Source organism: Carettochelys insculpta, chromosome 23, assembly GCF_033958435.1.
Source record: "Carettochelys insculpta isolate YL-2023 chromosome 23, ASM3395843v1, whole genome shotgun sequence".
Taxonomy (NCBI): Eukaryota; Metazoa; Chordata; order Testudines; family Carettochelyidae; genus Carettochelys; species Carettochelys insculpta.
The window spans coordinates 7,056,970-7,117,054 of NC_134159.1; the positions used below are offsets into that span (position 1 = coordinate 7,056,970).

General features: G+C 42.0%; 3 protein-coding genes across 4 annotated transcripts; 2 read left to right on the forward strand and 1 right to left on the reverse strand.

Moving 5' to 3' along the window:
* Positions 1 to 1,733: 1,733 nt before the first annotated feature.
* LZIC (leucine zipper and CTNNBIP1 domain containing) lies at positions 1,734 to 15,404 on the reverse strand. Of its 2 annotated transcripts, none has more exons than XM_075018182.1 (7): positions 15,301 to 15,404; positions 13,469 to 13,597; positions 10,447 to 10,582; positions 8,676 to 8,774; positions 7,597 to 7,692; positions 3,193 to 3,274; positions 1,734 to 2,150 (listed from the first exon to the last, which is right to left on the reverse strand). In XM_075018182.1, the coding sequence occupies exons 2-7, from the start codon at positions 13,567 to 13,569 to the stop codon at positions 2,092 to 2,094; spliced, it is 573 nt and encodes a 190-aa protein (XP_074874283.1). In that variant the 5' UTR covers positions 13,570 to 13,597; positions 15,301 to 15,404; the 3' UTR covers positions 1,734 to 2,091. The 2 variants fall into 2 exon arrangements, with proteins under 2 accessions (XP_074874283.1, XP_074874284.1); XM_075018183.1 differs by having other exon boundaries at positions 15,271 to 15,334.
* Positions 15,405 to 15,500: 96 nt separating this feature from the next.
* On the forward strand, positions 15,501 to 39,839 carry NMNAT1 (nicotinamide nucleotide adenylyltransferase 1). The gene is made up of 5 exons (XM_074975629.1): positions 15,501 to 15,547; positions 33,732 to 33,905; positions 35,413 to 35,596; positions 36,962 to 37,107; positions 38,929 to 39,839. The coding sequence occupies exons 2-5, from the start codon at positions 33,788 to 33,790 to the stop codon at positions 39,321 to 39,323; spliced, it is 843 nt and encodes a 280-aa protein (XP_074831730.1). The 5' UTR covers positions 15,501 to 15,547; positions 33,732 to 33,787; the 3' UTR covers positions 39,324 to 39,839.
* A 9,896-nt stretch (positions 39,840 to 49,735) lies between these two features.
* Positions 49,736 to 56,288, forward strand: RBP7 (retinol binding protein 7). The gene is made up of 4 exons (XM_074975656.1): positions 49,736 to 49,902; positions 53,327 to 53,505; positions 53,885 to 53,986; positions 56,211 to 56,288. Exons 1-4 carry the CDS (start codon positions 49,830 to 49,832, stop codon positions 56,259 to 56,261), a joined length of 405 nt encoding a protein of 134 aa, XP_074831757.1. The 5' UTR covers positions 49,736 to 49,829; the 3' UTR covers positions 56,262 to 56,288.
* The last annotated feature ends 3,797 nt before the right edge of the window (positions 56,289 to 60,085 follow it).

Consider the following 60,085-nt stretch of genomic DNA (forward strand, 5'->3'; position numbering starts at 1 on the left):
TGAATCTAAATTGTGCAGAAGTAAAATTAATTCTCTACGGCTGGGTCTACACTTGCCCCCAGCTCCGAAGGGGACATGTTCATCAGGGCGATGGGCGATTACTAATTAAGTGCTGCAGTGAATATGCAGAACTTCATTAGGCTAATTCTCCTCTGCTGCAACTTCGAAGTGTCAAACTTTTGAGGAGTAAAGGCACTTCGAAGTAGCGTGGGAACTTCAAAGTGCCTGTGGCTACACGCAAGCTGGCACTTAGAAGTTGCTGCGACGGGGGGTTAGCCTAATGAAGTGCTGCACATTCACTGCAGCACTTAATTAGTAATCTCCCATTGCCCTGATTACCATGTCCCCTTCGAAGTTGGGGGCAAGTGTAGACAAGTCCTATATGAGCTAGAGGTAGTAAAATCTATCATCCCATCCAGATGCACTGTGATAAGAAACCTTTAGATTCTGTTATCCAGTGCAGGACTGACTGACTGAACCTAATAAGGTGTTGGACAAGTTTATTTTCTTCTGTAGAAGTGAAAAGAAATCCCAGCTTATATAGGAGTTGTAAAATGTGCATCTGAGTAATGTTCTTATGGCTGAAGAAAAGGTTCAGATATAAGCCAAGCTAAAAGGAGATGGCAAATAGCATGAAGGGCTGTTAGAGAAATATCTACAGCTCCTAGTATCATTAGGATAACCTGAAAGGAAGGTAAACTGAAAGGAAGACCGGCACATATGTCTGCAATAAATAGTCAAGCAAAACTCACCCATGAAAAAAGCCTTCTTGCTCAAATTGGCATGAAGTATTTGCAGATATTATACTGAGCTAGAAAGTAATACCGCTTGTACTGTAAATGTCTATGTATAGAACAAGTGCACACAGATACAAGCACAGCTTTTCCATTTGGACAGAGAAGCAACCACTACTCCTCTACAAAAGCAAACACTGTAAGCCCTATTTATTATTATCCCAACAGAGCAAAGGGGCCTGATTGCCACACAGTAAAAAGTTGTAGTACACACAGGAGCAAATTATTTTCCAGAACCAAGCTAAAACCCTACACAGTATGAGATTTTGGCTCCACCTGAACTCTTAATTTGTTCAGAGTTTTAACCTAATGCTGACCACACAGGCATCATTTGAACTACAGCTTTTAACGATGCTGTGAGCAGGTCACAAAACAGCAGCATTGCAGCTGAGGCCTCTGATTCAGTCATAGCATAGAGCAGGCTTATGATCGGGTACTGTTTGTTTCTATTTACAACCTACTTCATGCTTTCCCAGTAATCTAGGGAAATAATGGCAACTTGTGGTCGATACGTCCTGTGCAACAGCAAGAGGTCAGAGAGTGGGCCTCTCACTGCCATTTCCTAGAGCTTTCCTATCTTTTCAATACATGAGGTTAAATTACTCCAGAAGACTCCCAACAGGGCTTCCATTGTTTGTCAATCAACATTCAGAGGTACAATGACATTCATTCATATCCAGAGCAAATATGCAGGCAGCGACTGTTGATATGTGTAGTCTCATTTTGGATTTTTTGGGGAACAGTTTGTCTGAAATCCATCTTTTTACAAGTCTTTTTTTTTTTAAGTTACAATGTGTTTTTATATTTAAGCCGGGCAATAGGGACAAACTCCAGACTAGACTGAAATTTGCAGGCAAGCCAATAAAGAGTCCTGAGAATTGACTCATTTGCTGGGACTTTGAATGTGTTTCTGAAAAGATCTACTCACAGCCATCACACTGAAAAATATGACATTTTAATAGTTAGAGAAATAAACATTCAGAAAAGTGGAAAATAGTTGAGTCCTTTCAAAAAAGACAATCATAGTCAGACTGATTTTCTGTTTTTGAAGTACCACTTAGTGTTTATCCTCACAGCATACATTGCTGTGGGGTAGAGACGCTGAGGTCTCAAAGTGCACTTTAAAACTGTTCACTTCATGTTGTCTTGTGACTAAGATTGAATTCTCCCTTACCCTCACCCCAACAATAGTTTACAAAAAAAAATTCTCATGAGCAAAATACCCAGTTACAATGTACAATGACAGAAGTCCAATGTTGCTGGCCACTGGAGAGACTCTAGCCCCACACACACATCTTCATTGCTTTGATTTTTCTACTTCAAAACTGGCCAGAGCAAAAACTTTGTCTCCAGATCCTACAGAAGGGGAAAAAAAATTGTCTTTCCCATCATCACCATCTCAGTTTAGAGAAATAGTAAATTATTAACAGATACTATTTTGGAGTGGGTCTTCTTTGATACATTAAATCAGTCAGAACATCACAAACATACTTTTGGGGCAAAAAAACACTTCAGGTATAACTTTTTAAAACCAGGGCCATGTTCTGGCTCCAGCTATATTATATGCATGCCTGAAAAGCTTTGCCCTTGAAAGGAGCTGCAAGGCTGATGGCATCCACCCAATTCTAATTCCCTTCTAAACCTAATGAGAACCAACCTTCCAGGGACCTTTAAGCTAGTGCCACAGGAAGATGCATTCCAGGGTAAGGTCTCAGGTTTAACAAGTGGACATGCTGGCCTGGCCCTTCACATGCCTATCTTCCAACAATTATTCTTGCTTCACTGGAAGCATACATGGGCACAGGAGTAGTCAGAATAGAGGCTCACAGTCAGCACAGTTTTTCCTGCAGTTTGAAAAGCAACTGGACAAAATCTCACCCAGCAGACTCTACATTTAACACTGGCATACATCAGTGTGTATAATTAGTTGCATAATGAATGCATTTTGTCACTCTGGTAGGAGAAGGGGCATTTCACCCCTGCAGCACTTGTTACAGCAAGCAACTGCTGAGCTCTCATGGGCAAGAAGGGAAAAGAACTTCCAGAACAACTCAGGAGTTCTGGAAAAGAACAAAAACCCTCTTTTTTGAGCAAAAATAATTTTTAACCCTAAAAATGTTGGCCCTATTTACTAGCCGTAGTTCTCACGGCCTCCCCATTATGTAGGGGACTTAATGGTTTAGTCTACATTAGGTTCCTTCTACAGTGTGCTTTTTTCCCCCCAAGCAGCAGAATATGTAAATTTTACCAACACTATACTAAGACATATTTCAAGTCACATGGATTTTCTTTTCCTTCCAGATTTTCCCTTTTAAACCTGGAGTCATGTAGCTATTTCTTCCCACTAAGGCTCAGGGAGGCTAAGAAAGTTTGATGTTAAAAATATGAAGAAACTTACCAAGGTCATTAGAAACTCTCTCAAACTGACTGAGAGCTGCACCTGCATGCGCTGACAAGAATGTCTCATCATCTGGAGTCAGCTAAACAAAACAAAACAAAAGCAAAACAAATATATATATAGCAATGAACTGAACACTTTAATTGCATGATTTTTTTCCCAGTTTTTAAGACTATATATGTGTACATATAAAATATTCCAGCCTGTAGGGCCTGTGCATCTGACATCCTTTTAAAGTGATGGTATTATCTAACTAGTGTGAATGCAAATTAAGTACTAGTGAAAGGTGTCGGAAGGAATTTGACTCTAAAGCTGCCAATCAACAGACAATGGCCAATACAAGCTTCAGCAAATTGTATCAATGAACCTCAATGTCAAATGGCAGAGACCACCATTAGGAGAGTAGGTCATCCTTCACCTTTGTGCCAAAGCTGTGAACAGGGATGTCAGCCACAATGGTGGTTTTGTGATTTGGACACTTAGCTTTGAGGAAATGAACACCAATCTAAAAGCTTGTTTCACACAGGCCAATGAACAGAATAACAGCTGTCAGTTGCTACCTGCCTTGGTCATATTAAAGCCAATGACGTAGGATTGTAACAAAGCAAACTATCATCTCTATGAAGTATCTGATCACGTGCACATGTATTTTGGATTATTGTATGGCATGCCAATGCTTTTTGACAAGTGCCATTTAAGTATATGCAATAATAAACTGGTATCACAAGTTCCAAAAGCCAGGAAATTCAGAGGTAAGATCAACATACTACTTAGCAACCCATCAAGATTGGATTCTGATTTTTTAAGCAAGACAAACTGATTTGTCTCGTACAAGCCTTCCAAGCTGTTGGTGTCAGCAACATGACAAGTTCCTGTGGGTAAAGCCTGTTGTATTTCTTTATATTCCTGAATATCCTTCCTGTGTTGTCATCTTACAACCACCATCTTCAATGACTCAGCTCTCCTGGAATAGGAGAGCTGTATAGGATTCCTTTCCCAAAGGTTGGTGCCCTATCTTTGAAGCACTCCCAGGTCCTGGCAGCTTATGGAGTAGAAGGTTGCACCTAGAAAAATAAGACTATGATTATGCTAGACTGGGGAAAAAAGTTTCCAAAAGATAAAAACTTGTGTCACTTTCACATACTGATAAGGCTAGCTTACTATACTGTGCCAAAGGCAAAAATGAACATGGGTGAAAATTGTTTAGGAGAAGGAAAGAAATTAATTCATACTGAAATGATGGGTTCCCTTTAAACGTCACCAACTCCTTTCCAGAGTCAAAAGGTAAGATATACTACAGCCATCAAGTAAAAGAGGTTGACGTTGTAAAATAACTGAAAAAATGGAGAAGATTATAAATATTTACATAACCTAGCTCCGCTGCAAAATCACACATTTAGCAACCTGTTCAATGCAAATGCTTTAAAGGACTGTTTCATTCAAATAGATCTGCATGATCTTTATCCCTTACACAGCACTTTATCACTTCAAAGTATTGTGTATACATCAAATTAATTCTCACAACTCTGTAAAGCAGGTTAATCTTAATTTTAAAAATAAGAAACAGGTGAAATGCCATGTTCAAATATCATGTTCCTGGTCCTTATCTTCCTGTCTAATATACTATGCCACATAACTTTTCATGGAAAGTGCTGTACCCTTAACAATTAATGAACATCCCACATTAACCGATAGGATGGATACACTTACATTACAAATAAGTGACTTTTAACCTAAGTATTTGAAAATCATATCCTTCATTCTCTCAACTATCCAAATTCCAGTTCAAATTTGTGTGTTTCTTCTTCGAGACCTGATAAAATTCTAGAGGTCTTATCTACACCATAATTTAAAATCAGTGTTTTAACCAATTACCCTCTTAGAGACAACTCATGCTTTGGGCCACACAAACATGCTTCTGAAATAGAGGGCTAGCACCTATGAAAATTACCCATATGTTCGGCACACTTTATGCAGTATACACAGAGACCCTCCCTTCGTGTATTCAGTAAGCAACAGGTTCATCTTTCCAAGTTTCTGTACTTGGAACAATGTTTTACTGCCCATGTATATTAGGAAAGTTTAAAATAGTAAATGGCAATTGATTAGGGTCTCTTAGAATATAGGCGTATAAACACGGGTAGCAGTATCGGAGCTATATACACAAAAAGAATTAATAAATCGTGCAGTTTCTCTCACAACTTTGTGGACACAATTGCCTCACTGGTTCAAATTAATGTCTCGGACCTGTATTTACAGTATAGCTGGGACCTAATAAATGTAAGACTGCGGCAGCTTTCAAAAGTCGTCAATTTAAACTACAATTAACTTAGTTTATACATGTAGTCTGTTAATGATTTAAGATCTTAAGTGACTTTACGCAATTATTTCTTGCGGGGGGGGAAGGCACTGATTAAAATAAATACTGCAACTAGTATACGAGTGCCCAAAATACTAGTCATGTCTTTCACATGAAATATCCAAACCCCAGGCACAATCAAAAGAAAACAATTAATAGAATTTTATTCAAGTAACTCAGCAGCAAAACTCATACCAAGCCATTGGAAAGCTAATACAGGAATTAATAAGTCATTGGAAAGCTCACATCACAAGATCAGGCATCTTCCTCAATGGTAACTGCTACCTTTTTAAAGCTTTCATAAATGGGGACCATTTTTTTCCACAGATTGGCAATAGGAAAAATGTAACTGGTTCTCTCATCCCTCTAGTGGCTAGAGAGAGGAAATAAGAATCAAGATGCCTAGGTTCTATTCCCGCTCTTTCCATGCATACAGCGTATCACTTAATGTCTGTAATTCAGCTTACTCACCAGCATAGCAGGGACAATAGCCTACCTTTCCAGGTTAAGATAAGATATTGTATTGTAAACCTTTGATATTTTCTTTCCACGGCTGTGTGGTTAATTAGGGAGGGAACAATACTGCTGCTTGGTTTAAGCAGGCACAAACTGATGTCAAGCTGCACGCCATGAATCCAGATGACAATCAGTGAGCTCACTTCAAATTAAGGTACTGATGAACCATCCATGAAAGGGTTTATACAAATGCTCAATACTCTCCACAGCATACTCTTCAGAGAAGCTGGTTGGCCCTGGGAGGAGTCTGATTGCCCTACACTCATCACAAGTATAAACAACAGCGTAGCCTACCATGGGCAGTGGAGACATGGCTGGGTTTCAGGAGGGTTTGTATTTGGCACAGCTCACTGTGTTTCCACTGCTACTGCCTGTGCTACCACAGCTACACTGCTATTTATGCTCTTGATAGTTCAGCGAGAGCTATTGCAAGCATGTATACACAAGTAAGGGATACACATTCTCTAGCTTGTAGTGCAGATACAGCCAGAAGTATAGCAACTGTAAACAGCTAGGTATGTTTTAATAGCACTTTGTATTACTATGTATCTTGGTATCACCCTGTATCTTTTTTAATAGGCCACAGACTTTTGTATTACTCTTCAGATTTGTTATTTTGTACTACTTTGTACCTTTGTAGTACTCTTTATATTGGTTATTTTATATTCATAAGACACTTTGTACTGGATTCCACATCGTACCTAAAACTGCATTTTACTCCTGTGTTAGCCTGTAAACATTGTGCTGTCCATGAGAATGGGAGTGCATTGAGAGCCACCTGGAAGTGTGAAAGTGGATGCTTAACCCTAACCCTCTGAAACCAGCCTGTCTGGACAACACAGACTCGGTGGCTGAAGAACAATAAGAACTGGACTCTACATCAGTGACCCACTTAGAAAGGAAGATTAAGTCCCATCTGTAGGTGACAAGTCACACACAAACCTGGGGCCGTGGGAGACGATCAAACCCATCTGCCATTGACCGGTGACTCATCATGCCTGGAGCAGTGGGACAGAACCAGAACTATGGACTAAAAGCTATCAAAGATGTGTGCACCACTACAGAGCTGGGTTTCTCTTCTCCTCTTATCAACATCGGAGCATTGATCAGGATCAACAGAACCTGACTCCACACTCACCTCTAATCCACCTGGCCAATGGAGTAGAGTGAGCAACCTTTGGTAACTATAAGCAACCACAAGACTGTGTGTGCACATGTGTATGTCTCTGAGTAAACTATGTATATTATATGCATATAATATAATGTTATTGCATTCTCAATAAACACGGTGTTCTTGCCTTGTCCCGCTAAAAAGATCTCGTGTGTTTCCTATAAGCATAAGATAGGGATGCTTCTGCCTGGAAGCTCGATTTGTTTATTACGTTGCTGCATTCTTTATATATATTTCATCACTCTCTCTCTCTCACACACACTCACACTCACACACTCCTAATCCCTTCTCACAGACTAAGATCAGAAAGGATGATCATGACTCAATGAATGACAGGTATCAGTTCTCATATTGTTACCTTCTCTCCAAGCTTCCTGAGGGCAGTTAGTATTTCCCCCTTCTGCTGCGTATACAGATCCCGTCCCAGTTTCCCAACCATCAGATCTCGGTCCATCTGAACAAGAAATAATTTTTTCAAATGTGAAAAATGTCAAATAAAAACTAGTAGAAAATTAACAACCTAAACATCAGAAGAGCCTACATTTAAATTCTTTAAAAACAAAACCACTCTGTGAATAAGACAATTGTGAAAGTGAGGGCCTAACAAAAGCACCCATGGTGTAGTAAAGAACTGTGAAAGAGGCCCTTACCCCTCAACCCCCACAAGCTCAGCCACTGTCTTTTAATCCTGACTTCAAACACTTCTAAATGGAGGCTTCTATTTACATCAAGTTGTGTGGATATATTCTGAGGACCAGCATGCACTAGGATAAGAAACCAAATCTCTAGCGATACAAGGTTAGTGCACCATCCAGTCTCTAACTGAATTTTAGGATTATAGCTCTTCTTCTGAATTTATACTAGTGATCATGGAATTATTTCCGGTGTTCAGTTTACTATTAGTTTCCAGATGTTTTTGCCTATACAGTAGGGTCTCAATATTTGCGAGGGTTCTGTGCCAAGAACTCCCGTGAATGTTGAATTTTGCGAACTCTGTATGGCAACTGCTCCCTGCCCGGGGGAAGCCACAGCTGCTGGAGCTCCCTGCCCGGAGCCCTGGGAAGTGGCAGCAGCTGGTGCTCTCCACCCTGGAACACCGAGAAGCAGGGGCTGCCGGTGCTCCCTGTCCTGGAGAAGTGGCCCCATGCTTCCGCTCACAAATAAATAAATTCGTGTACTTTAGGTTCGCAAATGTTGAGACCCTACTGTGTTATGAAAGTGAGTAGGAAAAAAGGGAAAACAAATGACGTTTTCAGATGCCATGTCCAACTACGAGATAGCTATTGGAAATCAAACAGATTGTGAAAGGCGTCAGAAGATCCTCAGTCACCATGAATTTCACACTGACCCTTAGTTTGTTGAGATTGGAAGGACAAAAAAAATGGTCCAGCTAAAATACATCTATTAGAATTAAATTGTTTCTAGAAGAAGCTTTACCTCTGCCAACCTTGTCCGTAACTGTCCTGGCTGTTTCTTTGCAAACATCCTAATGACTTCCGGAGTTTTAAAAGCCTGGCTGATAGCTGCTTGTATAGCCTGGAAGAAAAAGAACAAGCTAAAGGAGCACACATAACAGCAAACGGTGTGGAATATGGTCACATTACACCCAATTTACAAATGCAGAACAGCACCCCCTGCATCAGTAATACCACTCAGGTCATGTCTACATTATCACTTAAGTTGGCAAAAGGCACATCACACAGGGGTAAAAACACTCCTTGCCGAGCAACGTAAATCTTTCCTGGGTAAGTGGTAATGTGCACAACACTATGTCTGCAGGAGAGTTTCCCCTGACCCCATAGGTACCACTGCTTCTTAGGGATGGCTTAATTATGTCAACAAGCTAGGGCACCAATCCCTGAAGACAGGCAGGTCAGGGCTGCCAAGAGTGCAGTGGGTGGGATTTGAGAGACACTGACATGAAGCAAAACCAACGAGAGCCTGGGAAATAGTGAGGGCAGCAGTGTCCAGGTCATCCAAGAAGGTCCTGGCAGAGCAGTGTTATAGGCCAATGGCATATGGGCTTGAAGAACTTGGGGAGCAGAGCATCGGGTGCCACCGGTGGGCCAAGGGGAATAGGAAGTGCAGTACAGGGATGTTATAGGGCACACCAGAGCAGTAAACAGGACTATGGCCCCGGGCTAGTGGACACAGAATTGCCAGTCTGTTAAAGATCAGAAGGGTCGAGGCTGCTAAGATGGAGGTGAGGTAGCACCTTCCCATGACTCGCATCCTAGCCAAACTTCTTTAGCTGTATCACCACCTTTGGCAAAACCCAAGATATTTACACCTAGTATGGTATGAGGGACAGAAAGTGGGTCTCAAGCAGAAGAAATCAAGGGTGATGGTGCTCTTGACCTGCTGATGTTATGAACGTTGGGAGAAGAGAATATGAAAATAATTTGTTTAAAAAAAGCCTTCTGTTTTTCAGAAATGGTCTTCCGCTAGATCAAATCCCTAAATTTCGAAACCACATTTTGGAGATGAGAAAAAAAGAAAAAACAAAACAAAACAAAAACCCACAGTACCCTTTGGAAACATTCCTTCTTAACTTTTGGCTTTACTCTTCATTCTAATTCTCTTACATGGGTTTGGGCATCATACTAGAAGTGGCTGTTCTATTTCTGTAACTCCTTTCAGTGTTCCTTGCAGAACTTAGCATTTGAATTTGAAGTTCTTTTCTCTCTCTCAGGGTTCTAATCTATTCTTGCAACACAGTGCTCTGGAGCCTTGCTATGCCACTTAGCAGACAGGGCAGGGACTTCTCAGTGTGTTGTCCTAAATCTAGTTGGTGGGATCTCCCCCACTACCACTTGTATCAGATTCTACTTAGTAAAGGTTCACACTGTATTTAAGCTGTGCCTTGGAAACACATATTTCTACACTTTTAATGACCCTGATTCTAAAATACTGCTTTAAAAATTTAAAAGCTCACATATTAAATTAACACATACTCAATGTGAAAAGTGTGTGTGTATAATTATTATACATATATATACACACACACAGAAACATACAGCATGCACACACAAACTCACGCGTATGTGTAGAGCAGACAAGTATATAAATGTAAACATATGCATGTATTCAGCATATACCTCACAACCATACATAACCAGTATGCATTTTCACCTTCTGTCTTTCAAAAATACAGGTATAATATATGCTATCTTTAGAAAGACCACACAAGAGTATGAATCATTCTTACCAGCTGCATCCCACTGAGTTCATCTATCAAAGTCATATTTCCAGACATGATCTTCTTCAGTGAGTCACTGAACTCACTTAACTGTTCTAGAGTTTCCTTTTTGGTCTCTTCATATTCATCTGCATCCAGTTCCTCTCTGAAGGAGATTCAACAAACCACATCAACTCACAGGATTAAACGCAGAAAGACATATTATTTATTGAAAATAAATCACTAAAGTAGAGGCATTAGCTACAGAAACTTGTACCATGACTCTTTTCTAGCTCTAAGTCCATTAGTTGGATGAAGAATGAAAACTACTGAAATCATTAGTACTCAGTGTAGTTGACGAAACAACTGCTCCCAGAAGAGAAGGAAACAGGATAATAACTATCCAATATTTCACTCTCTCAAAGGTGGCCCTACTAAGTTCTAACCTTATACTCAAAGGATTCTCAACATTTCACTGCTGAAAAAAATAAGAATTCTTCACTTAGCACAAGAAAATTTTTACCTTAATATTGCTCTAAATGAGGTAATAGACTACAAAATTAAAAAAGTATATGTGGAGTAAAGGTCCCCATGACCATGGCTAGCCATGGTAAGGAAAGAGTTGAGGTTTTGAACCTTGGTACTATGAATGCACTTTTATGCAGTTCCAGTGGGAAATACTTTTCTAAAACATACCTGAAGCTCAGTCATACCAGGGGCTCATTTCATTAATGATCATGAAACGTCCTCCTAAGAGTAGCCTGTTTACAATCATAATTTCTTCTTATAAGTGGTTTGGAGAACAGGCGTTCTTCCTATGTATATGTGCAATGCCTAATGCAATGGGTCACAATCTGAACCAGGGACTCTAGACGATGATAGTAGTAATTATTTCTTTCCCCTATCTCAAAAGAGTTGAACTCCTAAGGTATAAAGCTAAGGAGTGGGTCTGTCTCATGAAAGCTCATCACCGAATAAATCATTGTTAGTCTTTAAAGTGCTACTTTTCTGATGCTTTTTGTTTTGTTTTCTTAACTCCAAAGTTTGCCCAGTTATCTACTTTGTTAATTCCTCTTCTTATGCTTTGTGTTGCAATAGCCTTCCCTTTGGCTTAAGAGGCCTGAACACTTCTTTAAAGCCTATGGCTTGTCTGTGTTATTTCTTGAGTTGCCTGAGGAGACACTGGAGGAGCAACCTTAAACATACAGCAGAACCTCAGAATGAAGAGCACCTCAGGAATGGAGGTTATCTGTAATTCTGAATAAAATAGCTAAATGCAGGGCCTTGAACTGGTGCAACTGAACAAGAAGTTACAGACTTCTGCCTCTAGGGAGTACTGGGGTGCAGCTATGGAGTGCTAGGTTTCAGGGCTGCAGCCCCACAGCCCCACTCCTGATTTCAAGCAGGGGTAAAGGGGCCACTGGTGCAAGGGTATTTAAGTCCAGGGCTCTAGGTTTGAGACCAGTCCTCCCTTCATAGCAACAGCACCAGGGCCCAGCGTCTCAAGTGAGACTGAACCTTCAAATGAAGTCCTGAGCCTGGTGCACCCCCACAAGGTTAAAAGCTAATGCCAGGAATGGAACTGTAGGTTTGATGCCCCAGCACCCCTGACTTAGTGGAAGCCCGTAGCCCCAGGGACAAATACACTAGTTTGGAAGGATTCTCTCTCCTAACAAGCTGAAAATTCAGAGCCAAGTACTCACCTTGAATACAGAAATGTCATCTAAATTATCAGAAAGTTTACACCTTCGTGAAAATTTGTTAAAAATACAGTAGTGTGGAGCCAGCTCATCCTACTACATATAAATCTGCTGAGAGTACATCTAAAATACTACTTGTAATTCTGGTGCCTCGTTACCTGAAAGTCACTGACAAATTTTAATGAGTTCAGAAGAGGAACAAAAATGCCTTGGGGATTGGGATAACTGATTGATGAGGAAAGGACAAATACTACCTGCAAGTAGATTAAACAATAGTTAAGAAGGACAGATAAGCTCACCATCTACAGCTATATAAAGGTTGTAAACACAAGGGTGGGAGACAACTGATTAGGGTGACAGAATATAATATCACATTAAGAGCAATCAGATTAAATTTTAAAAAGGGAAATTTAACCAGTGAACCTTCTAACCATTAACTGTATTAGCTTGTGGAATGATTCCTGAAAGAAAGCAGTAAAACCCTATTGCTAGCAACTTTTAAAACTAGGTTGGAAAAACACAAGAAAATTCATTGTAGAAAACATTTCCGCAATGGCCAGTAGACTGTCTAGAAGTGTTTTCCAACTGTTTATTAATCCATTAAGTGTTAATATTCAAGGAAATCACTAAATCTTTGACGACTAACCATTTTGTTTATTAGGTATGAGCTTTCATGGGAAAGACCCACTTCTTCAGATGCTCCCTCGCTCCATACCCATCCCTCAGCCTGCGTAGCAGCTGAGAGACCGAGATTCTGAAGAAGTGGGTCTTCCTCACAAAACCTCATACCTTAAAAAAAGTTAGTCTTTAAGGTGCTACAGGACTGTTTGATTTGTTTTGAGAAGATACAGACTAACAGGGCAACTCCTCTGAGAATATCAAGAGCAGTGTTTTTGTAAAAGAATGAACAATGAATTTTGAATTCTATGAACATTGTTCACAAAAACAGTACAAAGTCAAATTCCACCTAATATTTTCAAATCTTCCTGAAAATATCAACCAACTTTTCTGAAGTTATAGGTCACTCCTTGTAGAACTCAGGAGGTGCACTGTCCCCTATGCTCCTACCAACATTTTAATTGCTAAATGGGGTGTCTCTATATGCCACCCACCCCTCTGTGAAGCTCTCCCTGCAGATGCCAGTGGGCATGGTTTCTTAATACACTGACAGAACAGGAAAAGTTCACTTGAAATTTTTCTTCATTTGTCAATTCAAGTATTCTAAGCTGATTTAAAAAACAAAGCCTCAAAAGAACATTGACAAGAGTACTAAAAAGTACAGCATTTTCTTCTGTCAGCTGCTGATGAAAAAAATATTTACATTTAAAATGAGAGATATTGCCTTTACATACCTACACTCCTCCAGGTCTTGCAGCTGCTGCATTAATCTGTCTAACTGTTCTTCCAAGTTCTGTTTTAGTTTACTGGTCTCTATCGCTCCTCTTGAAGCCATTTTCAATCTTCACTCGGAAAGTGCACACCTATAAGATAGAACATATTACCGATATGCAGATATGCACCAACTGAATTTAAAAAGTGTCTAACAAGCAGGGACTTTACACTATAATAAAGATTAGTGTGCCGCAGATAAGTGGTTTTTAAGAGAGGACCCGGGAATGATGCTTGACCTGCTCTGTCTTGCCTGAAGATGCCCAAATAAAAATATTTTGAGACCCTAGCAGTGGCACATTTGATAGGCTGGGCAGGAAAAGATGGCTCAGTGTGATAACTTTTCCCTTCAAGTTGTTAACAGAGCGAAGAACTTCGACAGCCACAGCACATCAAAATGGACGTATGACTGAAACCAAGAGGCAATTACGTAAACCCTCAATCCCTGCATTATGGAATGAAAAGCATCCTTTATATATTCTTTCAGTAATCAAATAAGCTAGAAAACACCTAGGCTTGAAGGCCTGAGGCTTCCATACATCATTAAAACCATCAACCTTAAAAACATGCAGTGTTCCCAATCGAACCCCCATTTCTCTAAATAACCTCCACTTCTCCAAAACCATATTATCCAGATTATAAAAACCACTTGTATTTTTGGGTGACTCATTGAGCTAAAGATAGTTTAGGCCTAAAACCAGAGGTTTTACTTTGAAGTGTGGTCAAGAGCACATTGTGATATACTTAACAAATAAATGAAAAACTTCTCAGCACTAGCTATGAAGATATTAAAAAATAAAAGCAATAGGTGGGAGTAAGAAGGAGAATTATTTTAGTTGATGCCTAAAAGAAGAGGGCTTTAAACATTAGGTAGGAGAGAAAAAAAACTAGCCTCTTTCAAATGGGTGTGGACACATACATTTTTATCTGTCTGTCACTCACCTCCTTTTCACTAACTGATAAAGAAATAGCAAATACCACCAAGTAACCACAGCTATACAGAATGAAGCAAAAGACAATTTTATAGGAGACTAGGGAAAGACCTACATGTTTCTCTCCATAAACCCCATTCATACCATTCAGCTTTAGCCTCCTGGCCTGTCCTAAACTCCATAAGACCCAAAGGCTTACCCTCGTCCTTTACTTATCACACTAACTCAAACCCATTCACTATCTCTCCAGGTCCAAGCACCAGCCGCTTACTCAGAGTTTAATGATAATACCTGGTGTTAGGTATGGTTGTGGAGCAACAAGTGATGACCACTGTTCAGCAAACCCAATCCCAGTTTTCTATAGTCCTCATGCCCCAATACGCCAATCCTACAAACAGCCCTACTCACAATCCTCAGTCCTTTATACACCTCAACTCCACAAAGAGGCCCTGTCAACCCTTAGCTAATCTCTCCTACTCTCTGATCTCACCCCCCTCAGCTAACCCTCCCCCAGCCCCCCAAACAATCCCCACTCACCTCCCCAGCCCCCCCCGGACCTCAAACTAAGTTGCCCCTTGCCCTCCCAGAGTTCCCTCCTCATCCCCTTCAACTAACCTGTCCCCAGACTGTCCCCTCCTCACCTCACAGAGTTCCCTCCTCATCCCCTTCAGATAACCTAACCCCAGGCCCCAAACAACCCCTTGGTCACCGCCCCCCCCCCCCCCCCCCCCCCCCCCAGCTAACACAGCCCACCTTCACTCCGTCCTCCAGGCCCGCCCATGCCTTGGGCCAGGCGAACCCCACAATCCCCCAGCCCCTTGTTCGCACTCAACCTTTCCTCAGGAGACGCGACCCGCCCTGACCTGAGGATGGGGGGCGGGAAGGCTCCCTCATTCCATGCCCATCCTTCAGCCTGCGGGACGGCAGAGACACCCAACCCCACCCACTTCCGGAAGGGCGGACTGCGCCGAGCCCTGGAAACATACCCCACTTCCGGCGCCGACTGGCCAATCGAGGCGCTCCTTTCTGCGTGCTTCACGAGACTGTCCCGTCGGCGCTCGCCTCCTGGGTTGCTGTGGGTCCGGCCTCGCGGTGCCGCCTGTCAGCCGGGTAAGCAGCCTGAGGGGGGCTCTGCGGGGCGAGGCGCCCAGGGGGCGCGCCAGGGTTACCCTCTGTGAGGAAGGGAGCGGGGCACAAGGGGCCTCAACCCTCGCCGGGCTTTGGAGCGGGAAACGGGGCTGCTGCGCAGCGCGTCAGTAGGTTTCCTTTACCGCTGCCTAAGCCAGAGGCTGCCCCAGGAGAGCAACGTGCCCCCCGTTTTGTGGGCCTGGGCGCTGCTGTCTCCTGGCTGCGCTCTGCGTCTCTTCCACCTCATGGAGGGGGTGGCAGCGGGTTAGCGGTGCGTACCATCCCTGTACCTCAGGCTTGGGCTTGTACCGGGAGGGATTGCACTGCCCGAAAACAGGAAGGGTAATTTGTGTCCCTTTTTCTGGCTGAAATCAAAGACACAATCTGCGGCAAGAAAAACCACTTCCGGGTTGGTATGAACAAATCAAAGTTTAGGTTCAAAAAAGACCTAAGTTCACGGAGGACGGGTCCCTCCATGGTTATTAGCCAAGATGGGTGGGGTTGGTGTCCCAAGCCGCTGTTTATCAGAACCTGGGAATGGATGACAGGGAAGGGATCACTTGCTTCCCTGTTCTGTTTATACCTCTGGGACATCTGGCATTGGCTACTTGCAGAAAACAGGATACTGGGTGAGATGGCATGCCCATTCTTATGTCAGTAAGAGTAGAATTAATCATGTACATAGCTTTTGTATTGCTTGCCCTAGTGAATTTTTGTACACCTGCCTCAACAATGCCAAATTCCAAAGCAACCGTATAAGAACGAATTTTATTTATCATTTTGCATACCCTTCTCCAATATCTTTAAAGTGTTTTTTTTTCAAGTTTCTTATTTAGTAATGGGCATGATGATAGGTGGCTGTTGTGTAACTGACTTCTGCTTTGTTATACTAAGTACATATAAATGCATAAGGAGCTTTTTCCACCAGTACATGCCAAGGATTCTGGGTAGGTGAATGAGATAGAATGGATTAAAAAGAAAAAAAACACTACTGTTTACTGGTATGAGTGTTTAAATACTGATTGGCTGTGGCCACACTTGGTCAAAACTTTGAGATGGCTATGCTAATGGCCAAATGGGAGAATACCAATGAGACGCTGAAATGAATATTCAGCACCTCATTAGCATGCTGCTGACTGTGACACTTTGAAAGTGCTGTGTTTTGCTTGTGTGTGGCTCGTCTACACAGCGGCCCTTTTTGAAAGGACCCCGCAGACTTCAAAATCTCCTTATTCCTATCAGCTGAATAGAAATAAGGGGATTTTGAAGTCTGTGGGGTCCTTTCGAAAAGGACTCCCCTGTAGACAGGCCACGCACAAGCGAAACAGCACTTTTGAAGTGCCATTGCTGGCAGCATGCTAATGAGGTACTGAATATTCATTTCAGCATCTCATTAGTATTCTCCCATTTGGCCATTAGCATGGCCATTTCAAAGTTTTGGCCAAGTGTGGCCACAGCCATTGTGTTTACAGTGGAGTAATTTTTATAGCATTAGTTCAGTAGCACACAGTCCTAAATGATAATACATAATTTAAAAAAAAAATGTACATCAACTCAAGTAATCTTTCTCTGCATAATAATTATTAACCTTTATGGCTGTGTCTACACGGGCACAAATCTTTGAAGCAGCCATATTTTGAACATTTCTAATGAGGCGCTGAATTGAATATTCAGCCCCTCATCACCATTAGGATGCTTCCGGCCGCAGTGCTTCGAAAGCACCCGGCTCGGCGTGGCTACACAGGGGTCCTTTTCGACAGGACCCGCACCTTTCAAAATCCCCTTATTCCAATCAGTGAGCAGAATAAGGGGATTTCAAAAGGTGCAGGATCCTTTAGAAAAAGACCCCCGTGTAGCCGCGCCGAGCCGTGCACTTTCAAAGCGTCATGGCAGGAAGCGTCCTGATGCTAATGAGGCGCTGAATATTCAATTCAGCCATTAGCATGGCTATTTCAAAGATTTGTGCCCGTGTAGACACACCCTATGAGGACCATTCAGGCTATGTCTAGATTGCTGAGAATTGTCAGCAAAAGATATGCAAATTGCACAACATGTTTGCGTCTCCTGTCGACAGTTCTCTTGGGAGAGGATTTGCCAACATTTGGCTCATCTGCATGGGGCCACAAGTTGGGGAAACTGCCTCTGCCACCTCATCTCTTCCTTCTCGTAGAACAAGGATGACTGGGATGTTGGCAGAAGGCTCCCATACCAGAAGATTTCTGTTGGGAGACCTAGACATGGCCTCAAAGTAGGATGTGCTCATGTTTATTAGAGGCTCGTGTAGCACCTGCATCACAATAGCATGTGAATGCTTCCAGAACTGCATCAGATTATGTGATTAGCATCTGTCACATGTGGCTTATTTTCCTCTGTAATCTTTTCCTCATGGAAGAAAGTGGAGGCATATCTCCCTCACAAGCAGGGAAATTCGATTTCCTGCTTGGGTAGATGGGCATATTAACTATACTCAGGCTGGCACCTAAAAGGAGCAGTGTTGGGTTAACAAGCTTGGGTTAACAAGTTTCATGAGTCTTAAAGATTTACTAGAGGGCACAACGAACCAATAAATAAATACAGGCCTGCTTTAGTCTCTTGGGCTACGTCTACGCTAGCAGAAATCTGTGAGACACAGCTGGAAGATGCTATAGTGGTGCAAAGCATCATCAAGGCTGCGTCTACACCAGCACAAATCTTTGAAATGGCCAAGCAAATCACAAATGCATATTCAGCGCCTCATTAGCATGCCAGTGGCCACGGCTCTTCGAAACTGCTGCTTTTCACTGTCGCACGGCTCGTCCAGACGAGAGTCCTTTTCAAAAGGACTCCAGGAACTTCAAAATCCCCTTATTTCTATCAGCAGATAGAAATAAGGGGATTTTGAAGTTCCTGGGGTCCTTTTGAAAAAGACCCCTCTCTGGATGAGCCGCGTGGCAGCGAAAAGTGGCAATTTCAAAAAGCTGCGGCTGCTGGCATGCTAATGAGGCACTGAATACGCATTTGTAATTTGCATGGCCATTCAAAGATTTGTGCTGGTGTAGACACAGCTTTGATGATGCTTTGCACCACTATAGCATCTTCCAACTGTGCCTCACATGAGGCTTATTGCACTAATGAAGCTTCACAGTGTCTTTGAATTCAGTAACTATTGCTATCTGCGTTTGATGGATCAGTGTTTCTCAACTGTTTTTATAAAGTACCCCTTTGTAAAAAAACAATTGTAAATATCCCAGATGTGTCTCATGCACCCCAAGGCTGCGTCTACACGTGCACGCTACTTCGAAGTAGCGGCAGTAACTTCGAAATAGCGCCCATCACGTCTACACGTGTTGGGCGCTATTTCGAAGTTGAAATCGACGTTAGGCGGCGAGACGTCGAAGTCGCTAACCCCATGAGCGGATGGGAATAGCGCCCTACTTCGACGTTCAACATCGAAGTAGGGACGTGTAGACGATCCGCGTCCCGCAACATCGAAATAGCGGGGTCCTCCATGGCGGCCATCAGCTGGGGGGTTGAGAGATACTCTCTCTCCAGCCCTTGCGGGGCTCTGTGGTCACCGTGTGCAGCAGCCCTTAGCCCAGGGCTTCTGGCTGCTGCTGCTGCAGCTGGGGGTCCATGCTGCATATACAGGGTCTGCAACTAGTTGTTGGCTCTGTGTATCTTGCACTGTTTAATGAAAGTGTGTCTGGGAGGGGCCCTTTAAGGGAGCGACTTGCTGTTGAGTCCGCCCCGTGACCCTGTCTGCAGCTGTGCCTGGCTCCCTTATTTCGATGTGTGCTACTTTGCCGTGTAGACGTTCCCCTCGCTGTGCCTATTTCGATGTTGGGCTGAGCAACGTCGAAGTTGAACATCGACGTTGCCAGCCCTGGAGGACGTGTAGACGTTATTCATCGAAATAGCCTATTTCGATGTCGCAACATCGAAATAAGCTATTTCGAAGTTGGGTGCACGTGTAGACGTAGCCCAAGGGTATGGGTACCATCAGTTGAGAAATATGGTCGTAAGGTAATCTGAGATCTTGAAACAAGTGCCATTCAACCTTTCTAGATTACTGTACTCTTTTTCAGGAGTCCAATTTGTTTTGCATACCACCAAGTTACACTCACTTAAAAACTATAAAAACATCACAGAAAACTACCATAAACTCTTTTATCTGGTATTCATTCAACTGAAACTCTCAGATAACCAGCACAAACATGTTGCAGCATGGAAGTAACTCCCAGCCCCAGGCCTGCCAGAGTTCTCCCAGTCCCTGATGGCTCCCCAGTCTGGAGCTGCTGGAGTTTCCCTGTCCATGGTGCATTTCTCCCAGTCCTGGAGCTGCCGGAGTTTCCCTAGCCACAGTGTGTTCCTCTGGCCCCAGCTGGCTTCCCGGCCCCAGAGCTGCTGACATGTTCCTCTGGCCCTGGCTGGCTTCCCGACTCTGGAGTTGCCAGCATTCCCCCAGCTCCAGCTGGGGATCCCACATCTTTGTCTCTCCCCAGCTGCCTGTGCCTCCCCAGCTGCTCTCTGATAACTGGCATATTTGCATATCTGGCAACTTTCCAGTACCAGGGTTGCTGGATATGAAATACTGTGTTACTGAAAACTTGCTGACTTTCTACCATCTTATTATCAAATACACGAATTGGAATAGAAATAATTGTAATTATGTTTCAGCACAAGGCATATGAAAGATATGAAGGTAGAAAGATGTCATTGTCTGAATGAACTTTTAGATTCCACTAACTTTACTAGTGTTTCCAGAGAAGTAGCTATACCTCCCTGGAAGACCTCAGTGTACCCCCAAGCGTACACGAATCCCTGTTTGAGAAACCTGGTGACAGATGACTAAATGTAAGATTAAGGAAGTTTGAGTGAGTTGTACAAAATCATAAAGCAAGTAAGAACTGGCAATAGCATTGAAGAATTTTCATACTGAGTTGCCTGATTTAAGTGCTGCCAGACACTGCTTCTTTACTATTTAGACACAGTACAGAGTGAATTCTAAAAATCTCAGTGTCTTCCTTTAAGCATGAGCTGTAAATTACTAACCAGGACTGATATCCTAAATGTTGGAGTCAAAAAGATTATCTAAATCAAAGCTATTTTAGAGAGAAATACTGAAGAAATTGTTTAATGTGTTATGGGACAGAATCAGACAATATTTTAAAATTATCAGCTGTCCCTAAAAACACAATACAGAATTTTACATACATTTTCTTAAGGAAACCATAGTATAAAAACAGTTAAACATCTGGAGAAATAGATTCATTTTTTCCCCAACAGATTGAAAGTTATTATTTTCACAGTACATAAAACCAATATTCTATGAATTTGGGACAAATTCAACCCTGCAGCCAATTAAATTACACCAGTGGATAACTTGTATCTTTTTTGATGGCTCTAAAATGCTTACGGAATAATAAGCCCATAATTCAAAAACACATTACTTTCTCAAATAGTTTCCATTTCAAGTGAAGAGTTCAATGTGACAAGCTGACAGAAGATGGTCTCTAAGCATTACTGGATTCCTATGTCAACTTTTCCCAGCAGAGTAACAGTAACCCTTTGTAAAAAGATACTATTTTTGAACAACAGTATATCAGAATGTTGCCAGAGAATGAAGGTGAGGTCTTTCCAGTTCTGAGAGTGCCACTAGTTTTAAGAATTACAGTATCAGAAAATGCATATTGCACAATAGTATTAGATTTCAGCACTTCTGCTCCCCATAACAGCACATACCCGTCTTTCCTCAGGAAATGCTGTTAGACTGTAGATGTCAGCAGGAATTAAGAAACTGAGTGTATGTGTGAATAATTAGATCTTGCCTATAAATACCTCTCAATTTGTAACAACACACAAGTTAGAAGGCAAGTTTATGATGCCGTTTAATAGCTGCCTGATTTTCTAGACTGTAAAATTAGCTTATATGATGCAGAGTCATTTGAACCCACTGATGGAAAAGGTACCATATATTTTCATTAAGTTTCTGATTATTTCCCCTTTTTTTAGAAACAGGAAATTTACCCCGTGCAGTCTGAATCACTTTCCTCTTTGGAACTAGAGCTTTATGCGTTACAAAGGCAAGTCCAGGTCCTTCCTTCTCCTGTACTATAGTTGTTTCCATAGCAACTTTTCCAGCTAATGACAGTTGCAAGGACTGCTCTCAAAGTGGCATCAAACCCTTCATGTCCTTGTCTGCTAACTGCATTTGAAAGAGTATTTGAAAAATTCTGTGTTAAAACACTTAAAGGCACTGAACAGCACTGACAGAGAGTGAGCCTCAGAAGCACACCAAAATCCTGCGGGTTCCATTCAAGAGCCCTCTGATGTTTGTATATATTAATACATGAAGAATTTGCTATGAATATTTCTCATTTTGAAATACTCCTCAGTGTGTCTGTTAGAAAGATCAGTAAGTTTCTAATTTCTTCAGTGCTATTGAAGAGTGGCCTTGTGAGAATTTCTAGGTAGGAATGTTGCTGTGGAAACTGTGGCAGAATATTTGGTGCTTTGCATAGAGGACACAGACAACTACAACAGGGGACTAGCTAATAACATAGTCCATTCAGAATCAGCCCAGGAGAAGCCATACTGGCAAGCCAGACCACATTGCCACAAAAAAGAACACTAAGACATATTAAGGATAAGGGAAGTATGGGAAGAAAAGTGAAAAGAAATTAAATCAGTAGAAAAAGATTTACTCTACATTTATGGTCATTCATAGTTTCTTTCAGTTTTACCCACTTTGTTAAATGCTTTGCCACAAAATATCAGACTCTAAATGGAAGCAATGCAAATATGTATGTATGGCATTTATCAAACAAAAAAAATTTTTTTACCCACCAGACCTTAGATTAAAACTGAACGTTTAAAAAAAATCTCATTAGTGTTTATCAGTGCTAATGATTTATTGTTTTCATTTCACTCAGCTTCTACAACAAAAATAGATTGATCGTTTTTACATGCTATCCTATCTGGGCTTTTGTACAGTGTTTAAATAAACATTACTTTTACACTTTAAAATTGAATGTAAATAGAGATATTCTTTTTTAGGTTTCAACTTAAAATCTAAATGTTGGCTCTAACTGCTTGACAGTGCCCTGTAATTAATTTAGATACCCATCTCTTTAAAGTGTCAGGTAGATCAGTATTTTAGGGATGTGCATAAAGATACTTTTCTCACCTACAGAAACATAAAAATACCTCCTCTGAAGTCACAGCGTTCACTTACAGCATTACAGACAGATCATTAAAGTGTGAGGTTAGTTTAGGCCTGTGTAAGAAAACAACTGTGAGAGAGAAACTCCTACTTATCATTGTAGCAATGTTTGTCAGTGGTTTTAACTTGATAAAGGAAAGGAGTAGCAATACTTATTTTTGACATTGAATTAAAAATGGTAGAAGCATGTTTGCTGTACCTTCAGAGTACTTTTAGTCAACTTCTTAATTTTGAAATTAGGCTAATATTTTCCTAGTTTTTCATTATTCTGTTGCATTTTAGATGTTTAGCAATCTATCTACTAACTGAAAAATATAAACATGCCATTAATTATAAAAGATAATAGAAATAGATAATAGAAAATTATTCAACTAAATATGCCAGTTGTAACTATATAAAATATTTGGAGATATCCCTGTCTCATGGAACTGGAAGGAACCTTCAGAGGTAATTGAGTCCAGTCTCCTGCCCTCACAGCAGGACCCATTCACCATCCACAACAGATTTCTTTGTTTAAATCTATTTGCCCCAGATCCCTAAAGAGTCCCCTCAAGGGTCAAACTCACAGCCCTAGGTTTAGCCTGCTAATGCACAAACCACTGAGCTATCCCTCTACTTATTACCAGCTGCCTGCAACTGAAATTGTGAGAAGAGCCATTTTTTTCAAATTCAGGTATAAAATCAAAACAAAAAAGTGGTCAAGTAGCACTTTAAAGACTAACAAAATAATTTATTAGATTATAAAATCAATCCTTCAAGAGGTGCAATGCACATTAATACAAGACCATTCTTAATTAATAATGTCAAGCCATGCTTTTTATCACTCCTGTTTCAAGAACAGCACACAAACAATGATTTGTACCGGTTAGAAAGTTGTTACCCCCATCTTGAGGGTCTACCCACCTCAGCCCCTAAATCCTCCCCTTATCCTCACGCTTTACCCCCAATCCTGCAAACACACCTCCATGCCCCATCTTAACCCCTCCGAGCCCTAACCTCACTACCCTGCGCCCCAGGCTTAACCCCTCTGAGCTTTCCACCCCCTCAGCATAACTCACGTCAGCGCATAGTTCTGCTGCGGCCACTATGTCCCCCTGTTGCTCCCTGCCACTGCCTCGTTGGCGCAGCTGCACAGCTCCAGCAGGGGCAGGCTCAGCCATCCCTCCTCACAGCTTTCACACGGGCTTAGACTTCCATCCAGGTGGGGCAGCTCCTTGCCCAGATGAGTTTCCCTCCTGGGCTCCCTGCCCTGCTGTGCCTGATAGCTGAGCGGCTCCAGCTGTTGCTGCTTAAACAGCAAAATTAAATTCAGTTCGTTCAACAGCAGGCAATTTAATTTAGTTTTTTGTTTAAGCAGCGGCCACCTCCAGAGCCACACCGTGGTGTTAGTGGCAGCAGCTCTCAGAGCCACAAGTGACCCCTCAAAGAGCCACAGGTTGCTGACACCCTGACAACGATGAACAACATTTTTATTATGGCACTGCCTACAAGACTAGAGCTGTGTCTAGACTGTCGAGAACTATCAGCAAAAGATAGGCAAATGCATTGTGCAATTTGTGTATCTTTTACCGACAGTTCTGTCGGAAGAGGCTTTTCTGACATTTGGCCTGTCCTCATGGGGCCAAATGCCAGACAGCTCCCCCCTGTTGAGACATTCCTTCTTCCTTGTGGAACAAGGTGTAGGGGGATGTCAACAGAACACCCCCAACCAGCAGATCTTTTCCGAGAGATCTGCAGTCTGGACGCACACTCTGTCGACACAAGTTTTGTTGACAAAAGCCTGCAGTATAGACACAACCTAGGAGTTTGACTGATTAAAATACTCAGGTCACTGCTAGAAGCCAAAGGGTCCCATTAAGATGAAGTGGAAACTAATGTAGCTTTAAAAAATATAAAATCAGAAGTGGAAAGAAGGCTTGAATACATACAGGGCTTGTCTACACTAGCCCCCTCCTTCAAAGGGGGCATGCCAATCAGCCTGATCGGGGAAAAGCACTGAGGTGCTGCACTGCATATGCAGCACCTCATTAGCGTAATTCCCACCACACAAACTAACTTCGAAGCATCAGCAAGCAGCGTAGCCACGGGCACTTCGAAGTAAAAAGGGTGACTAAGATGATTAGGGGCTTGGAACGGGTCCCATATGGGGAGAGGCTAGAGAGACTGGGACTTTTCAGTTTGGAAAAGAGGCGATTGAGGGGCGATATGATAGAGGTATATAAAATCATGAATGGTGTGGAGAAAGTGAATATAGAAAAATTATTTACCTTTTCCCATAATACAAGAACTAGGGGACACGAAATGAAATTGATGGGTAGTAGGTTCAAAACTAATAAAAGGAAATTTTTCTTCACACAGGGCACAGTCAACCTGTGGAACTCCTTGCCGGAGGAGGCTGTGAAGGCCAGGACTCTATTAGGGTTTAAAAAAGAGCTCGATAAATTTGTGCAGGTTAGGTCCATAAATGGCTATTAGCCAGGGGTAAAGTATGGTGCCCTAGCCTTCAGTACAAGGGCAGGAGATGGATGGCAGGAGATAAATCACTTGATCATTGTCTTCTGTTCTCCTTCTCTGGGGCACCTGGCATTGGCCACCGTCGGCAGACGGGATGCTGGGCTGGATGGACCTTTGGTCTGACCCAGTATGGCCATTCTTATGTTCTTAAGTACCCGCACAGCTTCTAAGTTCCCTTACTCTCACAACGTTTCGGGAGTAAGGGAACTTGGAAGTAGCACAGGTACTTTGAAGTGCCTGTGGCCACGCTGCCTGACGCTGCTTTGAAGTTAGCAACTTCGAAGTTTGCACAGTGGGAATTATGCTAAAGAGGTGCTGAATCTGTAGCACAGCACCTCATTGCTATTCCCTGATCTGGCTCATTTACGTGCCCCCTTCAGAAAAGAAGGGGGTTAGTGTAAACAAGCCCACGTAGTGTGTAGCTAAGGCTGTTAATACAACAGTACAGATTCCTTCAGTAAAAAAATCCTATACTTATGAATATACAAAAGATCTCCTTGAGCTCTTATGAAACTGGCTCCTCACGGGTAAGCACAAAGGTCAGCCCTGGAAAGATAGGAAAAGAATTAAAATAATACTACTTTTAAATCCTTCCCAATGAGAAACTGGATAATGATTTCTTAAAAGAGAGAAGCTTATCTTGGCCACTGTGTTGCAGGGCCAGCCTACACGACCTTTGTCTTCTAAAAAGAATAGCTATAAGCAAATTATTTTGACACTACTTCAACACACAGAAGTAACTATATAAAATATGTTGGAAAGTTCAAAAGCCACTTCAGAAGTCACATACTGTTCATTCTCATTTTCTTTTCCTACCCTGTCTTCATAAGACCAGTGCATCCTTCCTAGATAATTGGTGTGTTCTTGCAGGGTCCAAAACAACCAGAAGTATGTGTGAATGGTCAAAGGACAGAAGTGATAATAAACATAGAAGTTGTATCACAGATAAACCAAAGCAGCAGAAATGTAGCACTTTAAAGACTGACAAAATGATTTATTCAGTGATGAACTTTCGTGGGACAGACCCATTTCATCAGATCTGATGAAGTGGGTCTGTCTCGCAAAAGCTCATCACCGAATAAATCTTCTGTTAGTCTTTAAAGTGCTACATTTCTGCTGCTTTGGCTTACTAGAGTACAGACTAACATGGCTACCTTTCTGTTAATGTACCACAGATTAGGCAGAGACATTAACTTAAAAAAAAAAAACAGTAGTGTAGATTTTCTCAGCCTTCTTTTCAGTTCTGGCGTCTCTGTTTCATGACACTTGAATTACGCATTTAGCAAGTTTGTCTGTGAGAGAATCAGGGGAGTATCACAGGCCTGATTCTCCTTTCAGATTTCTTTACACTGATATCTGCACTGACTTTAAGTCAGGTGCATGGGCAAGTGGGAGCAAACAGGAGTATGTTCTCCCCAGTAATTAGTAAGGGACACAGTACTCTCCATGCCCTGGGACTGCAGTGGAGAGAAGGGGGCAGTCCCAGAGCTGGGGTAGTCCTGTCTCCCCATCCTAGCTTTGGAGTTGTGGGAGTCTTCTCTCTTCATGGGCTGGGCATGGAAGGGGTTAGCAAGCTCTTCCCAGGCTTTCAGGGGCAGCACACTCCTTCCAGGGCCAGCAGTGGGGAGAAGAAGCTTCAGTGTCCACCTTAAAGGGGTCAAATTTAAATTCCTGCACATGTCCCTATTTCAGTGGAGTCACTCTTTATTTACACCAGTGTGGTAGGGGACAAGCTGTGTTTCTTTGCTGTCCCATATATCACACTGTAAACCCCAGATGCCTGCCAGTCTCACCAATGGTAAAAAAAAGTAAAGCTATTACCAACCAACTTGATCCCGAAGTGGCTAGCTGAAGAACTGGGATGATGTTGTTGTGAAAAGCAACCACAAGAACTCAGTTAAATATTCACTGAGCTAATATTGAGTTTCCAGATGTCTATATTTGCACATTTCAGATGCGTGCATTACTCTCTTGTTAGAGAACATTATTCTAAATTAGCATTAAAGTTTTGATACAAACCAAAGAATGGCAGGAATTTTAGAGTTAAACCTCAGAAATATTAGAATGGCAACTTCTGGCTCAGCCTTTAAATAGACAATAAAAATTGCTTCAGACAGCCACCCAACAGACTAGTAAAAGCAATTGTCACTAGGGGCTATTTTAACCACAAGTTAAATAGAACCATATGGAAAACCTTAGGATAACTGTTTGGCTTAATACAAGGAGTTTTGTATTGGGCAGTAGGACTTTACTAGTAATTTCACTGTACCAAACTATATCCATCTTCTCATTCTCCTATATTTATTCAATAGAATGAATGCTGTCACACCAAGACTGTGTCGATACTAGCAATTTCCACTGTTGCTGATTTCCATAATAATTTCCTTAATTTTGAAAGGGAGATGCTAATGAGACATATTGGGATATGCTAATGAGGCACTGCAATGCATATGCAGCACCTCATTAGCATAATGGTGGCTGCCGCACTTCGAAGGTGCCACTTTCGATTGCACCTGGCTCATCTACACGGGATCCTTTTTGAAAGGACCCTGCACTATTTGAATCTCCTTATTCCTGTAACCAAATAGGAATAAGGGGATTTCAATGTCTCTGGGGTCCTTTTGAAAAGGACCCCATGTAGATGAGCTGCGTGCGATCAAAAGCGGCACTTGTGAAGTGCCACGGCTGCCATTATGCTAATGAGGTGCTTCATATGCATTACAGTGCCTCATTACCATATCCCGATGTTTCTCATTAGCATCCCCCTTTTGAAAGGGGAGTGCTAGTGTAGACATAGCCCAGAAAACAAAGAGATACTTCAGTAGAGCTTTCCTAACAGAAGATGTGCTTGAAAGTAGTAGTAGGATGTTCTTCCTCCCATTACATATACCATTTATACCTGACTTATCTCAGTTGGCACCCTGCCACCTTAGAGATACTTATCAGGCAATTTTGGTGACACTGGACTGTTGCTGATTTCCATAATACAGGCTGCAGGACCACCCTGCCTTCACTACTTTAAATTAGCAGGCCGCTAATACAGACACAGGAATTTAAAATGGTACCACCTAGTTCAAACTTCAACAAGCCTTTCCTACCACATCCATTCCTTTATTGGAGTTTTCAGTTCTTCAGGTTTGTGCTGTCAGATCTTCAGGGGAGTGAAACCAGCTGCCAGTCTCCTTGTCAAAAGGTAGCAGACACTATGGGACAGGCTATGATTTCGCTCTTCTCAAGAACATCTCAGAATACTCAAATCAGCTCCTTAGGTAAGACATCTGCGTCATTTCTCCACCTGTAGTCTCATAATTCATCACGCATGCATTAAATTAACTTGTACAAGTTTTAATAATTAAACCTCTTTGTACCCTGGTAGGTGTAGAGCTTAAAGATCAGGATGGTGATCACAAAAACAAACACTATAACCTGACTCAAAAGAAAACAGCATGAATGATGTTATTATCCATTACTTGTCACACAGTAAAATATTCCACCCATACACAACTCTGTTACATGGTCACCTGAGGCATTCAACTCTTAGTCCAACATTTCAAGCTGGGAAAGAACTTGTAGCTTACATTTCAAAGGGACTGAATACTCATCAGTTCCCAAGTCAGTTTGGGATTAATTTAGAAAGTCTAAAATTACAAGATTTGAGGGGACCATGCTCGTAGGAAGGGACACAGTTCCATTAGCTTGTAACTCTAGACCGGGGGTTGGCAACCAAAATAGCAAGAAGAATCTTTTTTTTCGTATTTGGTTAAATTTCCCTAATTCAAGAGCCACGGTGCATCTGAATATGAGACATTCCTTAATAAATAACATCAAACCATACTTTTTGTAACACTTTAAGAACAGCACATGCACAGCAAAACATGTTTACTGCAGGATATTCACAAACTTTTTACATATTCTTTATCCTCACACTTAACGTGTGTATTTGTACCACTGTCTTCCTGACTTTCACTCCCAAACCCACGTTAATTATGCCAATTTTATTTCATGCTTAATTTCAATTTTCTTTCTTAAAATGCATGTTGCCCTTCACAGCATGAATGCTGCAAACTTCCTTTTCCTTTTCAAAATCAAGACTTTATTACCAACACGTTCAAAACACAGATACAGTATCATATCCTACAAAGCACTGTAAGTGTTAAAGGGTGGGTTATCCAACATTTTGAGAGCACACATTGTTTGCTATTTAGAGACGAGTTGTTCATTGTTGTGCTTTTAGACGTTCACCATTTATCAAAAATAATCCAAAGGTTTTGATTTTTTTTACTTTGTAATTATAATGTCAGGAGCCACAAAGAAATCATTAAAGAGTCAGATGCAGCTCTGGTACTGCAAGTTGCAGACCCCTGCTCTAGACTATCTGAATTTCTTTTTAACATGATGTTGCAGAAAGCAAACCTTACTCAGGAGATGAAGGTGCTGAGAATTTTAAGGAGTTCTCTCAGTGCCATGTAATACCAATGCAGCTCCACTTTTGCAAGCAATGATGCAAGCAGAAGCACATATTGCTGCATGAATTTTAAACAATGTTGCATTCAGATCCTCTCAGTGTAGACAAGGCCTTTGTCTCCTGACAATGTGCTATTAAAATAGCAAACTTAATTCCAACATCTTTTTGTCAAGTGTGGTCTAACCCTACCAGGTACTCTTCTATAAGCATATTCTTTATAAAGCTTTTCAGTATTTTAGTCCCAATCTGATTTGGACTATTTTTCTCTTTTATATACCTCTCCCCACAAGCATTCCTTTCCCACTGAAAGTACATCTCTGCTGTTATTTATGCTAATTTTGCTACTGTATTTGGAAACAGGTGTTTTATATTATATATATTGAGAGCACCATTGTACCTTTGATACATGATATGCACTTCTATATATCTTGTAAAAATCAATATTTTCTCTTAAATATTAGTACAGGTAGAACCTCTCTAGTTTGGCACCTTGGGACCAGAACGGTGCTGGACGAGAGAATTTGCCAGACCACGGAAGGTCAATATTGTCTAGGAGTATTACCAACACTTCCTTTGCATGCTTGTCTCTTAAAAGACATTTAGGGTTAAATTACAGCTAAATAACAGCACAGAACAGAGCCAGGGCTGGTGGCTGGACACAAATTTTTGGGACCATGGGAAACTTGGCCACACCCACGATAAGTGGCCATCTAGCAAATTAAAATCATGCCGGATTATGGATGTTGCTGGATGAGAGAGTTCCAAATTAGAGACGTCCAGTCTGTAGCACTTTTAAGGGATGATAGAGGCTAATATAATGCCCCAGTCTAATTTCCCCCTTTAATATCATAGTAAAGGTTAAAAAAAAAACTTTTAAAAGCCTACATCCAAGAACAAAACAAAAATCTTAACTTGTACATATGTCCTAACCATATCTATGGTTACACCAGTATTCTTTGGAAGGGCTAGCAAAAAAAGGCAACCCAGTTTAGATAAAAAAGTTATGGGCTAAAAAAAAGGTTATTTCAATACAGAAAATAAACCTTTTCTCCATCTGTTTAATTATTGAGGTGTCTATGGAAGCAAGGATGGGTTAAACCTAAATGAAGCCCAGATGGGCCAATATTTTGCTTCCCAAGTTGACCTTCTGTACAGTTTGTTCCTCACTCGCTTGCAATGGACTCCATTTCTCAACCAGTTCACTCTCTCTCTCTTACATACCAACTTGATGTCTGGTAATTCAAGTGTGCTGAGCACCCAGAACTACAGTGGGTGACTTGGGAAACTAGGTGTTCTGTGCAACTGAAAGTCAGATGTGTCTTCAATGATTTGCTAGCCTCAGATTTAAAAATGAAACAAAGCAAAAAAAACCCAACAACTAAGTTTCGGATCCTGCCTTACTTTACCTCATGACAGTTGTCCTGCTGTGGCAGTCATGCACAAGCTATGGATATCTTGTACCAAATCCATTCCTAATATGACCCTATAAAGTAAGTTACAGCAGAGATTATATTTAATTTACCATGTGCCAGGTCTAATCTGAAGAAATGAATTTTGCATTTAGTTCTGGATGTGTTTGCTCTGATCTTTTGCAGGATTCATAGTTGAGATCCAAATCTTATAAAAATTCTGTGTCCCAGTCTCATGAGCCTCTCCCTGTTGATGAAATAGTTTAATTATTTCACTTAAACATAGGTGTAGTCAGAAGTCAGTCACAGAGCGAGAAGTTCTCTCTCAGTACCTAGATCAGTCCTATGGAGGGCTTTGAAAATCAGGACACAGTTTGAAGCAGTTTCTGTATTAATTGAGAAGCCAGTGGGAAAATGGAACACTCATGCAGCTAAACAGATTGGTACTTTATACCAGCAGGAGTTTTTTTCAGGATATGTTGTAACCTCCTAACTATATGTTGCAATAATCTAGTTCAGGGGCGTGGAACCTTTTGTGGCTCAGAGGCCACTGACCCACAGAAAAATCAGTCAGGGGCCGAACAAAAAACCCTCACTGAGACACTCCCATCATTCCCCTCACACACCAGCCCCACTGTGTGGGACCTTTCTAGGCTTTGGGGTGAGCCAAAAACGAGGGGTTCAACATGGGAGGGGGCTGCCAGGAAGTGGGCTTGGGGTCTAGGGGTGGGGCAGGAGGGATGGAGGATGCAGCAGCTGGCTGGGAATTGGGGGGGTCTTGGGCATGGTGCAGCAATGGGCTAGGGTGGGCAATCTGGGCAGGAGAGGATGCAGTAGAGGGTTGGGGATCAAGGTCTGACCAGGAGGGGATGCAAGAGAGGAGTGGGGTTCTGGGCAGGAGGGGGTGCAGGAGTGGGCTGGGGATGTGGGTATGGGTGGGAGGAAGGATCCAGGAGGGTTTGGATTGTGGGATCTGGAAGGGAGGAGTCAGGGTGGGGGTGAGGAGTTTGAGAGGGAGGGGACAGGAACGGGGTGGGGAGTCAGGGTGGAAGGAAAGGTGCAGGAGTAGTCTAGGAGCACTGGGTCTGGGCAACGGGTGCAGCTTAGCTGTGCAGCACCCTGGCAACAGCCATGGCTCTGTGCCCCCTTGCCCTGCTCCCAGGCACTGCCTTCCACTGCTCTGATTGGCTGGAATTCCAGATAAAGCCTCCAGGCAGCACTGCCACTGCTGCTCCCCCCGTCTTTCCCCTGCTGGGGGAACAGCAGTGGCGCTACGCAGAGCCATTTTCTGCCCCAGCCCCACCGCCCAGCAGACCCCATGAGCTGGATCCAATCCGCTACACTTTGGGCTCCAAACTCCCCACCCAGCCACGGGCATGAATGGATTGCCCTGGACAGAGTTTTGTCTGATAGGTGTTAAACCAGGGTAATGGAGTGAAGAATATGTCTCTAAGGCTGTGTCTACACTAGTCCCAAACTTCGAAATGGCCATGCAAATGGCCATTTCGAATTTTACTAATGAAACGCTGAAATACATATTCAGCGCTTCATTAGCATGTGGGCGGCTGCGGCACTTCGAAATTGACACGCCTCGCGGCTCGTCCCGACGGGGCTCCTTTTCGAAAGGACCCCGCCTACTTCAAAGTCCCCTTATTCCCATGAGCAGATGGGAATAAGGGGACTTCAAAGTAGGCGGGGTCCCTTTGAAAAGGAGCCCCATCGGGACGAGCCGCGCGGCGGCGAGGCACATCACTTTCGAAGTGCCGCGGCCGCCCACATCCTAATGAAGTGCTAAATATGTATTTCAGCACTTCATTAGTAAACTTCGAAATGGCCATTTGCATGGCAATTTCGAAGTTTGGGGCTAGTATAGACACGGCCTAAGATTCTTGAGAGTACTAATTTAGAGTAGTAATTTTTGATAGAAAAGAATTACAGCCTAAAATATCAAGCACTGATTATTGTGGATTGAAGCCAGTATTTAGTGAACGTATTTAGAACAGTCAGTGCTTCTATTTTTCTTGATTAAGGTAATATTAATTTACTAGCAAAAGTCTTCCAAAATTAAACACTAGCACCTTTAAACTTCTGTTATATCATCCAACCCTGGTTCTTGAAGCTTGTCCACTGACAGAACACATTATCTTTTTTTGTGTTGTGATGCAAGCTAATGCTCAGAAGGCAATGAGGAAGTTTAGTTGGTTTCCCTCTGTCATTAACTGTCAGATGGTAGAGAGGTGGTACAAATCTTTAAATTTGACGTCTTTAGACAGGAACATAGGAGGTTACAGGCTTTGGATAAATTCAATTCAGTTTCATTGTTGTCAACTTTCACAATATTATTTTGAGTGTTGTGATTTTTATTTGGTTATTTTCATTAAAACCTGAGCTACTGAAATCAAGAGCTTGCATCAGAATCTGAGCTTTTTATATATTATATATGTTTTCTGGCCCTTGGGATTGTGGAGGAAAGTGCATTAAAAACATTAGATGACTGCATCCTAACATAACCATCTTCTGATTTATGCAGTAACTCTCAGAAGCAGAAAACTTTTTTGTCCTCTCTCCGCACTATAGTTTGTGGCTGTGATTCTGAAGTTCTCCATTTGGACCTGTGGCTGCAGGCAAAGCCTATGGAAAATCCAGACAAAAGGACAGAAGTTGTTCTGCTGGCCTGTGGTTCTTTCAATCCAATCACCAACATGCATCTGAGGCTGTTTGAGCTGGCTAAAGACTACTTGCATGAAACAGGTAGCAGTAATAGCTTAATTAACTCAAAATGTAGAGCTCAGAGATGTGTGTGGTTGTGTGTAGGTGAGTCCATGTGCATGTGTATCTGCAGTAGTTGTGCTGTGATGGAGTGTATATTTGGATATTGACTCAGTGTGTAGAGATGGGTATGAGTGTATACATAATAATAATTGACATAAGACAAGGAAGGGTGTCCAGAGTTGAAGGGAATGTAGCATAGTACGAGGTAATATCTGTGGCAGTGGTCTTCCTGTCCTGCTCCCTTTTGTGCAGCAGCATCACAGTCTTCTATAAACAACCCCAACTCCTAGGATCCTTGTGTTTCTAAGCCACAGTGCTTGGGAAGTCTAGGGAGTGAATGATCACTGTTCTTACTTCTGCATGTCTTTCACAAGCTGCCAGGGGTCAACCCTGTGATTGAAACCCCTGGTGGTCAGCAGCATCACAGTTCTGGAACTAGTGCCTCAGCCTTCCTGAGTCCCCAGATAGATTTCCCCAGAGTCCACCTGACTGTTGTGGCCCTGGTTTCCAATTCAAACCTTCAGGGAAATTGTGACAGGTAGTCAAAGAACAAGACTTAGCAAATGAATTTCTTAATCACAAACACTTTAGTCTCTAGCTCTTTCAAAGTAACAGATATTTGAAAAACAAGAGTATCCAGAGTGCACCTGCCACCCTAAGTCTAATCACATCCCTCCTGTGTCTGCGTGTGGTCAGCCTCCTTAAATGATGCCTCTTTTGTTGCCATCTTTTGACTAGTCATTTTGCATGTGCCAGTGGTCTGGCCTGTACGCAGAAAAACACCTTTCTTTTCAAACAGCCTAGGTTTCCTTGTTGCATATTTGCTTCAGCTGGGTAAGTTTGACATTACATCTTCTTCCACAAGCCCTTGTCATTCCAAGTCCATGACATTAATGACAGAAAAAACATTGTTCTACTAAGAAAGAGTCATTCAGTGTTGATAGTCCTTTATTGCTCTGTCACAGACTCTCAGTTATTCCATTAGGTGTCAAGCCCCTGCTACCAAAATGGATGTTCCAACTCACAAAGAAGGCTATGATACAACATGAAGGTTCAAAACAAAGGTTATAATACAAAAGACAAACTAAGAAACAAAAAGGGGTCCAAAAGTGGGATCTACGACACAAAAGGTGTTCACAGCTTGACACAGATGGGCCAGTTTGTTCACAGATGACACAGATGGCCCTCGATCTGTCAAAGCCTCCTTTCCCCAAACCCTGAAATTATCACACCAATCCTTGGTAGTCTGTGTTTCCCACCCTTGGTAACATGATTCAAATTTCCTTTCGTACTTGTGCTCCATACATTGGTCACAGTGCACAGCTTTTCCAATTCCAGTGAATTGGTTATAAGGGTTCTGTGGGAAAATGGCATTTGTTTAAAGACCGCAGTGCCCATACATATGAAGTATTTTATGTACAATACCATAACTCGACATCTGCTCAGTTACTCTTTTTGTTTTCGTGTGGGTTTGTTTGTCATGCAGGAAAGTACAAAGTAATCAAGGGAATCATTTCACCAGTGAGTGATGCATATAAGAAGAAAAGTCTGATCAGCGCCAGTCACCGGGTAACCATGGCAAAGCTTGCTACAGAAAGCTCAGACTGGGTGGAAGTTGATGACTGGGAAAGCAGCCAGAATGAGTGGCTGGAGACACTCAAAGTTCTCAGGTATTGCAGAGTTACACCCTGAAAAGACACATATTCCTATAGTAGGATCAGGACAGGTTTAAATGGATAAAGGTAATTCTGTAACTCTTAATCACATGAGTATATCCCATGGAAGTCAAAGGGATATTTGTATGAGCAAAAGATTTTCACGTAAATAAAGGTTGTGGGATTAGGCCCCCATGCATACATGCTGAGACTATAACATTTCCAAGGGAGTATCATTTACATACTGTGACAAGGCAAGGCTGGGAGGGGGTAAGAACAAGGGGGAAGAGCAGGGCATGCAAATAAGCAGGACATGAGCTGCTGGGGAGGAAGCTGTCCTGGGCAAATTGGGGCCAGCCGGTCCCACTTAAGCTTGCTTTGAAAAGAACCCTTGCCCAGTAGGCAGGGGGAGGAGAGAGAGAGAGAGGAGCGGAGCAAAGCGAAGCAAAAACAAAGGAGTTTTCTAGAGGCATCAACAGGAGAGGAGTGCTCACCCGCAAGGGGCTAAAGCCCTGCCCAGGAGGCCCTGAGATTGGGTGTAAGGCCAAGTGGGCTGAACACACAGGAGGAGACAAGTCAGAAGGGGGAACAGGCTGCTGCTGCTGCTACTGCCACGGCCACTACCTGGAGGAGGTACCGGGGGGAAGCGTTGTCTGGGGGAGTGACCCAGGGAAGAGCTGTGGTGCTCATAACGAGGGGAGGCCTCCCCCACTGCCAGCAGCCACACAGGGTCCCTGGGTCGGAACCCGGAATGAGTGGGTGGAGCCCGGGTTCCCCCCAGGCCACTATCTCCCCAGCTTCCCCCGTCTCGAGAGCAACAGTGATCTGGCCGTAGGGGAGCGGACTAAACAGGGGCCTGTAGCCCAGCAGCTGAGCCAGGCCAGCCCCACCACAATATGTATTTTGCATGACTCTTTCGCATAGAAGAAATTGAGGGATTTGTAACAGTGACTAAAGGTGAGAGTAGAGTAGGCCCATGCTGCCCAAGCTTTCCCCTCTGAGCTCTGTTAATGCACAATGCTGCTCTGGTGTACTTTTAAAAGTAGTGTGAGAGCCTCATGAGGGAATACCTATTTTCAGTCTTCCTTCACCTCCATGAGACTCTTACTGCTTCCCATGGTGCTCCTGTATCTATCCTCTCTCCATGTGGCTTGTGTGATTCTAACTCTGTCCAGTTTTGTTGAAAAAAAAATGAAATTATTTAATTGATGATGCTTCTAACTCCAGATCTCAGAGCCTATGGTGAGGGCAGTTCGTAAGAGACGTTTATGGAAAGATACTGCTGCAGGAGGAAGCAATAAAATATGATTCACGAGGCGGTGCTCTTCCCTATGTTATTGCGCACCCCCTAATGCTCTTTAAATATTATTTATTTTGTAGATACCATCATCAGAAACTTGCATCTTCTAATCCTATGAACAGTCTGCAGAGTACTGGACCTCTAATAAAGGCAGGCCGAAAGAGAAAACAAGAAGCAAATAGCCACATCCCTGTTAAAAAGAATCAACTGAGTCCAGAAACAAAAAGTTGAGTGTTTTTGTGAAAGAAATCTTCATAGCACACACTAATTATCATCACGGTGCTCTGTCAAGGGGAAGCATTTTTCTGATACTAAATCTCAATTCTGACCTCATCAATGAATAATAATTGTAAAGTAAATAAAACACCTAGGCCCTGTCTGTACTAACCCCCTTTTTAAGGGGGCATGGAAATGACACAGACCGGGGATATGAATAAGGCGCTGCTTAGCATAATGGCGGCCACGCAAATTTCAAAGCTGCTAACTTCGAAGTGCAAACAGGCAATCTAGACATGGACAATTTGAAACATGCACCCAACTTTGAAATTTCCTTACTCCCAATTCATTTTGGGAGTAAAGGAATATCGAAGTTTGGTGCATATTTTGAAGTGCCCATGTCTAGACTGCCTGTCAACACTTTGAAATTAGCAGCTTCGAAATTTGCGTGACTGCATTATGCTAATGAGGCATTACATATGCATGGCAGTGCCTCATTGATATTCCCCGGCCTGTGTCATTTCCATGCCCCCTTCAAAGAAGGGGGCTAGTGTAGACACAGCCCTAGATTTTATGGCATAGATCAGAAGCTGCTTTGCTAATAAAAGACTATCAGGGTGAAACAATTCAGCCTTAAAATAATCCTTAGAACAACAGACATTTGAACTGGAAAACACCCATTTACTCTATTGAGATTTGTCACACTACAGCTGTAGTTAAGGAATTGTGAGTTGTAGGGCTCTCTTTCTTCAGTGAGAGAAGGAAGGACCAGAAGTCCATTGTGTATCCAGAAATAGGTGGGTTGGGGTGTTAAATTGTAATTTAAAATGCATTAAAGTGTTGTACCTTGATTTACAAATTCCAAGTAACATCCAGATTGATTATTGCTTCTTACAAAGATGTAATTTAATTAATCATCTCTTTTTTAATCTGAGCACCTGTATGAACTAAAATCTATCCTGACAGCTTTCTAAATACCTTAGGTCCACCCATCTTTTTTGGTTTCAGCCAATAAGCCCCTTCTCATTTTCCACAATGGATTTTTTCCCCCAAAGTGTGGGGTTTGTTTTTATTCCTGAAAATAATTTGCTATCTTAGGCTTCCTTTAACAAAATTTATTAACACCAGTCACCCGAGAAGGGCAGACAACTATCAAGCCAAAGAAGAGACAAGCTTTTGAAGTCCACTGAGCTCAGATCTTCTGTATTTGGTTTCTCTTTGTCTCACCCTTTGGAATGTCATATAAGCTTTTAATAAAATTAGGATATCCTTTCTGAAGTTCTACCCTTTAGTTTTCTCATCTTCAGTGGTGGATTGCAAGGCTACTGTTACGCTCATTACTTAGAATATATATTCTAGTGATTTCACTCCCTTTGGAGACTATTTTATGGATAGCTTAATAAATCTTATTATCAAGATGTATTTTCCTACGACTCTGAGGCTGTGTTTACACTACAAAAATAACTTTGAAGTTCAACTTCAAAGTTGTGCATCTACACACACCCTACTTCAACATTAAATTTTGAAGAAGAGCACTACTCCATTCCCGTGAATGGAGCAAGGACTTCAAAGTTGCACTCCCTACTTCGAAGTTAATTTCAAAGTAAGGGAACATGTGTAGACACTCTGCTGGCTACCTCAAAGTAGTGCCTAACTTTGAAGTTAACTTCGAAGTTAGTTCCTAGCGCAGATGCACCCTGAGTGTTCCTTTTCTTAATTTCATCCCATTACCTTAGTTTATCCCAGGATATGGAGAGATAGAATAACATCTGTGGTGATTCAACAAGTAATAGTGGTTAAAACTGAATCCTTGTCCATTCCCTTTTTCTAGGTGTCCCAGAACTAAAGCTGCTCTGTGGATCTGACATCCTGGAGTCCTTTGGAATCCCAAACTTGTGGAAACTGGAAGACATAACTGAAATTTTGACAAACCATGGCCTTGTATGCATAGCCAGAGCTGGAAACAATGCACAGAAATTCATCTATGAATCTGATATGCTATGGCAACACAAGAATAACATTCACCTGGTAGAAGAGTGGATCACCAATGACATCTCTTCTACCAAGATCCGGAGAGCACTGAGGAGAAGACAGAGCATCCGCTACCTGGTGCCTGATGCAGTCAGGGCTTACATTGAAAAACACAACCTGTATAGTCCAGAGAGTGAAGACAGCAATGCTGGAGTTACTCTAGCCCCTTTACAGAAATATTCTGGCAGGGTTTAAGCAGGAACAGACGCTTATCTAGCTTGCCTTTATATTGTGAAAACAATATACTTTAATGTGGGAAGATTTTTAATCTATTCCAGTAAATCAGGGTCTGATCCTTGTACATATGTAAGTACCATTGAATTCAATGGGAGTTTTATGTGTACAGGGACTGAGCCTTTACAGCATGGGTGTTGTCTTACTAAAGAAGAAACCTTTAAGTCTCCCTATTTTAACCACTTAACTAATGTGCATGAGGTATCCAGTGGTAAAGACACATTGAAGACAAAACACTTACCTGTTTTACCATAAAATAACCTAGACAAAGTCAGCTCTGTTGACCTCACCAGTTCTACCTCACAGTAAAACTACAGTATCTTGCCTTCACAGTGTTTTTACCTCAGGGATAGCTGACATTCATTTGTTATCCTGAAGTTTTAAGAATAGCAGTGAAAACAAAGCCTTAGGATCTTGATTCCTCTACTGTTCTTTACCTTCAAAACAAAAAAAGTAGTCAAGTAGCACTTTAAAGACTAACAAAATAATTTATTAGGTGGTGAGCTTTCGTGGGACAGACCCACTTCTTCAGACCATAGCCATACCAGAACAGACTCAACATTTAAGGCACAGAGAACCAAAAAAGTAATCAAGGCTGACAAATCAAAAAAAAAATTATCAAGGGCTACGTCTACACTAGCCCCAAACTTCGAAATGGCCACGCAAATGGCCATTTCGAAGTTTACTAATGAAGCGCTGAAATGCATATTCAGCACTTCGTTAGCATGCGGGCGGCCGCGGCCCTTCAAAATTGACACGCCTCGCTGCCGAGCGGCTCGTCCCGACGGGGCTCCTTTTCAAAAGGACCCTGCCTACTTCGAAGTCCCCTTATTTCCATCAGCTCATGAATAAGGGAATAAGGGGACTTCGAAGCAGGTGGGGTCCTTTCAAAAAGGAGCCCCGTTGGGACGAGCCGCGCGGCGGCGAGGCGTGTCAATTTAGAAGGGCCGCGGCCGCCCGCATGCTAATGAAGCGCTGAATATGCATTTCAGCGCTTCATTAGTCAACTTCGAAATGGCCATTTGCGTGGCCATTTCGAAGTTTGGGGCGAGTGTAGACATGGCCAAGGTGAGCAAATCAGAGAGTAGAGGGGCAGAAGGGTGGTGGTGGTGGTGGTAAGAATTAGATTAAGCCAAGTATGCAAAAGAGCCCCTATAGTGACCCAGAAAATTGAATTTAATTTGCTGGGTCACTGTGGGGGCTCTTTTGCATACTTGGCTTAATCTAACTCTTACCCCCCTGCCTTCTGCCCCTCTACTTTCTGATTTGCTCACCTTGATAATTTTTTTTCTGATTTGTCAACCTTGATTACTTTTTTGGTTCTCTGTGCCTTAAATATTGAGTCTGTTCTGGTATGGCTATGGTCTGAAGAAGTGGGTCTGTCCCACGAAAGCTCACCACCTAATAAATTATTTTGTTTAGTCTTTAAAGTGCTACTTGACTGCTTTTTTTGTTTTGATAGTATATAGACTAGCATGGCTTTCTCTCTGTTACTGTCCTTTTACCTTGTCATTTACATCTGTGCAAACTGAAATTAAAGTGGGTGAAAAATGCTGCCATTCAGCTGTGCAGCTGTTTTATACTCACTTTACACAAGAATGGCAACAAAAGATGCAAGGCAGTGGAGAAGCAAGCCCTATAATTATGCTTATTAAAAGGGAATCATCATGTGCTAGAGCATGAATCCCAAAATTGAGCATAATGAAACAAAAATTGTTTTTACAAACTCTGTTATGGATACCTTTGACTTCAAAACAAAAAACAAAACTTCATTTTTTTTTTTTAACATTTTCCAATACTGAGGCTCTGGCTGCACTATAGAGCTTAAAGTGGCAGTGCAGCTGTGCTGCTGTAAACTCTCCAGTGTAACTGCTCTAAACCAACTGGAGAGAGATTTCAGCTTCAGCTTAACTATTTCAGTCCTTAAACAGCAAAAGCTTTCCCATTAACATAAGTACTGTCCACAACAATGTGTAACTTGGGATAAGTTATGTCACTTGAGGGGTGGCTACTTCAGTCTCCTGAGTGACATAATTTGTCAATTTAAATTGTAGTCTGCCTGTAGGCTAGGCACTAGCACATTTAGTTCATTTGACTAGAAATGGAAAGCAATACTGACCTATTTTATTTCACTGTTCTAACTGAATGACTTGTAAAATGATAAAGAACACAAAAGTTTTGAATACTTTACTGTCTTGTAACAAAAGACATGGTTATTTCAAGGCAAAGTTACACTTTCTTCCAGTCATGTGTTTACTCACATAATGCTCACGGGGGGAGGGGGGGACCAAAATTGTTACCGTTCATCTCCTATCACTAATAACAGAGTAAAGAGCATACTCCAACATCTCGAATATCTAATAGTCTGATTCACTTTAAATACAATATTGTTCCTATTATATTTACAGCATGATACAGCAAAGAACAATAAGGATTGCAAATTGCATACTAGCATAATTTTACACTTTTGCACCACCCACATAGTTACAGCTGAGTGGTTTAAATGAGAAGCAGGGAGAGACTGGTTTGGATTTACACCTAAATGCAGTGAATATGTTCCTTTGTGTTTCCATGCCAGGGGTCTTGAGTGTTGAGAAATACATGATGCTAATCAGGAACAGGAAATGGTATCATCATTGCCTCACTTTGAGGTCAGCACCATTCTTCATGAAAGGATAGATGAACTTCCAAAACTGGGCCCAGCCACTGGTTTAATGGCCAAAAATTAAGAACTCTGTAATCGTAATTCTTATTCAGTGAGTCCTTTCCTTGGAATGAGGAGTAAGATTTGTGAGACATTTGATTTCTGAGCTAGAATTTCTGTCACTGGAGGGAAGGAAGGGTAAGGAGAGACTAAGGCTCCAGCGTATACAAACATGTCATTTTTCCTTGAGAAGTCTGGTGAGCATAGCAAATTGGATGTGTAAGTTAAAACAACATTATAAACATGATGCTGGCAAAGTCTACAAACCTCTTTTTTCATTCTATATTTTGTGTGTGAATTAAGTGCCTTATCAAATGTTCCAGGGCTTGAAGAGCTACTATGCAGATAATATGAGAAAACTGTTGAAATATATATTTCCATGACAGTGGTCCATCATAATGAACAGATGAGACAAGCTGTCAGCACATGAGCTTCTTAGTGCTCTGGGCAAGGTGAGCAATGCATGGCAACTCCACATGTACACTAACGTGCTGGAATTAATTTATGCTTTAGAGCGTCGTGTGCTGCTAGTTCAAGTTTGCAACCACTGGTTTCTTCAGAGCATCTGCATTTAAAAAAATCTTTATGATAAGGTGAGTCTCTTAACTTAAAGTGCACTTCTCTAACTCTACAAAGTGACTGAAATTGGCACTAGAGGTTCCATGTGTATTTTGTCTCAGTGATTTCCAGATCTAATGTGATCTGTTAATTAAAAATGTTTTTTCTCACTGGATCCTATGGAAACTTACTTGGACTTTGACAGTGAAGATGGATTCTTTCTCGCTCACGTATCATCATTGGTAATAAAGATTCTGTAAAAACAACAAGACATCCTGCGGCACCATACAGACTAATGGAATTTTTGGAGCAGAAGCTTTCGTGGACCCACTTTGTCACATGCATGCACTTATAGGCCAGTTTTCATCCTCAGTAAAACCAATCCAAGTAGTCCTGTGGCACCTTAAAGACTAACAATTTTATTTATTAAGTAATGAGCTTGTGTGAGTAAGACCCACTTCTTCAGATTATGGAGCAAAACCTGAAGAATAATCTGAAGAAGTGTGTCTTGACTAACAATTTTATTTATTAGGTAATGAGCTTTTGTGGGTAAGACCCACTTCAGATTATGGAGCAAAATCTGAAGAATGGTCTGAAAGAGTGGGTCTTACCCACAAAAGCTCATTACCTAATAAATAAAATTATTAGTCTTTAAGGTGCTACAAAACTGCTTGCTTTGTTTTCCGAAGACACAGACTAACAGAGCGACACCTCTGAGGCTATTTTTATCCCCAGTGACATCTAGGCAGCCCAACTGCCTTAACTGGGTTGACAGGTAGCAGTTTAGTAAACAATTCTGCTGACAATAGGTAGGAAAAAACAGAATTCACTTCTCTTTTAGCTGTGTTGGTTCTACAGGGCTGACAGAAGTAAAAAGCAGTAAAGCTTTATTTTAATCATCTGATGTGACCCTGAATACACAAGCAGAATAGATCTTTTCTGTGAGAGACTACTGTATATATATTTACCTTTCAGAGTAGAACTGCACTTTAAGTCCAAGAATTACTTTGCAAATCATGATGCTGGTGTGTTTTGCTGTATTTTATTTGTATAATTCGAGAGACGTATTGTACACTAAACAGAATGTTCTGTGGTGTCCTGGTTTTGCTTGTCTTTCATGCACTTACTGGCAATAGGTGTTTCAATAAAAAATTCTATGATAAGCAAGTGTTAATTAAGTAATTTAAGCAAAATAAATGATTTGTTTAGCACTTGTAAAATTAATCAAAGTCTGATAGCCTAAATTTTACAAGCTTTTCCACAGGGACAATCTTTAAATCAGCACAGAATACCACTGAAGACACTGGAGTTCCATATGGGTGAAAATCTACTTATGCAGAGCAGCTTGCTGAACTGGAGTGAAAGCTCAATTGTGAATACTGACCTTTCCTGTCTATCATACCACTACGACCCACAAACCCACATAGCCTCAATTTCTACTTTGAGTGCCCCTCTTGGTCCCAGTGAAAATCAATGGCAAAATTATTGTTGACTTCAGTGGGACTAGGATGCAGCATCTTTAAAATCTGTTTCCTAGCCATGAGGGCTTTTTGGAATAGCGACCTTCTCCATAATAACAGGTACACAGTGGCTGGGTCTACACAAGTCCCTTCCTTTCGAAAGGGGCATGTTAATGAGTGGGTTTGAAAGATGCTAATGAGGCACTGCAAGGAATATGCAGCACCTCATTAGCATAAGTGCAGCCCCAGCAATACAAAAGCCTGCAGAGACGGGACCTTCCAAAAGGACCCCCCAGTTTTCAAAAGCCCTTCTTCCTATCTGGTGTTAGGTAAAAGGGCTTTCAAAAACTGGGGGGGTCTTTTAAGAAGGTCCCATCTCCAGGGGCAGTGCACAATTCAAAAAGCTGCACTTTGGAATCACTGTGGCCGCTATTATGCTAATGAGGCACTGCATATTCATTGCAGCACCTCATTAGCATCTTTCAAACCTGCACATTAACATGCCCCTGTCAAAAGGAAGGGGCTTATGTAGACACAGGGAGTGCCTATGAATTAGTAGGTTGCATTCTTGCTTCTGGGCGAAACGATCCCATATTAAAGAATGATTTGAGACCAAATGTAACATTGTTATGTTGAACTGTTAAATATGTCATCTTTCAGATGAGTTGCCCAGTGGAGAGTTATTTTGCTACGTTTTCTGCAGAATAGGTTTTGCAGTACAGGTAGGCAATAACTACTCCACCAGCCTAAGCCACTTTTATACATAACTGTGTCTATGCAGAATCATACAAGTATAAAATAAAAATATCATACCCCAAGCACACAGATTAAAGAGAACACTCTATACCAGTAACATTTTTAAATGCTGACCAGACTTATGAGATGCCAAAAGTACTGAAAATCTAGTATGCGTTCAATCCAGTTTCCTTGAATAAAGTCAAATAATATTTACAGGAATTATAATCTGCCCATAGATGTACTCCTATTGGAAACCAGGGTAGTGGGCCCACAACTAAAAGGTCCCCCTCAAAAAGGGGGATTAATTAAAAAGACATGGTTCCCAAATAAGTATGAGGGACAACTAAAAAGAAAAACAGGGACGGGAGTGGAGGTCAAAGGTTCAAAATAAGGAAGCCAGAGGGGGATACTGAGCAGAGAACCCCGGACAGCGCACACTGCACCTCGAAGGCATCAAGGGAGCCAGTGGATGCCGCCCAGAGGAACTCTGCTTGGATTCGTGAGCAGAGGGCAGAAGGGAAATAGGCCACACATTCGCAGGCCCCTCCCTCGGCCAGCCTCCTCTCCCTGGTGTTGTATATGGCCACTTTGGCCATGGCCAGGAGGAGGCTGACCAGGAGGTCCTGCGACTTAGTGGGACCACGGATGGGGTGTGCATGGATGAGGAGGTGCAGGGAGAAGTGCAGCCAGAACCTCAGCAGGAGGTTCTGGAGGAGCCGGAAGAGGGGCTGCAATCTGGTGCACTCGACACAGATGTGCGCCAGGGTCTCCCTCGCACCACAAAAGGAACAGGTGTCCGGAAGGCAGGTGAACTGCACCAGATACACTCTTGTGCTCACTGCCCTGTGGAGGATCCTCCAACTGATGTGCCCGGTGGGCCGTGGAACTAGGGTGGAATAGAGGCTGGCTCACCGGGGATCCCCACCCTCTGAAAGTTGTAGAAGGTCCCACCACTTATGGTCGGGGTGGGATGCGAGGGTGGGGAAATGGAGTGCGTGAAGCACGAGCATGTACAGATGATGTCTTGGTGTGGTTCAGAAGGGGACCGGCTGCAAGGCATGCAGCTGTCTGCGATGGTGAGGCAGAGGAGGTCGGGGGGGGCTTGCAGGGCCAGGGGCCCATGGAGAGGTCCAGAGGGCTGGAGGTTAAAGGCAGGTGGGGTGCACCCTCTCGCAGGACCTGGCTAAGATAAACACGAGCGGCAGACAGCAAAGTGGCCTTCACCTCCTCGAGCACATGCCAGGGAGTACGGAGGGTGGAGAGCCCCATGCGCTGGGGCCTCCATCCAGTCTCCCCAGCTGTAGTCCAGGAGGTCTCTGATCCTAGTGATTCCATTCAGGACTAACCTCTGGTGCATGGTAGGGGACTCTGCCACCTGCACACGAAGATAAGGGTTGTATAGCAGGGGCTCTGCAAGGAGGTCTTCCCCACGGCAGCTTCTAAAGACCAGGTGGCTGAGAGCAGCCGTCAGGTGCAGAGGACGTCCTGGTAGAAGGCCGTTCATAGACGTGCTGCAAGTGGGATGAAAAGGTTAAATTTGTCAGACGAGTCATTGTGTTCAGATGTACTGTATTATGATACTATTATGTTAATGTTACACATTGGATCCATCCAAAAGAAGTGTAAAGTATTTTACAATTAATATGTCTGTTAGGAATCACTTTATCTAATACTGAAATGCCACCATCTCCATGGTGGAATGTAACTACTGCCTAGCTGTGCACAGTGACACTACACAACAGTTAAGAACTTTAAAACTATGAGAGAATTTATAGGGCAGAATTAAAATACCAAAATGGGAATCTGGCCAACACTTTTGGCAACACACAAGAAGTTCATGGGATCTTTAATAAGCACAATCACAAAGGCTACTTTCTATGTCTCATCTTAAAATTGGCAATTCAAACAGTATAGCCTCTATACCTAGGCTTATAGTTTGTTACTTATTTAAAGCAAAGAATTTCACCTACTAAACTATTAGAATCATATTTTACACCAGGGTATGCAACTTCTCCCAGGCATAGTGCCGTAATTTGTCCTTTTGACTTCAATGTACAGTCCAAGTACTGGTGATATTTTTAAAGTCACTAATAGTCCTACTTAAACAGCTTCATTGATAAATTAAGATGTTGAGCTTTACCATTTAGGCGGTGGTTGGTAGCATGAGCTGGTCTTTTGTTAATCCACAGCATGGTTGGTAGCATGGCTTTCAGTAAGCTCCGGGCTGCATGGGGGAAGAGGGGCAGGACTGAGCTCCCACCTTTTGTGCTGAGGAAAATCAGCTTGCATGCCATTCTTGGCACTTGTGCTGGGGTTTGCTGATCCCTGTTCTATACCATCTGATTTTTCACTGGAAGTTTCACATATTCGTATGAGCACTCATCACCATCATATTTTAGATCCAGGTCCTTGAAGATATTTTTGCTCCTAACTTTGATTTCCTTGGAAGTTAGGGGCATAAACACCAACAAGGATCTGGGCTTTATTCCCTTCCAATGCAAGCAACCACCCAACTGAAGTCTTCTCATTATGGGCAGGAGAGAGAGAGAGATGCTTGGAAAGATTGCAGAAAATAACCCTTCCATTTATGCAACATTTCCCTTTCTAAGAAGCGAGAGCCAGAGTCCTTTTTGCTTCCTATATTGATCCCTTAATAAATTATATGTAGATTTTAACTATTTGACCAGGGTGGGGGGTGCGAGAAGGAAATGCTATTTTATAAACTATTAATTGTTTATCTGGGTCATTCCTGGTTACACTCTATGCTCAAGAACAATACCAATTTGAGAACAGGAACCATGCCTTGGCATTAGAGTATTCTATTTCCATGGTCACATGCATCAAGTAGGCAAACTGTTAGCTCCAGAAATATGTTCAGAATTTTGAAATCAGGTCTGTGAAATTCTGTCTCTTAATTCAGCCTAACCTGAATTTACTGACTCAGCAGATGCTAAATAAATATAGTAGTTGTGACTGAGTTTCATCATTCAATGTTCTGACTAATATCAATGTAAATTTCATCACTGTTTTTGGCTACACTAGCAGCACACTCTGGGCTAAAGATATTTATAGGTTTCTCTGTGGTGCTTATCGTTGTAGCATGTCTACCTCACATCCCTGACTAAATTAATCTTCAGAACCCATTTTTGAGAAAAGGAAAAATTATCTTCATTTTACAGATAAGGAAACTGAGGCACAACAGTTAAAATTATCTGACTTTCCCATACATGCATCTTTGGACAACTCTGCAGCTCCTAGCCTCATGCTTACTTCACTAGGAATTACTAAACTAAAGTTTCTCAACTAATAGGCTGCGACTCTCAAAGGAACTAGGAGCAGTTACTAGATGTTGTAATAAAAATTTAAATCTACAGTAAAAATAAATCTTGCTTCCCATATATCCCTATTATAATGCATATGACTTATATTTACAGTACATTTAAGGTGGTCGTGAACACTTTTTTCTTTGAATAAGAAATTGATCACTTGAAAAGAAACACAGTTCTAGACCTTATTGCCCGCTGGCTTTTATTTATATACATGATGGAAAAAAGGTTACTTCCCAACAGAAAAATATCAAAGGAATTAAAATATTGGAATTACCTCAATTCCACATGTAAAAGGGACAAGGACCCCAGTCATCTTCATTCTCCCAAGTCAGCCAATTACTATTTGTCTGGCCTCTCATTCCCCTTTCCGAGAATCAAGACTTGCTTAGCAGAATACAGATTACTTTAGGTACTGAAAAAGACAGTTAAATCCTATCACCTAAAGTGAAAGGAGTCCTTGCACTCTACCTCTATTCCCTGATCTGAAGACAGGAATTTCTCTACTGAAATCACCTTCTGTTCTGATCCTTATTTTCTGTACTTCCATATATATCTATATATATCATTTGATGTAGCATTAAACAGATTAATTGTTCACCATATCTATGTTGCCATGTGCCTTTACTTGACCAGAATTTGTATTTATTAAAGAACTTTTATTACTTATTATTTTATTATTAATTATTATTATTATTTCTGAGGTGTTTTTCAGATATGGACATTACTATTCACATTTTTATGTATGGGGAAACAGGCACAAATGCAAAGAAATTCAGTGAATGAGCTGTGAATTAAGTTTAAGTATCTTAAATCTCAGTCTCTTGCTCTAACTACTTGACACAGTACCCAACCGATATAGTTCCCAAGCTGAAGACAAGGAAACATCTGAGCAAGAAAAGAAGCAATCAAAGCAACTGCAATTATTATGCACACTGGCAACACGCATGGATTCCAAGTTTTTTTTGGATATAATTTACATCATAGAAAAGACCTCAGAACACAGAAGAAAAAAAATGAGAAACAGAAGTTACGTGACCAAGGTCACTCACTGTCTACAGACAGCAATCAGTCAGAAGGTCTGCTTCCCAGTTTTTTTGTGCTAACTACTACAGTATACTGCCTTCTATTCCCAGCCACCTATCCGTACAAGGAGTTAATATAATTTATTTCTTATAATTCAGAAATAAGAGAAATGTGTTCTGTAGTTTCTAATACTGCAGCATGGAAATCACCTTCACAAGTCTGCTGACCTAAAGTTCATGAACACAGGAGTCCTTTACAGCTCTGTTAGGAGATATGAAGATTTTGAATCCATGCTCTGATGCACTGTAGTGACCCTCACTTAGTAACTGCAAAATCTGTTCCTGATTCCCCTCTGAAACTGATGGGGCAGAAGTGACCATGAAGAGGTTAAACTACTCACTCATTTCCCCACGTTGACTCAAGGGACAGTAACATTTGCTCCACACAAAGATGTCAGGCAATATGAACTTTCCCCTCCAATCTCAGCTGTAGCTAATTGTATTTCTACCCGCCCACACCATGGTCAGGCAGTGGCACATTCCCACAAACAAGACTGCCAGCTGCAATCACTTCCATAATTCCCTACATATAGGGGTTAGCTGGTTTTCTGGTTAGAGTCTAATTGCCTGTGTAGTTCTTGTTCTAGTAGCCAGCCATGCCTGTGGATTTCAGTGGTACCTGGAACCTTGTGAGCAATGACAACTTTGAAAACTACATGTTGGCTTTGGGTAGGTGAAAATTATACTAGTCTATACCCCAGGGTTTTGACTACAGCTAAAATCTGGAGATAGTTGATGTTTTCCTTTTCTGTGTGGTTGGGGAGGAAGGGTAACCACTATCTATCTTACAGATAGACCTAACTTTCCTTTTCTATTCATGTGTATGAAAAGCACTAGTCTTAACTGTGTCTGGGGTGGGACACAATGTAATTGTTCACTACTATGCTGTTACTTGTAAGTGTCCTTGAGTCCTGTAGCATAGCTTCACATCCTTCTTTCACTTGTCTTTCTCATGGGACTCAAGTGTTGCTGCACTTGCCTGGGGATTTCTACTTGTGTGAGGGACTCTATCTGCAGCCTTCTCATCATTCTCTATCATCCTTACAAGAATAAGGGCTTTGTGGAAACATTCCCAAAAAACAAGTCTTACATCCAGTAATATCCTCTTTTAAAGAAGGTATGGAGAACTGTCTTTTATCACTGAAAACATCCTCGATCTTTCCAATTGCTCAAGTTCTGTTTAAATACCAGTGCTCCAGCCAGAACCCTATATAGGAGACTACTGATGCAAAATAACTTCAGTGGGATGACCTTCAATACTATGAGTACACTCTTAGTAGTCTTTTGTCTGGTTTGTTCTAGTAGCATCTGAACCCAAATAAGGGTAGACAGACCAAATTACATCTAGCACTGAGAAGACCCTAGGAGAGGAATTGGAAAGGATCTCAGTGCTGTAATAAAGCTGTGGTATAACAGCCAGTGTGGGTTTTGCCATTAGAGCCTGTAATAAAACTGTGCAAGCTGCTAAGAGGCTAGCAGTGTGGCTAATGGCCCTGAATCTGGCAAATGCTATCATTTAATCACATGAGATTTCAAGTTGGTCTAGACTGTTTTTTAGATGTTCCTTAACATTCTAAATGGCATCAAACTAACTAATCCAATATTGGTAGCATATCAAAGGCTTCTTCTAAAAGTAGCACCAGATCCTTGGTCTGAGGAGGAGGATCTTTAATTGCTGTTGAGGACTAATTATCAATGTTTGAGAGAGGGATTGTCCTCATTAATCATTCAATATGAAAACCCCTGTGTGTTCCAGGGTTAAAGATAAACTAATGCTAAGTCTCTTCAGCTTCTGCAGTGTAACAGTACACCAGATTCACCCCAGAGAGCTCTGTTTTTACTGCTTGTTTCTTTGCATGGTGGTGGGGGGTGGGGTGTATCAAATCTTTGGACTCTTATAATAAATTCAATGCACACCATGCAGTGGGAGGCCTATTTTCTATTTTTACCTTGGTCCATTTCTATGCCAACAGTAGTTAATAGAAACACATGGTATCTAAGCTACTGAGCTTCAATGCTAACGTTCCCTATCCTACAGGAAACTGCCCAAAATGTTAGAGCCTTGCTTGAACACATTGAATGAATGGGAGTTTGGTCTACCTCTTTCTCCTATTGAGGAAGAACTGAGTTAAAAGTAATGGCTGCTCCCAAAAGACTATTAGCACAAAGTTGAGCTGAAGTGAGTTTGTAGCACTAGATTGAAATCACCCTTGCAATATGTGCCTCTAGGAAAGCTACCACATAGCAAATGTGGGAGGATTCTTTGCCTCTATCAAGCAGGTCTGCTGCTTTCTTTTTCTAATTTAGTTTGCTCTAACCAGTGGTTAAATAGTATGGGTTCAAAGGACAGGGGAAGAAAAACATATCTAATGTGATTGCCCAGGGCATGGTAAAGAGACACTAGGGAAAAATGAAGCAACAGTTAGAAACAGCTATTTTACCAGACCATGGCACAGGCCTAAGGTGGATGATAGGATAGCCCTTCACAAATAACTTGAGTGATGCTGCTGAGGAAAAACCTCAATACTATCATCCCCTTGAGCTAGAAGGGACCTCCAGAGGTCAGAGTCAGTCCTGTGCACTCAGTTTAACCATGAGACTTGGTCAAATGCTGCAACATAATGATCAGCCATACATGCTACTAATAGCTCTTCTCATTTAGAGACAAATATGGTGCAAAGTGGTATGTATGGCTACAATTCCCAGTGACAATCTAAGGGGTATATTGGGTTTTTAAATTAGCTGTTTATGGACCATATCTTCAGGCTATGACTGAAGAATGCAAGCAGTGGGTCAGTTAAGTGAAGGTCTCTTGGCATGTCACACAAAGCTCATTGTGCTGTTCTTAGAACTTCCAAAGTCCTAGCCTCAGGATGGCAATAGAAGCTTTATGGGTCTCACTCTTCTAAGTTTATATTCTGAGCTTGAAATGGGAGGATCAGTCTGAAGTCAAGACTGTATGATAAGTGTAAAGAAACAAATGTGTCCTCAAATCCAGAAAACTTTCTAGTGTCATCTTGTTACGAATGTTTCCATTGCCAATGAAATTAAACACTAATGTACAGTACCCAGAGCTACAAGTTCAAGGATATAACACCTTGCCAGAGACTGGCACTGAGTAGCTATTTCATAATTTGTATGAAATTAGTCACAGCTTGCCAACTTGCTAGAGATCATTGTTGCCTGGAAATGGGGTGAGCATAGACACTTGTGACCTGACATATGAACATTTAACACGTGTCAAAGTAAAACTAGACCTTTGGTGCAGCATGGTTAGAAGTAGTGTTCTCTCTTTGAAGGAAAAGGACAGATCTAGCTTGCCTTAAAGGCAAGGGTATTCATTGAACTACTTGAGGCAATGGCTTGGTTTGGCTGCCAAAACCATGTGTGTCAACACTAACTTGTAAAAGTTCCCCTCTAACTTGTGGGGTATGTGGGTGTGAACACCATGCCAGTAATCATCCAACAGAAGAACATGCCCTTAGGTGAGCAAATAGGACTACATAACAGGTGTTTAACTCCCCTGTCTAGTGACAAGATAAGCATGGGAATAACTAGAGTATAGCATTTTCCAGGTTATTGGATTCCTTTGATACAAAACAGTTGAACTGACACCTGCAGACCTCATTTGATGGAAGTCTTTAGTTGAGTCAACAAACCTAAAAGTCCAATTCTAACTTTGCTTCCAGCACAGCAGTAGCATCCATCAGATTATACTAATATAGCAGAAGTCAGTATAGTAAACCTGTACCCAGCAGTGGCACGCTATTGTGACTTGCCAATAGTGTAAGGTGACCCATCTAGTTGACCCTCTGCTATAGGCATTAAATCAAATCCTAGCAACCTAGCTTGGTAGCTGCTTAGTGTAGTGCGGCTCTGTGCTCCTCAAAGAGTAAAATGCTAGGTAGCCATGTCATTGAAGGAAGCTACTAAGACAGAGGGGCCTCTAGTGGAGCTCTAACAGAGCTCCACTAGCAGAACCCAAACCTGTATTGGCTCTGGGAAGCACTCTCTTGCAGGCAGCACTGTTAACATTGTAGCCTTGGACATGTAGGCTGGTAAGTTTACAATCATGGTTTTTAATGCCTTTAAGGTATTGACTTTGCAACTCGCAAGATTGCAAAAATGTTGAAGCCACAGAAGGTGATCAAACAGGAAGGTGATACATTCACCATTCAAACCACCAGCACTTTCAGAAGTTACTTTGTCCAGTTCAAAATTGGAGAGGAGTTTGAAGAAGACAATAAAGGCCTAGATAATAGAAAATGCAAGGTAAAAATCTGTAACCATTTAAATCGCAAGGTAAAAATCCACTGAACTGCTTGAACTGATCAGTGTTTGGGATCTTACACTTTTTGTATTCAAACTTTCAGAAGGAAAGCTTTAAGCTTCTTGGGAGGGGGACAGGGACTAGTGCAAATGGGAGATACCAATGAAGGTGGGTTTCACTCATGACCTAATGTTTCGTCTCTAATATGCCCCAGGACTACCTGTTTGTGAAACTTGAGGTAGTCCACTTCCTACAGAGCATGAAGCAGAAGCACTGGGTGGCAAGGGGAGGCACAAACTCTCCCTGATAAGAGAGAAGGGTTGAGGGGCTGTAAGAATGTGGTATTTGAGATTAAGACTAGTACATGTCTCTCAAATGCAGAGCGTGGTTACCTGGGACAATGACAAGCTTGTCTGTATCCAGACTGGAGATAAGAAGAACAGAGGCTGGACTCACTGGATTGAAGGAGATCAGCTGTATCTGGTATCGGTTAATTCAAATTTTGAGTAACTTAACAGTCGTGCAGGAGGGCTGTGGTTTAGGTTAAGTGGTCTGTTCCCATGCAATTCTCTGTAGCAGGTGCTGAGTGCTAACACATTCTTGGTACTGAGCAAGAAGACAGCCTGCCAACCTCATTCTCACCAGCAACTATAGACCACAACACAGTAACGCTAAACCTGAAACCAATCCCTGCAACAAACCTCACTGCCAACTCTGCTCACATATCTACATCAGGACCTAACATCAACCACACCATCAGGAGCTCTTTCACCTGCAGATCTACTAATATAATACATGTGCCATCACTTGCCAGCAATTCCCCCACTGCAACTTATATTGGCCAAATGGAATAGTCTTATGTAAAAGACATAAATCAGACATCGGGAACAATAACCTACAAAAACCTGTGGAACGCGTCAATTTCCCTGGACACTCAGTAACAGATTTAAAAGTAGCAGTCCTACAACCAAAAGCAAAAAACTGCAAAGAACTTTCAGAGCTGCAATTAACTTGCGAATCTGACTATCAACCAAGGACTGAAAAGAGTAGTTAGCCCCTTACAAAAGCAGTTTCTCTGCTCTTGATGTTTGCACCCCCACATCTCCTCTCCCCCACCCCAAACAAATAGACCTTGTCAGCTCTAGCCCTCCCCTTTACTGAAACTCCCTTTCTAAAGCCTCTTCTGAAACCACCCCACTCCTGCATCTGATGAAGTAGGTCTCTGCCAGCAAAAGCTTATGCTCCAAAGTATGTTAGTCTGTATCTTCAAAAACCAAGAAGTCCTGTGTCACCTTAAAGACTAACTCAGCTACCTCAGACTCTTCTGAAATGCTTCCGAGCAACTGTAGTATCGGAATCTGATTTAATTTCTAGCTCAGTTTTGTGCTGTGGCTTGGCATTGCTAAACTTAAAGAGCTGGTATTGTTTCTCCACCCTATTCTAGCATCTATGCCTATGGGATCTCTGGGTATTATAGCAGGGATGAAAGACTAAAAAGCAATAGTCCAGTAGGTCTTAAGTATTGCACAATGGATGCACTTCAAGTCATGTAAACTTGAACCTTCTTTACTTCACTAGTTCTCTGGCAAGTATTTTTCTTTCTGCCTTAGACCCCACAAGACCAAGATTACAATTGTCTGTCTGGTAGATATAACAAAGAAAACACTAGGACATGACTCTACAAACACCATAGTCACAGAAAGGTAGATGCCCCAATCTGAAGTGGGTCTGCCCCATGAAAACTCATAAAACTGTTTAAAGTGCAACATGACTTCTTTGTGTGCACATAGCTACATGACCTAAAATGGAAAGAACAAGCTTCAGGGGGGGAACCTACCAGCATTCCCTCAACTTCTCCTGCCCATGGATGGAAAATGTGACCATGCACCACCTGCAGAAACATGTGCTGCAGGCTGTGGACACCCTACTAGTCAACTGGACAGAACCTGAATTTCTCAAGGGTTGACACCCAAGCACTCTAGTTACGGGGAACAGGGGAACTTTCTTAGTATCTATGGCACTAAGATGGTGTTCTTTGACCTCCAGGGCCTGTCACTCCAAAAAGCAGTTGTGCAGCTTCTCTCTATAGACCTCAGGAAACTAAGTGTGGGTAACACATCTACACCATGATTTTAGGCTGTTGGTATGAAATTGGGGAAATGGTGTAACACAGGCAGATCAGTCAGTCTTCCCTGTCCTAGTTGGACTAGAAGAAAAATCAATAAGGATGTGTAGTCTAACACAGTACAGAGGCTCATTTTTAGAGCAAAATGATAAGTAAAAAGATTAGCTTTCAATACTTCTGACATTCAATAGTCTGAACTGCATGGGTGAGACAATGTTCTTAGAAGTCTGGAATGTCTGCAGATGTAGTAAGAGGTTTTGCATGAACAAAGTCCATGTTCCAAAAGCTTCATGGTGTTAAATGAAGTCTGAATGGGGATGACAGCAATACACATCACCACCTGTAGGTAGGGTATATTGAAGTATGTCTTGTTCTGGGATCCAACTTGCCACAACCTGCAATAGAGCATGGTGTAAGGCATAACTAATCTGGGTACTAGCTGCAGACTAGCAGCAAGGACACAAGCTCTAAGATGTTTGCCACTGTAAGTGACTTGGTGTAAACTAACTCCAATTACAGAAGTATGTAGCTGTCAAGGCAATGGTACACAAGTTAAATAACATCTTTATTCTCCCTTGCTAGGAGCTCCACTGTGAAGACCAAGTATGCAAACAGGTTTATAAGAGAGCCTGATGTAGTTCCAGCCCTTTGACACTTGAGAAGCACAGCTGTACAGAGCAGACTTCATGGAAGAGTTTTTTTGAGCAAGTATGTTTGCCTGGTTGTAAACAGGCCGTATGGAATCAAATCAGAAGATGTAACTGCTTGCACTAGTTGGAGTTCTGGCCTCATTAATAAACACTAGAAAAGAATCCTGTCTGATCCTTTTCTGTGTGTTGCTGTTCAGGGATGTAAGAAAAGGAGATGCACAAATAACTGAAGGCCTACCTAACCCTCAGAACTATGCTGGCTTCCCCCAGCCATCCAGCACGAAGTCTCTTATGATTTCAAAAGGTCAGTGTCCCACAAATCAGTAGATGTGATGTTAAACCCTAATTTCTGTGGTCTTGGTATCCCCTATGGCAGTACAGGGCATCCAAGAAATCAGAGCCATAGATGGTAGAAGCAGACATTCCAGTTAAGTCCCTAGAACAATGTTCCTCAAACTAGGGTCCAGGAGGGAAGTGAAGGATTGACTTTCTCCCCTCCAGCTGTGGCAGACAGCCTGCCGTAGCCAGCCTCTCCACCCTAGTTCTGCACAACTAGAAGTGGCCATCAGGTCTTTGTACCCTGGATGCAGCCATGAGGTGAGGGTTCAAGCACTGCTCCCTGCTTGCACACTGGACCCACAGATCCTGTGCTTCCTACACTATGGGCACTGCACAGAACCTCCCAGGCTGTTCCTTTCCAGGGCCATAATAAATACTGCTGGGACCCAGGCCCCCTATCCCTCATGTCAGAGCCTCCCTGCTCCACATCAAATCCATCAACCCCAGAGCCCTACTTGGAGCCTTAACTTTCACCCTGTGGCACAGGGGTGAGTGACAAAAGGTGGAGGGATAGGTCAAGCAGGGGGTTGTACATTACAGAAGGGGCAGGGCAGGGATCCCAAAGTTTTTTTTTTTTAAAAACACGCTGCAGGCTGCTAAACTGAGGAGATCCTCCAAGGAGGAGCATTAACACTTCAAAGGACCAAAGCTGCTTACTGGAATGCAAGAGTTGTAGACCAAAGGAACCATTTCATTGACTCAAACTATTGTCAACATAAACACTCTGACATCACTAGAAGGACTTCAAAGTCCACTTTCTACCAGGCTGCTTTTAAGTTGTACTTTTGGTCATTAACTCAACATTTGATATGTTAATCTACATGTGGCTCCACCTAACTTCATAGGGTAACAAGAATGAGAGGTTTATAGTTTTGACTGAACAAATAGCTTACTTGTGGAGGCTCTGAATTGCACCCTTCCACTTAAGAAAAATAGAAACAGGAGAACTAGCTACTACTTTTGGCTTGTTGTAGTGGTTCCAGAATAACAAACAAACTGGTGGAAGTTACCTATTTTCTCAACAAAAGCAGCAGCTTTTAATTTAAAAAAAAATTTGGAGGACAATCCTTAATTTAGACTTGGTCAATAAAAATAAACAAATTGTCAGGTGTTCATGACCACAGCTGCCTTCTAGTTTCAGGTAGTCATGTAGAAATCAATTTAGTTTCAAGTACTTCATAGAAACAAACAGCTAAAACTCCAAGCAGTCTTTCTACAACTTGCATTCATAGGAACATGTGGTCCTACAACATTGATGCCATAATAGTTGGGCTCCATTTCTCTATATTGGCTCTTGCTTAAGAGCAAACTTGTGTCATCTGACATTCTTAATGATGACAAACTCCAACTAAGTCTGGCAGGAAAAGCTGTCTTATAACAAGTAGTCAATGTAAAATAGCTATTTAAATGAGAACTCAGAGCCCTGAACACTGGGTTCAGGGAAAATCTATGGTAAAGATGAAACTACTTAATCTCTGTGCCATGTGGAGTACCAGGGTTATCTACAAGTCTCTTCCCCTTCACTCCGTCTTGGGACAAAACTTCTAGGCTCTAGGAGTACCCCAGTGTTTTCCTTCAATTGCAGTAGACCGTCATGTTGTCCGAGGTCTTCCTCTTCTGCATTTTCCTTGCAGGTTTCATGTGAGAGCTTGATGGACTATGATGGTTTTCTGAGAATGTGGCCTAGCCATTCCTACTTTCTTTTGATTTCAATGTCAATTAGTTCTTGTCCTGCTCTGTTACAAAGCTCCTCAGTTGTGAGGAAGTCTTGACATTTAATGTGAAGGATGTACCTCAGAATCTGTTTGAATGTCTATAGCTTGTGATTTGAAGACTTTAAGTATACGAGGTCTCTCATCCATACAAGAGCACACTTCCCATTTGTGTTTGAAGATCTGCAGTTTTGTCCTTGCAGATACTTTTGAACTCCATATTGGACAGTCTTGAATGCAGTTGTTGCTCTCCCTGTCCTGGCACTGATATCCTTATCAATTTCTCCATCTCTGCCCCAATACTCCAAGTAGGTGAACCACTCCACATCTTCCAGGTCACCCCCTTCCAGAGTGAGGGTGGTGGCGTTGGACTGGTTGGTACTCATTTTCTTGGTCTTTCACTTGTTCATGCCCAGTCCACTCACTGAGGCAATTTTGTTTAACGTTTTGACCATTTCTTTCTGCTTTCATATTGGTGTGAAAGGACAACATCAGCAAAGATGAGCTTTTAGTTAAATCTTAAGGATTGCAGAGTTTCTGCAATATCCCTATATGCAAATTTTTAAAAGGAGGCTCTCAGCATTTCCATGTTCAAATCAGTCCAGTAGTTAATAATACCAGATAGGTGATATTCCACTCCTGCAGTAGAATTGCCACATTCATTTGGTTATAGTAAAAATACCTTATGTTGTTTTAAGAAGCCTAACAATGAAAAGCTGCAGGTTTTGGCAGCAGCGTGGATTTAAGTTACATTTTTGGTAACTAAAAATCAGTGACTGTACTTAAAGTCCACATAATTTTGGAATAAACACTATCAAACATGGTATCATTTTTTTTTTTTTTTTTGAGAACTTGTATAGCAGGGATTTCTCTCGGAAAACCTGACTTATTCTGAAGTTAAATAAGGAAACATATGGTATCATCATCATGGTCTTGTAGCCATGATCTCCCACAATAAGGTAGCCCTGCGATCCAATAAAAGTAAGAGAGGGTGTCAACTCTAGATTTTTTTTCTTACTGCAGCTTTCTGTATTGTATACTCGAGTGATCAATTCTAAACCTAGTTAGTTAAACAAGCCCTGTGAATTATCTAAACTTATTTTCTAGCAACAATCAACACAGCAAGCAGCTTGGGCTTTCGCCTAACAGAGCACTCTTCTATGAAAGGCATGCAGAAAGTCCTGAATGATGCATTGCAAAGTGAACAACTTAAGTCACTAACCAGTTGACCCAGTCAGCTATATCCACCTCATTGTCTCCTAATAAGCAGTTTTCCTTTATGATTCATTCTCGCAACTCAGCCTTGCAATATATTTGTGCAACATGTAGACTTGACACATTTTTTCCATTTTTACCCCGTGAACAAATTTCTTCAAAACATTCTGATAGTCTCTCACACCCAAATGCCATGGGGGTTTTTCTGCGACAAAAGTGTGGGGGAATAAAGGAAGCTGTGGGTGTGCGTTGAATGTCTTCCCTTTTTCTTTTTAGACCATTCCATTGAGGGCCATCAGAAAATGTAGGCATCAGTGTTCCTGGAAGGGGTGGCTCCTCTGGGGTGGAGCATTGAGCAGAAGGGGTAGGTCTAGGGCTTGCCTTCCCCAGTTGTGCTTTCACCTGCTGCCCGTGACACCAATGTTGCTTTTTATGCTGCCTCAATCCTTTCTTGTGTATTGTCTCTTTAGATAATGTCATAGCTCCTCTTCTATGGTTGGCCAAGACCCATCACCACTAAGCAAAGAAAAACAATCCTAGC

Excerpts from the sequence above, each read along its gene's own strand:
- NMNAT1 (XM_074975629.1), top strand. The coding sequence starts at position 33,788 with ATGGAAAATCCAGACAAAAGGACAGAAGTTGTTCTGCTGGCCTGTGGT. Across the intron at positions 33,906-35,412 it reads AGACTACTTGCATGAAACAG|GAAAGTACAAAGTAATCAAG; the intron begins GTAGCAGTAATA and ends TTTGTCATGCAG. Across the intron at positions 37,108-38,928 it reads ACTGAGTCCAGAAACAAAAA|GTGTCCCAGAACTAAAGCTG; the intron begins GTTGAGTGTTTT and ends CCCTTTTTCTAG.
- RBP7 (XM_074975656.1), top strand. The coding sequence starts at position 49,830 with ATGCCTGTGGATTTCAGTGGTACCTGGAACCTTGTGAGCAATGACAAC. Across the intron at positions 53,506-53,884 it reads TAGATAATAGAAAATGCAAG|AGCGTGGTTACCTGGGACAA; the intron begins GTAAAAATCTGT and ends TCTCAAATGCAG. Across the intron at positions 53,987-56,210 it reads AAGGAGATCAGCTGTATCTG|GAGCTCCACTGTGAAGACCA; the intron begins GTATCGGTTAAT and ends CTCCCTTGCTAG.
- LZIC (XM_075018182.1), bottom strand. The coding sequence starts at position 13,569 with ATGGCTTCAAGAGGAGCGATAGAGACCAGTAAACTAAAACAGAACTTG. Across the intron at positions 7,693-8,675 it reads TACGGACAAGGTTGGCAGAG|ATGGACCGAGATCTGATGGT; the intron begins GTAAAGCTTCTT and ends TTTCTTGTTCAG. Across the intron at positions 3,275-7,596 it reads TCAGGAAGCTTGGAGAGAAG|CTGACTCCAGATGATGAGAC; the intron begins GTAACAATATGA and ends TGTTTTGTTTAG.